The 72,089-nt window shown below is 47.0% G+C and overlaps 1 protein-coding gene and 1 pseudogene across 1 annotated transcript; both read left to right on the top strand.

Annotated features, from left to right (window-relative positions):
• The first annotated feature begins 38,569 nt into the window (after positions 1-38,569).
• On the top strand, positions 38,570-43,499 carry LOC136460449 (2-oxoglutarate-dependent dioxygenase 33-like; annotated as a pseudogene).
• A 3,811-nt stretch (positions 43,500-47,310) lies between these two features.
• LOC136489771 (red chlorophyll catabolite reductase-like) lies at positions 47,311-51,169 on the top strand. Its single transcript, XM_066486322.1, has 2 exons — positions 47,311-47,765; positions 50,519-51,169. The coding sequence occupies exons 1-2, from the start codon at positions 47,400-47,402 to the stop codon at positions 51,131-51,133; spliced, it is 981 nt and encodes a 326-aa protein (XP_066342419.1). The 5' UTR covers positions 47,311-47,399; the 3' UTR covers positions 51,134-51,169.
• Positions 51,170-72,089: the final 20,920 nt, after the last annotated feature.

Below are 72,089 nucleotides of genomic sequence, written 5' to 3'. Positions count from 1 at the left end.
GCCCATACCTAGTCACGAAGGCTGTCTTTGGGATGTCACTCTCTCGAATCTTCATCTGATGATAGCCAGATCTAAGATCAATCTTGGAGAAATACTTGGCACCTCATAGCTGATCAAGCAAATCATCAATCCTTGGCAGAGGGTACTTGTTCTTGATGGTGACTGTGTTCAAGTTTCGATAATCAATGCACATTCTCATTGAGCCATCCTTCTTCTTAACAAATAGAATAGGGGATCCCCAAGGTGAAGCACTAGATCTGATATACCCCTTTGATATGAGCTCATCAAGCTATTTCTTGAGCTCGGCTAGTTCGTCCACTGACATGCGACAGGGTCTCTTGGCAATGGGTCATGTTCCCAGCAAAAGATCAATGATGAACTCCACATCACGGTCTGGTGGCATACTCGGTAATTCTTCAGGGAATACATCGGGATAGTCTCTGACCACAGGCACATCCTGAACTGTCTTCTCCTCTTTTTGTGATTCTGAACTGGCTTTAAGGGCACATAGGATAGAAGTGGACTTTCCGGACTAGGGTTCACATCTAATAACTTGGCCTGATGGGTGGGTCACTTGGACGTATCTAGGTGAACATGATATGATACCTCAGTGAATGGTTAGCCAATCCATACCTAAGATGACATCTAGGCTTGTGGAAGGTAACAGGGTTAGGTCAGCTTCAAAGACAAGACCATCAATGGTAAGACTCACTCCCTTATAGATGTGTGTGCACTTTAGGTCTCCTAAAGGTGAACTGGTGATGATAGGCTTTCCACGTGGGGTTACAGGCATGTCATGCTCTCGTGCAAATTTCGATGATATGTAAGAACAAGTTGCTCCAGAGTCAAATAGAACTGATGTAGTATTGCCATTAACTAAAAACATACCGTACACAACATTAGGGGCAGCCTATGCTTCCTCGGTGTCCAGATGGTTGAGATGTCCATGGGTAGCAGATCCCTTGAACTGAGACTTCTGAGCGGCTGAGTTCTGAGGGCACTCAGCGGCTTTGTGACCCAATTGGCCATAAGCGAAGCAGATGAAAGGCGCACCACCTGTAGGGGTTGGCGCGGGTGCCTTCCAGTTTCTAGTGCTTGGCGCAGGGTGGTTCGGTGCTGGACGTTCATTCGCTGAGCGGGGATGGTTGAAACGGTCCTGAGTGTTGCGGTCCTGAGCATAACGATCCCGGGTGTAACGATCCTAAGCAGGGCAGGAGTATTTGGCGGTGTAGCCTCCACTACCCCTACTCGATCTAGGGTTGTCATCCCTGTTGTGGCAAGAGCGTTCCCTGGATGGTGCATCTCTATGGAACCTCTTGCGATCACGTCCACGGAAGGAATCCTCAGGCTTATGCTTCCTCTCCCTATACTCCTCTCCTGCTTCAACATGATCCTTCTCGATCTGGATGCAGCGATGCACCAAAGCACGCAATGTGCTACTCTCAATACCGCCAAACTTCAGCTTGATGTGCGGGTTTAGTCCCTTGCGGTAATAGTACAGCTTCTCCTTCTCAGAGTTCACACCATAGGAAGGTGCATAGCGCAGAAGGTTGGTGAAACGAGTAGTGTACTCAGTCACCCTGTCCTTTCCCATCTTGATATTGTAGAACTCCTCGGCTTTGGCCTCCATGATACCCTTGGGAATGTGATACTTAGTGAATGCTTCGGTGAACTCTTCCCACGAGATGTTGGTAGGGTCCTCATGGGAATCACTGAAACTGTCCCACCAGGCGTGTGCTGCACCTGTGAGCTGGTGCGTGGTAGCTCCAACACACTCATCGTCAGTGAAAGTAGTGAGGTCAAGCTTCTTCTCCATCTCCTTAAGCCAGTCATTGGCTAAAAGTGGGTTAGGGTCGGTGCCATCATAGGTAGGTGGCCTTAGCTTCAGAAGTCCTTCTAGCTTCCTTTAGAAGTCATTCTGCTGACCTCCCTAGCGACGGTTTGCTCCATTAATAAGAGCTGCAAGCAGTTGGGTCTGTTGTGCCATCACCTCTGCTAGGTTTGGTGGTGGTGGTAGAATGTTCTCCTCAGGTGGTGGGGTATTCTCCAGGTTGAAGGGTATCCCTCCACATCCATGGCCACGGCCATGGCCACGGTTGTTGCCACCACGCCCCCCATTTGGTTCGACTGGTTCGGGGGTGGGCGCACGTCCACGGTTCATTAGGCGATCAGATCAGCGGTTCGGCATCTGTAACACGGATCATAGGAATTTTAGTGTTTGTACCATAAGTGCTTATAATTTAGTATGATTTCATGATTTTGATGATTTAAAGAAAAACATTTATTCTATCCAACACTCATTACAAAGAAGCAATAAGGTCCATAAAATGCAATAAGATCCAAAACATTCATTACATGGGTTTTATTAATAGCATCATCTCCAGTAGCTACACTTGAAGACTCGCGAGAATCGTACTACGCATAGTGTCTCATATTACATCTCATAAGGGGTACAACTTATGGAAGCCACTGACATGACTCATGACCACGCAGGGTCATCTACTCTAACTCGTACACCGCAGCTGGGATATGACTGTTCTCGATCTCGATCTCCTCATCAGATTTGTGAAGTCAAGACATGTACTTCAAGGCCTCGGCGAGCCCTCCGTAGGCTTGGCTCTAGGTAGGGTAGGGCAGGCGTCTAGGTTGAGGTGAGTTGGGGCTAACTCAAACTCCTCTATCCTAGGCTTCGTCTTGCTATGAATCTCCTTGGGTAGCTGATCCCACATACCCTTCATCTCCCTAAGGCGCTTCTTGTCAGACTTCTGCCAAGCCTACCAAGTCCTCTCACACTTGTCCTATAGGTACTCGTTCTACCTGAGTGCCTCGATCAGGTGACCCTGGTTACGAACGACCTTCTTCTTGAACTCCTCTAGCTCCTGAGTCATGGTCTTGTTCTTAGATTGGATTTTCAGCATATCAATCCCCTTGGACCTCTCTCTGTCTCCTCTGCGGTTGAACTCGGCCTTCTTGTCATCCAACTCTCCCTGCAACTCCAAGACCTTGCTATCGAGGTAGCAGTTCCTGTTGCCTAGGTCGGCGGCTTTGTCTTGTAAGTCGGTGACCTCGGCTCTGTGGACTCCTTCATGATGGTTGAGCTTGTCCTGTAGCTTGGCAACTATCTCAAGTAGACTAGCTCGCTCCTATGCTGCCTGTGAGTCTCGCTCTTGGTACTCCCATAGAAGGGCCTAGTCCTGACGTCTCCTCTGCTCTAGTAGGTGGATAGCTGAGATGCGAAGGCATCTATCCTCCTCAGCAAGGATAACTCTACCAGCTACGAAACTCTGCTCACTATGGGTAAGGCTGAGGTTGAGGGCCTAGGGAAGTAGACGGAACTCTATCATCTTCAGGTGCTTGTAGTGGTCCCTCATCACTCTGCGAAGTGCCTTGTGTGAGATAGCTCATAGTCCCTCCTCAACTGTGTCCTCTATATTCAACTCGGTGAAAGCTAGGACAGAAGGTAAGGTAGTGCTAGCTGGGAACTCGACTGAGGTGACAATTGGTCCTTCGATTCCTCCTTCCTGAGCTGGCTTCCTGGTGTAGGTGACCTTGACAAGCTCGTCAGGGACTCCTAACGTGACGAGAACTCGGCAGAGGGTCTGTGCAAAACCCCCAAGCTCATGTAGGTCAAAGGTAAGCTTGGCGTGGTCTAGAGGTAGCGGTCCTAGAGGTGGCCAGTCGATGTTCGTTGCCATCTGCATGTTTTAAGGAACAGGTGTTAGCAGGTCAATAATAGATAAGCCTTGCATAAAAGTAGATGCAGGGTCGGTATATAACCGAAAGAGGGGCTGTTCACATCCTATTGTATCGTCCATTTCTGAGGGTTTCGTCCTAGGGTCAAGTATGGCTCTGATACCAACTGAAACAACCTGATTTCCGCGAAGGGAAATCCACAGAGTCGAAGTGTATTATGACCGTTGTAGATCATATTACCCAAATTCCAATCGAATACCACATCCATACAACGATAATATCAGAGTACATAAAGTGTGGAATTACATAAATTATTACATCGCCGCATTAGCGGAATCAAAAGTAGCATTCATTCAGAACAGCTTGAAGATAAGATCGCTAAACTCGAGCGTAGGAACGAACCCCTCAACCGTCAAACTCCTCGGAGCTGTACTCAGCAGAACCTGTGTGCCAAAATTTATCAGTAGGATTTGTACTGACCACTCCCACCTTATGAGCTATGCTTTGTGTAAGTTGGATGCAAGTTGGATATAATCAAAAGGAACCTATAAGGCTGGGGTTTCCTATGTATTAGCATATCAAGTATATATTAGTATAGTCAAGTTTTAACACCATCCCCACACACATTCCACCCATATCCATCCAGAGCCAGGTTTCGATCCTGGGATCAATATACCACCATCTCCATATCATCACCATACCATAGCTCAGTCGATAGGCCAACTCCCTCTCAGCACTGTCTCATGGCCCGTAGCCCCTGGCTATGACCGACACTCTCTCACGGGAAAAGAAGAGAAGGACTCATCTCATTATCTAGTTTAAGCGAAACCCAAGAAAGGTCCATAGCCAACAAGTCGGCACATGTATCGATCAATCAACCATACACTCTGCAGAGGTTTCACATAACCACAAGATCTGCCTTCTTCGCTGACCGTCGTCAACTAGGCTGATTCCGGCCGCTTGCTAGCCTAGGATAATGCCACTCTACCATTCAGCCCTGGTACACCCCAAGTTTAGTCTGGGGTGGCTGAAACTGTGAGTCATGAGCCAGGTCCACAAGGTCTCCATGAAGTCTCGGAAGGGTGTGGGGGAAATCCTCCGCGCCCCGTACCTCCTTACACTGTCCGCTATCAACCTAGCAGTAGTGGCAATATCCTACCAAGTAGTCCGGCCGTCCCGCACCATATAGGGCGAGTGGTACGTAAGGCTTACTGGTGAATCTGAGTACTAGTAAGTCCTTAGGGATGACCAAGCCAGAATGTCTCCATCAGGGTTTCCATTTACCGTGCCACCACAGCACCTCCATCCCAGGCTCCTCCCATCACAGGTTCACACCCAGGACCACCTCATATACCATTTACCCACCACAGGTATCCATTTCCAGGGGTGCCTAGGTAGCACCCCATGGCAAGACTTGCCCTAGGCTCGTTGTATACTTCAACTTGGTCGACACAACCCTCACCCTCCACACACCCAAGTCACACACGCAGCACTCTCCCCATAGTCTAGATAACACCAGTTTCCACCACGCATTAATGTAGTATAAGCGTAGTAGAAGTATAAGCAATGAAATATAGTAGCAAGCGTGTGTCTAGCCTAATAGCAGGGTATGTAGGGGTAAGGTTGCATCAAGGTAAAGGCCATCAAGTAAGCATACTACCATGCAAGTCCTATCATAGTATGATTATAATAGTAAAGTAAAGCAATAGCAGTTCTATATTAGCCATGCGTAATAGGTGCTATGAGATTGGGTGGGATGTGGCACCTTTAGTGAAGTTATCTCCATACTCCTCACGGTACTCTCGGTCCTTGTCTGTCTGGTTCTCCTCCGAGTCTACAAACGATCGCATTATCATCGCGTTAGCGACGTTTATAGAATAGCACAAAGAGCAATGAAAATTCAAAAGAACCAATTGCACTCAAACATGGGTTCATTGCATAGAGCTTGATTTTAGATGAATTTTGGTCCTGGTCTTGTATTTTTCTGAGTTCGTATGAATTAGTTATGAATTTCCAAAGTTTTAATCATTTCTAAAAATGAGAAAAGGCTGAATTAATCCTGGGCTAACACGTGTCACACTGTGACTGGTCCACGTGGCATGCTGACGCCAGGATGACATCAGCATGATGTCAGCATGACATCATCATCTCGTCATCAATGTCATAAGTTCCGACAGGTGGGACCGGGAGCTCTTGGGTTACTGACATGTGGGTCCGGTCAAAGTCAACGTCAAGTCAACGGGTGAGTCAACGGTCAACGGATCATAGTCACTGACAGGTGGGGCCAGAGCTGCTGTCGTCAGCAGCTAACGTCACCATGACATCATCATGATGTCACCTCGGTTGTGTTGCTATTGACAGGAGGGACCCGCGTGACGTCATCATGACATCAGCATGACGTCACCTACTGCCAAGTGGGTCCAGAGTCTCTATGTCGCTGACATGTGGGTCTGGTCAATCGGTCAACGTTGATCGGTCAACAGTCAACACAGACCAGGTGCGGACAGTTGGGCCACCGAACGGCGGTGGTGGGCTGAGGAATCCCTAGGGCGCTCTAGGCATCGCTTTATAGCTTCGAGGTCCAAGCTTCACCCATGGTGGACGGGGCGGACGGTAGGCGATGCGCCGATTGCATCAGACAGTATCACGGGCGCGGGTAGTTGGCGCAGGGGTTGCGTGGGTGCGGCGCCAAGGGAACAGGGCCAGGTGATTTGTGTGACCCTGGGCCCTCACCTATCGCTTTGGTCAGGACTCGGTCGGGAGGAGATGCCGGCGTGGGGAGGAAGAAGGCACTGTGCCGGGAGTGGCTGACGCGTGGGGTCCGGGTGGCAGCGGCAGCAGGTGGGGCAGATGGGCGCGCGGGCATGAGCGGCGTGCTGGGCCGGCTTGCTGGGCCGGTCGTTCGGTCGCATGAGTTGGGCCGGCCTGCGCGCGATGCAGGGCTGGTTTGCGGGCCGAGCAGGCCGAGGCGGCTACGAGGCTTTCTTCTTTTCTTTTCTTTTTTTGTTTTATTTTTCTTCTTCTTTGTTTGAATTCAAATTTGATTTGGAGTTTGAATTCAAATCTGGTGTACCTTATTCATTGGATTTTTAGATATGAGGCCCACAACACTCTTTTTTATATATTAGGAACTTTATTTAGCTATTTTGTTTAACAAAATAGTGGTAGTTTTGTTATACAAAAATAGAAATGGTTTTCATTTTAAGCATTTATTCTTTGGTTTGATTAATAATTACTTTGTGGTTTATTACTTTAAAGAAGTTGTAAAGCAATTGGAAATCCAAATCACAATTTGAGTTGACAATGTATGCATTACTTTATTTGTTAGAATTTAAATAAACATAATTAACAAATGACATGCTATGCTCATGAAATTGTCTAGTTCGGTTACAACTAATGAAAAACCTAGGGTTGGCTCCTACAGTTGTCACTCAACATTGCATGGGGTTAGAAACAAAAAAATTTGTAGTTGTGATTTTTGGTGTGTGGATTTTTGGGTTGTTACATGCCCTATAAGATAGTGTCTCCATATTTTCAAAGCATGAACCACTGCTGCTAACTCCAAATCATGAGTAGGATAGTTTAACTCATGCTTTCTCAACTGTCGGGATGCATAGGCCACTACTCTTCCTTCTTGCATAAGAACACATCCGAGACCTTGATGAGACACATCATAATAGATCAAAAAGTTCTTGCTCAAATCTAGCAAAACCAATACTAGGGTTGTAGTAAATCTTTTCTTCAACTCCTCAAAGTTAGCCTGGCACTTCTCGGACCACACAAACTTAGCAGTTTTCTCCAATAGAGCTGTCATAGGCTTGGCAAGTTTAGAAAATCCTTCTATGAACCTTCTGTAGTATCCAGCCAATCCCAAGAAACTACGAATCTCTCCCACATCAGTTGGTGGTTTCCAATTCAACACATCTCTCACATTGCATTGATCTACTGCTATTCCACCATTAGAGACAACATGGCCTAGGAAAGAAACTTCCTTCAACCAAAACTCACACTTGCTTCACTTAGCATACAACTTGTGTTCTCTAAGCTTCTATAAGACCAACCTTAGATGTCCAGCGTGCTCTTCTTCTATTTTTGGTTGAGTATATTTAGATTGGCATTGAGATAAGGGCAGACTGCTCCAAAAAACAGATTCCGAGAGAACAAGAGATACCAAACCTAACTATTTATTTATTAACTCAAACTTTAATATTCTTAACTATGGAACTTGTGGACATGCCCACAAAGTTCCAGCACTCATTAGAAAAATCAAACTCATACATAAACATAATAATAAATCAACTAGGCACACCAAAGTTCACACCACACTACTAGACTCGACTTGACTCAATTTGACCCATGCTACTAACGTCTCATTACATAGAGAGGACTCCAACACCTATGGGCAAAATTCATGGGGAAGCTCCTCATAGATTCTTGGCAGGTTGAGATATACCCTTTGCTCATCTATCACTTGTCGGTATCTCTTAAGGGTCGCCTCCTGTGCCTTCAACTGATCTTTCAGCCATCGATTCTTGTCTACTAATTCATAGGTGTAGTGCACCATCACTTGAGTAGTGGGATCCGTGCCTTTAGGGTCCATTATTTCCCATCCCAAGTTAGGGTGTTGGTGAGGGAGGAAATGATATTGATCTTCCTTCATATCCTCAAAGCAACGACCAAGGAGTCCCATGTAGGCTACAACGGCTGCATCTTCTATGCTATCTTCCATGGTGGCACATTGAGCGTGATGCACATAGTTTGAGTCCAGTTGGTATGCTTCCTTCTCTTCATCCCTGATGGAGATGCATACCCTGGTATTCCAATAAGTGTCCTCTAGAGGGTGCGTATGCCCGTTGCAGACATACTCCATAGCTACATCCCAATCAGCGTAGTAGGTCTAAAGAATCACCATAAGTCGGTGGTGCGAAATGGAGGATTCACACCCTGGCTTGTACCAGACCTTCGTAGTCCATCCTAGGGGAGGGATCGGCTCATCCTCTTGAACGGCATTCACCTCCTTAGCATCGTCGGACAATACAACGACCTCCACTTCTTTGGGTTCTTCTTCTTCGGGCTCTTCCTGGAATGGCTCAAGTGTAGGTATAGATGCTAGCGAATCAACTTCTAGCTCCTGGGGTTCCTCCTCCTCATGTGGCTCCATGGACTCATACAAGCCACGAGGCGGGTAGTAGCCTCTGGTGCTGATGCGAGCGGTCTTATTGGCACGAGGCATCTACAGAATTAGATTTAGTCATATTAGAAGCAATAATTTTCATAATAGAGTGAGGCAAAAGAAGCATAAAATTTAGCAAATAACAAGGGTAAGATGGAAAGCATGAAATGAGTGAAGCAAAAGAGGCTAAAATGACCCTTGCTAACTAGGCTTGCGTCCTACAGTCAACACGGCCCTGATACCAATTTGTCACACCCGATTTTAAGGATAAAATGGGATGCAAAATCTAATGTGCGCCAAGAGATCAGTCACACACATAAGCCGACAAATTATAACTAGTATCATCACAAGTGTTTATTATATCACAAATAATAAGACATAGTCTTCACATAATATAGCAGAAGTATAAAGAATATTCTCTCGCGAAAGCTCCATATCACAGGGACGTCAACTGGTTGACCACAAGTCTAGTAGTCCTCAGGAAAATCGTCATTACCATAGCCATCTATGACCCATTAGGGATTTTTATCCAAATAATGAAAATAAACAAGTGTAAGTACATGTCGTACTCAACAAGTGTAACATGAGGTTCATGAGGCTCAAAAGGCTTGACACATGTTTCACAACATTCAGCTTTTAGTTATCACAATTTTAGCATAAGAGTAGCAACAAGTTGTCTTAATTCCCAAAATAAAACACATGATCAAAGTAAACATGAATAATGAATATCATAAACAGATAATTCTTAGTGGTCATCTATTCCATAAGGGTCCAAGGCCGCTCGTGACTGTGAGCACGACTGATATACCAGTTTTACACTCTACAGAGGTTGTACACTTTCACTGTGAGTCATGATACCCATATGTCCGGGTTAATTACTCCCAAAACACTTCCAAGGTGAGTAGGCAGGGGTCACTATGAAGCCTTTCAAAGGTTCGTCTAACAAGTTAGGGCCACTAGGTTTTTGTGGCCTGCGAATGTAGGGCTCCCCTTCAGACAGGCACAATGACACACAACCTATACACTGACGAAAGAGGCCGCACTATATCCAACCCAAAACACCCCCCCTTGCGCCATAAAGGTAACCTCTAATAAGCTTGAAAAGGTCCTCATACTGAGCTAAAGCCAGATCCATGTAGCCCTCATAGCTATACTGTAAGTCCCAGATGTTCGCTTACAGATAAGTCCTTAGGGAGAGGAATCTGAAGCATTTAGAAAGTAGCTAAACACTCCAGTCCTCTATTTCCAAGTTGCTAAAAAGTCATGTTTTAATGTTTATTGCATATACAGTTAGTCAAGTTACAAGATCATGGTTCAATTGAGCACTAGCAAAGCTACCCAATGCATATCCCATAGGAAACAAGGTATAAGCTCAATTCTAGGGAATCCTTATGAAGGTGACACATGAAAATATGTATTAAATGTATTAAAGTGGATAGGAAACAAGGATGATCCCATGCTATACTTGACTTGAACAAAGTGTTCATGCTGATCCTGCTCATCAAAATAGTACTCCTAGTCACCCACGAATTGCTCACCGTCTATACTCGATAATCACAGCAACATACAAGCATCCAGAAGCAATCATACATAGCAAACAAAAGCTATAGATTAGAACAGTACACCAATCAGCATAAAATCAAGATGAAAAGCTTGTAAAACAAATCTATGTCTTGCTACGATCACACAGACGCAAAGATCACAAAAAACAGAGCTAAAATGAAGAAGTTATGAATTAAACAAGATTTCCTTTAGTAAAATAATAGATTAAATCTAACCTTGAATTTTAAAAGTTTAAAATATGCTTAATAGTAGTATGAACATGTAGATTACTCAATTACGAACCTAATGCAACTTGAACGAATCAAATCGGAGTTAAAACGAAGATTTTATGGCTTAAACATGATTAGTTGCAAAATTGTAAATAGATGAAAACATATTTTGAATCTAATCCGAAGGAAACTATGCTTTCTAAAGAAGAAAACATATTCTGGATTTGCACATTGGACTGCAGGTTCTAATATAGAAAAATGTAGGGGCTCTTTTGCAAACTTGCCAGGCGAATCGGTATGTTCTAATCCTAGCCCTTGATCTTAGATTGGACGGATAGGAGGGAGCTAGCGTGGCCAGAACAGGGCCATGCGTGGCGGTCCACCATTGTCGGCAGCGAAAACCTTGATGGCACACACGAATCAAGGCCTACGGGCCACAGGAGAGCAACCTGGAAGCACAAGGAGCAAGAGCAGAAGATGGCAAATTCATCTTGGGGGTCGGACGGGGCTTCGATGGCATGAAGGCGAGCTCGGCTCGGTAGGGGTGGCTCAGGCTTGCCGGCGAGGTTATGGCAGTGGCATGAGCATGGCAAAAAAATGAATGAAGGGGCACGATTAAGCAGGTAGCTTCATTACCTGGTCCTAGAGTGCGGTACATGCTCCTCGTCATCGGCAAAGCGAACAGCGGTGGGGAAGCTCGGTAGTAGCAATTTTAGGGCTATGGCTTCGCTACTAGGCTCAAGGCGGCTGCGGATTGTTTCTAGAGCAGAATAGGGAGGCAGCGGGTGTAGGGGGCACTATTTAAGAGTGGGGGCTAAGGGTGTGATGAGGTTTTATAGTAGACGCGGAGTCTTGTTGCGGATGGAGTCCGAGACGACGCCAACTCGAGGTGGAAGAAGCCCTGTCAAGGCGGGCCCTCCTATCAGCGAGATAGGGAGCGGGGTTAGGCTATCAGCGAAATGGAGGGAGGAAAGGGCGGCACTAGCTTTGCTAGGCTTTGGCCTGAGCCTGATTGCTAGGCCACGCGAGAGAAAGCTGGGCCCTGCCTAAGTGAGAAAAGAGGAAGGGAAAGTGCACTAGGCCGGGAGAGGGAAAGGCCAAGCGGGAAAGGAGCTGATCGACTAGGCCAACAGGCCGAGAATAAGAGAGGGTGAGAGTTTCCTTTTTTTCTTTTCTAATTTTCCAAACCAATTTTGAAATGCAAATTCAAATCAATTTGAAGTTTGATTTCAAACCACACAATACAAAAATAATATGCAGTAGCATGAACACACATACATGTTTGTAGACCTATATTTGATTTTATTTTTAACAAAGTTATTATTTTCCTAAATTTAAATGCTCACAAAATGTATAATTAAGTCATTTCCTCCTATTTTTAAAATCATGGAATTTTTAGGGTGTTATAGTTTCGGTTCCCCTTCCATTTTAATGCGGCTGCGTAGTTTGAAATGATGGTTGCACGCCTTTTCATGATTTCAGACGCGTCACGTTGTGCTTAGATTTATTCTTTGAGTTTACACCTACCGGGTACCTACCATGTTACGACCAATGACTAAATGGCTACATCATGATGTACTCGGATGGTTCAAGCAGTACTCGGATAACTGCTCAATAGAATGAGTCAAAGTGACACAATACTCGGATGAAGAATTTCTTTTTCAACAGTTCTTTGGATACAGGGTTGGACACTTTACAAGCTTCTGACTACTCGGTTTTAGTGACCATTTTCACAAATCAAAGCTCCTACTCACTACTCGGTAGGACACATCCAACTCGTGGCCACAATTTTCATTGTAAAAACATAGTGCATCCAAGACTAGTGCTAGTGGTACAAAACTTCCTAGTCTACTAGGTTTGGACAGCAACAGCGCTTCTTCCGGCGTCTGTCTACCCAAGCCGACTTCGCTACCACCACTCGGACCAGCAGCTAATCGTCAATGAACATGGGACGTCGATAGGCATGCTCGAAGAACTGACATGGGACTGCTGGACGAGGGAACATGTCTCTCATCACAAGGCTTCTTCTACCTGCCTTGCTGGACCATTCTGTTTTGCACCACTATGAGACTAGCCTGCTTCTAGTCTCTATCACAAGACTTCTTCTAACTGCAATATAATCTACTACTACCAACAACGCCCGGGGCCTGCTCTCTTCACACACCAACATATTCACTGGCTACAGACTCAGAGCTACTTTGCTATTCCTCAACTGCTACGCAAGAGCCGAGAGGATTTTCATAGGCCAAACATGGTGTTCATGGACCGAGTTCATGAACAGTGGAGCCAACAGTTCATGCTGCTTAGTACAAGTCTACTTACTGTGCTACAAGGGTATAGAGGACTCCCACTACACCTTTACAGTGCATTAGGACAACGTGTGTGAAGCCACAGTATCCTCGGGTGGCATATTTGGAGCATATACTACTCTTATGTCAGCCTGCATTTACTCTTCACGGGCACTGAACATTGCCTCACCTACTTTCTGACAAGTGGTCAGGCAATAATTTCTTCGACATCCCTGATTATATTCTTTTTAGATCCTAGCGCCGACTACTACTACTTGGACACAGGCTCGGGGGCTGCTAGATACACATCCTCAGAGGATGATTTTTATTTTTTTTCAAGAATTTGTAGAAAAGACCCTCCAACTCTTTTTTCTAAATAGCAAGAGCCTCGGGGGCTACACTCAGTGAGGGCACTTTTTAGGAAAGTGCACATCACCTGGACTTTTCAAGAGCACTCTATGGTTTCTCTACAGAAAGCACTCGGACAATACTTGTTTCTACTTGGCAAGACCTAAAGGAACAAGAAGGCTTCCAAGTTTAACCATGAAACGTTTGGGGGCTTGTCGATGCAGGACCCTAGGGGTTCCCTATTAGGTTGACTTCTACGCTGGGCCCATGGCTGGCCCACTATCTATTTGAAGGACACGGTGCAATGAGGCGTGGACTTTAAGCCATCAAGGACTGACCCAGTCGGCTTACTATTAAAGCAAGATTCTATAATAGAATTAGGACTCTTGTGTTGTAACTGGCTAAGACTATAAACACACATTTGCCCTCAATCCCTATATAAAGAGAGGCACAGTGCACCCCCTTGTACCCTAACAATCATACAATCAATCCAACGCAAAAGGCTCACGCCGACTGGAAGTAAAGGCTATTACTCGATTACGAGGGCCCAAACTAGTATAAATCGCCATATCTTTGTGTTCACCGTTGAGTTCCTGAGTTTGGCAAAGCCCATCAAACACCGTCCTAGGTACCCCCATGATGGATTGCCGGTCATCAAACACTGACAGCTGGCGCACTAGGGAGGCGCTTTTGGTGAATTTGCTCTTGAGAGCTCGGCGGACCTCGACAACATGATTTTCCCAGCGGGATCGACCTTCGTCTTCGGCTCTTGGATCTACATTGCTAACAACCACAACTAGCTCCAAAGTCATCTCATCCAGATCCAGGCACCTCAGGATACTCCAGCCACTTCTAGAACCACCCTGGATCAACTCGCCGAGAAGTTGTCGTAGCTTTCGATTTCTGATCCGACTCAGATCTCAGGAGTCACTCCGCTTCACGACTCCAACTCAGACACACCAGCCTTGTCTTACTTGGAGTCCCTTTTGGGTTACATAATTGAAGACCTGGGTTGTTTTCCACTCGGACTATGCAATCTAGCTTCTGCCTACTAGGAGTCGATCCAAGATCTATTCCGGTTGGCACAGGAGATCCCTCTGATGGGAGCTCAGAAAGGACTTCTACTATCTGTCACTCCTCAAGGCTACATTGTGCACTAGCCGGGTGCCCTTCCCGGTACATCTTCTACATATCCATCTTGCCTGGTCAGCATGGTGGAGCTCCTGCACTACCAAGATGGTAGTACTCTTCTAGCTGACAGCAACCATAGTTCTATAGAGATTTTGCACAGTGCGTTGACTATAGAATCTAGAACTCACTCGACCCCAAGATATTCTAGAGAAGTCTTCATGGTCGGCCAACCTCCACATATCCCTATGCCTCAAGCACCAGACATTCAAGATGGAGAGGAGACTCTATCTGACATCTCCCCGGACACTGCTGCGCCCAATAGAGAGATGGGAAAGGAAGAACAAGGCTCCATAGGCCTGACACAGTCACACCCAACACCGCAAGGAAGAGTGGGAGCGGTACCAGTTGGCTTGCCGAGACATTGAATGATGACGCTTGGCTGTGAAGGCAGCTTACAAACAATGCCTACAGGATGAAGAAGCAGAATGGCAACACTGTGACCGTGATGAGCACAGAGCCTCTGCTTCATGCAATCTTGAACTCAGGTAAATGGAAGTAGCTGGACACATGGTCTTCACTACACCCTATGCCAACATCTATGCCTTAATGAAGAGCATCAATGACTTAAAGTCATCCTAGAATCCACGCCCCTCTAGATGCAGGTGGCAAAGGGGGCCTAGCAAGCTAATCCCTCCCAAGAATTGGAACAGTGGGCCCAGCCCACTCTTGTCTAGGCTCGCCGGTCAACCAAGGAGAAGGACAGCGAGTACTCACCCTCTCTTGCCTAGGGCCATGGGGTAACTAGAACAGGAGTCAGGGCAATGCTCAATTATCCTACCACCATTAAGGGCAGCAGTGCAGCAATAGGGAGGGTAGAGGCGAGTCCGAGTATAGGGAAGCCAGCATCTCTCCAGATAGATTCCTGTGTTTCTCCAATAGAATGCTTTTTGTGCGACTCCCTTATAAGTTCAAGCCATCCAATCATACCAAGTACAATGGAAAGAGGGAGCCAAATCAATGGCTTTGCATCTACTCCCAGTCGATCAAGCTGGCGGGTAGAGATGATGACATCAAGGCCCTTTATTTCCCCATGGCCCTTGAGATAGTACCCCTCGCATGGTTTGACAAGTTGTGTCCCGACTTGATTATGTGTTGGGAGGATATAACAAGAAAATTCTATAATAACTTTGTGAGTGTCCTCACCCATCCAAGTACTCAGATAGATCTTAGAAGTTGCCAACAACTCCCTAATGAGACCTTCCAGGATTACTGTCGCCGCTTCGCAGAACTATGATCCCAAGTCTTTGATGTTACCAAGAGAGAGGTGATCGAACACTTTTCAAATGGGATCAAGGCCAAATGGCAGTTTTAGGCTTTCTGCAATGACAACCCAAAAACAGCAGATGATTTTAAGTGCACTGTCCAGAAGATGATTGCTTCCAAGGAGAGAACTTGGGAGAGATTGTCCGATCGGCAGGACAACCGCAACAACATAGCGATAACAGAGGCAACCAGGGTGTCCAGCAAAGTAGGAAGCGAGGCCCGATAACACCCTGGCCTCCATTGATAAACCCAAGAAGGAAAATAAGCCCAAGAAGTTTGAAGGTCTAGGCGGACTACCTTGCCCTTTTCACAAAGGTGCCAGGCACATGACGGAATAGTGCTGACAACTAAAGGACATGGGATTCAACCACAAGGATGACAAGGGTAAAAGCCAAGAAGACAAAAATAAAGATGGGGACGACCAAGGAGGCAAAGGCTTCTAGCATCCCAAAGGCACCGTTAATGTCATCTTCGCCGGAGTTCCAATCACCAAGAACAAGCGGCTGGACAAGCTGGCCTTACGGGATATTATGGCATCAGAACCTACCACTCCAACATATCTCAACTAGTCTGAGTACCCAATCCACTTCTCAAGGGAGGATCAATGGACCAACATCTCTAATGCTAGATATTATCCACTAGTCCTAGATTCATCCATTGCGGGCACGACAGTTACCATGGTCTTGATAGACGGTGGCATAGGATTAAATATCATCTTTGATGATCCCCTGAGGAAGATAGGCCTCGACTCTGCCGGCCTACTCACACCTATAAACACCCCCTTCTATGGGATAGTATCTGGCAAAGGTGCCATGCCACTCGGATAGATCATGCTCCTGGTTATGTTTGGATCCCTAGACAATTACCGAATGGAGTTCATCAAATTCGAAGTGGTGGATTTTGAATCATCATATCATGCCATCTTTGGGCGTCCAGCTCTGGCTACCTTCATGGTGGTTCCACATTACCCGTACCTTCTATTGAAGATGCCGGGTCCTAACGGGGTACTCTCCCTTCGAGGCGACTTGAAACACTCATATTACTATGACATAGAAGCAGTCCATATCACCGCTAAAGCTCAGGCTACACTCGAAGCATAGGAGATTGCCATGTTCGCTAGTCAGACTAACCTGAAAGACATGGAAATTTTGACGAACAAGGCGAGCATCGTCGCACCGCCAAAAGATGCAAATGTTCTGAAGGTTGATCTGGGTACTGGTGATCCCTCCTAAACGACGACTATCAGTACCCACCTCTCTAAAGAATAGGAACTCACGCTCACCAACTTCCTCTAGGAAAACAAAGATATCTTCGCTTAGAAGCCAGTCGACATGCCAGGAGTCCTGAGAGAGTTGGCTGAGCACAGACTAGATCTAAACTCCGGCTCTAAGCCGATCAAGCAGCGATTACGCTTTTTGCATCCGACAAGAAAGCAGCCATCAAGAAGGAGATCATGAAGTTGTTGGCAGTTGGGTTCATCTGGGAGATACTGCATCCCTACTGGCTTGCTAATCCCGTCTTAGTATAGAAGAAGAATTCAACTGAGTGGTGCATGTGCGTCGACTATATGGATCTCAACAAACATTGCCCCAAGGACCCTTTTGGTCCACCGTGCATTGATCATATTGTGAATTCCACGGTTGGATCAGCTCTTCTATCCTTTATTGATTGCTACTCGGGTTACCATCAGATTTCTCTCCATGAAGAAGACCAAAGCAAGACTTCCTTTATCACTCCATTTGGAGCCTACTGCTATATGACTATGTCATTTGGGCTTAAGAACACTAGATCTACATGCCAACGCTCTATCCAAACTTGCCTGGGCAAGCAGATCAGTCATAATGTAGAAGCCTATGTTGATGATGTGGTGGTCAAGACTAAGGATCCACGCATGGCAGTGGAAGCTCAATCCGACTAAGTGCGTCTTCAATGTCCCTTCTAGATAGCTCTTAGGCTTTCTCATTAGCCATCGTGGGATTGAAGCCAGCATGAAGCAGATCAATTCAATCACTAAGATGGGCCCTCCTCGCTGTGTCAAGGATGTCCAAAAGCTTATGGGGTGCATGGCTACACTTAATCATTTTATCTCTCAGCTCAGAGAGAAGGGGCTCCCATTTTTCAAGCTATTGAAGAAGATGGGAAAGTTCTAGTGGATAGAGCAGGCTGACCAAGCATTCAAGAAGCTCAAAGCCTATCTCACCTCTTCACCCATTCTCACCCCTCCAGAGAGACAAGAAAAATCTAATGCTATATATTGCAGCGACAGCCATGGTGGTCTGCGCAACTATTATTGTGGAAAGAGAAGAATAGGGTCATGCATACAAAGTACAATGACCTGTTCACTACATCAGTGAGGTGTTGTTAGACTACAAGGTCCGCTACCCACATGTACAGAAGCTACTCTAAGCTCTCTTGATCACTTCGCACAAACTTCGCCACTACTTTGATGAGCACAAGATTACAGTGGTGACTAACTTCCGACTCGGCGACATCCTTCGCAACCATGATGCTATAGGTTGCATATCGAAGTGGGTAGTCAAGATCAGAGCACTCAACATTGAATTCACCCCCCACAAGGGTATCAAGTCTCAGGCTTCGGCTAATTTCATAGCTGAGTGGACATAACTCCAGTAGTCTACTCCCTAAAGCTATTCTTGATCATTGGAAGATGTACTTTGATGGTTCGCTCAAGCTAGAAGGAGCAGGCGCTAGTGTCCTCTTCATATTGCCAGATGGGAAGCAGCTTAAGTATGTTCTCAAAATCCTCTGGCCAATAATAAACAACGAAGCTGAGTACGAGGCCCTCATTCATGGCCTCTGAGTTGTGGCTCCACTCGACATCAAGCGACTACTCGTCTATGGTGACTCCTCTATGGTCATTAATCAGGTTAATAAAGATTGGGATTGCACCAAGGAAACCATGGACGCCTATTGCGCAGAAGTGCACAAGCTAGAAAAACACTTACAAGGCCTAGAAATCCATCATGTGGTACGAGACCTCAATGTGGTAGCAGATGTCTTGGCCAAACTCGGATCAGATAGGGCGCAGGTTCTAGCCAGAGTATTCATCGAAGAGCTATCAACACCATCCATCAAGTGAGGTGATGCCAGCATGACTGATAGCACCATACCTAGCATATAGGTCCTGACTATCATACCAGCCTAGACCCATGTATTCCTCGATTATATCCGAGAGCAAAAATTGCCGGCCAAAAAGGGAGAAGCCACTCAAGTCATCCGTAGGAGCAAAAACTATAGCTGGAGACAAGCTCTACCGACATGGTGCATCCTTGGGTGTCCTCCTCAAGTGAGTAGATGAAGTCAAGGCAATCCTCGATGAGATCCATTCAAGCTGCTACGATAATCATGCCACCTCCCGGACTTTAGTCGCCAAAGCCTTTCAATCCAGGTACTACTGGCCAACTGTGCTAAAAGATGCCGAGAATCTAGTCAGGCATAGCAAAGATTGTCAATTCTTCACAAGATAGACTCATGTCCTGGCCCATAATCTCATAAGTATTCCTCCATCATGGCATTTTCATGCTAGGGGCTTGACATGGATGGACCTCTCAAATGAGCTAAAGGTAGTTTTGAGTACATTCATGTGGCCATCGACAAGTTCACTAAGTGGATTGAATACAAGCCGCTTGTCAAGCTTAGTTCAGCCAAGGCAGTCAAGTTCATATAGGATATCATACATTGCTTTGGCATGCCCAATCAGATTATCACAGATCTAGGTTCTCCCTTCATAGCCATCGAGCTCAAGAGCTAGGCACAGGATTGTAGCATCAGTATTGACTATGCCTCCATCGCCCACCCACAAGCTAATGGATAGGTTGAGCGAGCTAACGGCCTCATACTAGCCAGGCTCAAGCCACGGTTGTACGATGATCTCAAGGACTATGGTTCCTAGTGGATAGATGAGCTACCTAAAGTGGTTTGGGTGCTATGCACATAGGTCAGCAGGGCAACAGGGTACTCACCCTTCTTTTTGGTGTATGGTTCTGAAGTCATACTACCAGTAGATCAGATTTAGAACTCACCAAGGATAGAGCAGTACGATGAAGGAGAAGCAGAGCATACTCATTGGTTTGAACTAGATAGCGCAGAAGAACTCAAAGTTAATGCTACCCTCCAGTCAGCCTGATACCTTCAGAGTGTACGTTGTCACTATGACAAAAGTGTTTAGCCTCATACTTTTCATGTCAGAGATCTCATCCTTCGTCGCATACAAAAGACTGACAGTCGACCTAAACTGCTCAGCCCCAAGGAGGATCCGTTCATTGTCTCCAAAGTTACTGGACCAGGCTCATTCGAGTTGATGACGGAAAGTGGTGATCTAGTCAAAAACTCATGGAACATCGATCAGCTTCAGAGATTTTATGCCTAGTAGTAATTTTGGCATTATCTAGTAGATTCTATTTCATGTTTGTGTAATTCAGGTTCCTGGTTAATATAATAATAAGAGTCATATATTTTTCGCCAAATCAAAACTCTCTTAGTTAACCAACAAGGTACACAGCTTAACGGTTGTTCATACCTTACCCGAGTAATCATTCTACCCCTCTATGAGATACACTGGCTACCCATGCTGGTATACATCTCTAAATTAAATGTCACCTCTTTCACGAGACACACTGGCTAGCCACACTGGTATACATCTCTAACTTTTAAAGTCACCTAAATAGAGATACGCCGACTACCCAGTTGGCTCACATCTCTATGAGTAAGTATTTTGTCGCACCCACGACATCTAGCCCTACGCTAAAACATGTCATCTCAGAATGGATTTCTCTAGAAGAAGGCGACTGACTCATCCTTCTGGCGCATGAGCCTCAAAGAAGACAGTCATCAAGGTCCCTTGATTACAAGTGCTTGAGAACTTCACATCGACATTAAAGTTGCACACGGTTTTTATAACTCTCCCGACCATGCCGACTATTTGATAAACCATCTTAGGTGCCTAAGTAGCCCAACAAGATGTATCATATCTAAAACTAACAGGCTAAGTTTTCATTAAACTTACAGCCTATGCACGCAAAATAACATTATTTCTTACAAACGTGCCTATCCGGCACACAGACTTAACAAGTTTTTACAAACTTACACAAGCCTATTTATCAGGCTTCTCCATCTGCATGTCTAAGTCTTTGGCAATTGTGGTGGCCAACCCATCGAGTTCTTCTTTAGATCTCTCCATGGCGGCTTAGTGATCTTCACTATCATATTTCACCATCACTTGATGGAGATCCACAGCTGGATAGAGTACTCGGAGCATATCGAGTACACTCTGAACACAAACTTTGGCGGCTCCTTGTATGTAGCCTTCAAACAGGCTAAGGATCAGCTTCACTATATCCATCCACCTTTTGTCGCCATCTTCCGGAGTTTAGAAAAGGAGGGCGAGTGGCTTCATAGCTTCCCAAAGTGTGTTGCGTTCTGCCTGCACCCTCTCCAGCTGGGTCTTCATGTTTGTCACTAATTTTAGAGCCTGCATCAGATCACGATCAGCTCCACGTTTCATCAGCTTAGCTCGAGCAAGTTCTTCACACCTCGCCTTCTAGCCGCCAGGATTTAACCTGCTCATATGCAAAGAGGGATACATGCGATCATTATTATGGTCACCGACTACTACATCCAAGAACCATAGGGAAGCCATACAGTTCTCTCACCTTTTAACTTGGTTTCAAAGAGCTTGGCCTTCTCCATCATTTTCAACAAAGAGTTGAAGGCATCATTCTTCCTCGTCTCGGTGTCTGCCTTTTGGCACTTAGATTCACCAATCTAAGAACGGAGGATGCAAAGAGCCTCCTCATGGTGATCCTACGTGGACTTCCATTCCGCTTCCTTCATGGCCTGCTCCTCCTTCAGCCTAATGAGCTCCGCCTCAACTTCTCGGACCTTGGCGGAGACCTTTAGTTGTGCGTCTTGGGCATACGACTATTTTAAGGATAAGAACTCAAAAAATACTAACAACAAGAAATAACATGGTATAATACATACCCTCAGCTGGCCATCAAAGACAAAGGCCTGGTTCAACAACCCGAACCAAGACTTCATCAACCCAGCAAACTCCGGACTATACACCTGGAGCTCGGTACCTGGTCCGATGACCGGGATGGCTTCTTCCTCTTTGGCTAGCTGGGTACTCATTGTCGCCACATCTAGAGCAAGTGCACTCAGAGTAGCAGTACTCACGCTTGCTCCAGCGCTTTGTCCATCTTCACCAGCGGTGGCCTCGGTTGGCTCCGGTCTTGGCAGCTAGTCTACTTCATTATCTACAGTTGCTGCTATCTCGTGGTGCCTCCATAGAGTCAATAGCACTTGGTTGAGTAGGTGGCTCTACTCCATCCTCAGCGCATGTCAGACTTAGTGGCTATGGCACCTTAGAGGCTTTGGGTGGGGACACAAGCCTGATTGCTAGGCCTCTATCCACCCGTTTGCCTTCAACATCTGGGTTCGTTTCAACCCAGGCTTCTTCATTCTGTGCCTAGGTACTCGATGTTTTTTGTACCCTGACAAGTGCAGAGTCAATCACTATTCTTGGGGTGATGCAAGAATTCAAGAGAAAGCTTCAACACTTACTTGGCAGAGGATCTCTTCTTTAGGGTGGGTCTACCAGTTTTAGACTTGACACTGGCGTTGATAGTATTGAGTCATCATAGCAACTCACAGTGTCTGCATCCTGTTTGAGTTCATCCCTATCACCTTGAATTGGCACTCGGGGGCTTATAAGGTCCGGCGATGGCATCCTATCAAGACCGGTTCAATAGTGTCAAGTATATCGGTGATAAAGTTCAATACATAATTCTACTCAAAAGCATACTTACTGCCTAACAGAAAATGATGTGTCCTCTTCTTCTGCCTCCAGCTCCTCATCAATAGTTTCACAAGCTACAGTTGATTTAAGATTGGATTCAAAATAAGTTAACTTTTAGGCTACATGGAGATACCAGATTACTATCACCTGTTCTTAATGTGCAAGCTCGGCGAGGCCTCTTGGGCACTGTCCCACTCACACTAGCAGCTACATCAGCCTCCAATGACCTTTTCCCACATGCGACTCTTTGCCTTGCACTTGGGTTAGCCTAAACTATGAAGTTGTCCGGGTTCCCTTCTGAATCACTCTTGGCTTCTCGATCTATAGGACTGGTGGAGGCAGCGCTTCCTTCATCTGCCCCGGCAGATGCTACTCCGCTTCCACCAACTCCTCCAAAGGTGACACACAGAGGCAGGGAGGGCAAGTCATTGAAGTTGCGTCCCAAATGTTGCACCAAAAAATAGCGTCTCAAGGAATCAGTTTCCATAATATCAATTTACTTCAAAATCGCATGTGTCAACATACTTATAGCAGCCAGTGAATGCTCCTGGTCTCGCTCCTAGTACTGGTACATCATTACTGATAACCCCTAGAGTATTTTCTGAACTCTTGCTAGGCCTTCATCCTCTGACAATTCTTCAGTCATCACTCGGGCAGGGTCTTTTGGCCCGATGTACTCAAAGCCGTAATGCACCCTCTCCTAGAACGGCGGCACCCGACGCCTAATAAAGCTGGCAACTACTTGAACTCCATTCAGGCCCTAGTCCTTCATTGCCGAGAGCTGTTTGAGGAGTGGATGGATTCCTTCAAGCTCTGTCACATTCATAGTTTCCTTTTCCCAGCGGGTATTGGGCACTGGTGCGATGTTGCTGTGTACCTCCAGCGGTGGCCACATATTCACCGTGTAAAACCACTCGGTCCTCTAGTTCTTCATAGAATCGACCAAGGTGTAGTGGAGATATTCATTTTTCTTCCCTAACTAGAATTGAATACCGGTGCCCCCCAAAACGCTAGGATTTGTCGCGTCTGGATGCAGTTTTAGCTTAAAGAAATAGCGAAACAAAGTGATGGAGGGGGGATACCAAGGAAAGTTTCACAAAGATGGACAAATATCGACAAATACAAGATGGGTTCAGATGATTTAGGGTTATGCCATAGTAGTGCAAACACCCGTGTAGAAATGGACAAGCTGGCAACCCTAGCCCATGCTAGATGAATGACATAAAGAGAACAATCTCACCCGGTTCAAGGTTTGGAATACGGTGCTCTCTAAGCACTTTCCATTTGTCAACCTTCTAGTTCGGCAAGTAACCCTGGTCATGGAGCTTATGGAGGTGCTTCAACTTTGTGCTCGGCGCTGACCAGATCTGGGCAGCGGTGGCCATATCCGACACTTCTTGCGCCCTCTTCTCGGCAACCTTCATTGCGGCGATGCTCGAGTTCTTGCACTTACCCATCAAGCAAAGCTTTTTATAGATATAGGGTTTGTGAGAGCAAGATTGCAAAGCGCTCACAGTTGCTTGGGGGCTGAGGCCGAAAGCGAATGGAGCAGTGGGAGATAATGCTCAGGAATGATTCCCTTTTTTAACAAGGTTTACACCGTGATGTGGCCCAATAATCATGCCAACGGGTATGGTGTTTCGGTTCCCCTTCCATTTTAATGCGGTCGCGCAGTTTGAAATGACGGTTGCATGCCTTTTTATGATTTTAGACGCGTCACGCTGTGCTTAGATTTATTCTTTGAGTTTACACCTATCGGGTACCTACCATGATACAACCAATGTGTAAATGGCTACATCATGATGTACTCAGATGGTTCATGCAGTACCCGCATAACTGCTCAATAGAATGAGTCAAAGCAACACAATACTTGGCTGAAGAATTTCTTTTCAACAGTTCTCTAGATACAGGGTTGGACACTTTACAAGCTTCTGACTACTCGGTTTCAGTGACCATTTTCACAAATCAAAGCTCCTACTTACTACTCAGAAGGATACATCTGACTTGCTGCCATAGTTTTCATTATGACAACATAGTGCATCCAAGACTAGTGTCAGTGGTACAAAACTTCCTAGAATACTGGGTTTGGGTAGCAAAATTGCTTCTTCCGACGTCTGTCTACCCAAGCCGACTTTGCTACCACCACTCCGACCAGTAGCTAATCGCAATGAACAGATGTCGACAGGCATGCTCAAAGAACTGACATGCGACTGCTGGATGAGGGAACATGTCTCTCATCACAAGGCTTTTTCTACCTGCCTTGCCAGACCATTCTATTTTGCACCACTATGACACTAGCCTGCTTCTAGTCTCTATCACAAGACTTCTTCTAACTGCAATATAATATACTACTACCAATAACACTTGGGGGCCGCTCTACTTCACACACCACCATATTCACTGGCTACAGACTCAGAGCTACTTTGCTATTCCTCTACTGCTATGCAAGAGCTTGACAGGAGGATTTTTATAGGCCAGACATGGTGTTCATGGACCGAGTTCATGAACAGTGGAGTCGATAGTTCTTGCTGCTCAGTACAAGTCTGTTTACTGTGCTACAAGGGTATAGAGGTCTCCCACTACACCTTTATAGTGAATCAGGATAGCACGCATGAAGCCACAGTATACTCAGATGGCATATTTGGAGCATATACTACTCTTATGTCAGCTTACATTTACTCTTCATGGGCACTGAACATTGCCTCACCTAGTTTCTGACAAGTGGTCAGGCAAACATTTCTTGGCATCCCTGAGTATATTCTTTTCAGATCCTAGCACCGACTACTACTACTCAGACATAGTCTCGGGGGCTGCTGGATACACATCCTCAGAGGATGATTTTTATTCTTTTTCAAGAATTTGTAGAAAAGACCCTCCAACTCTTTGTTCTAAACAGCAAGAGCCTCGGGGGCTACACTTAGTGAGTGCACTTTTTAGGAAAGTGCACATCACTTGGAGTTTTCAAGAGCACTCTATGGTTTCTCTACAGAAAGCACTCGGACAATACTTGTTTCTACTTGGCAAGACCTGAAGGAACAAGAAGGCTTCCAAGTTTAACCATGAAACGTTTAGGGCCCTGTCGATGCAGGACCCTAGGGGTTCATTGCCGGGTCAACTTCTACGCTGGGCCCATGGTTGGCTCACTGTCTGCTTGAAGGACACGGTGCAAGGAGGCGTGGACTTCAAGCCATCAAGGACCGACCTAGTCGGCTTACTAGGAAAGCAAGATTCTTTAATAGAATTATGACTCTTCTATTGTAACCAGCTAGGACTAGAAACACACCTTTGCTCTCTCTCTCCCTATATAAAGAGAGGCACGGTGCACCCCCTTGTACCCTAACAATCATATAATGAATCCAACGCAAAAGGCTCACGCCGACTAGACGTAAATGCTATTACTCGATTACGAGGGTCCGAACCAATATAAATCGCCGTCTCTTTGTGTTGACCGTCGTGTTCCTGAGTTCATCGAAGCCCATCGAACACCGTCCTAGGTACCCTCGTGATGGATTGTCGGTCATCAAACACCGACAGCTGGCGCGTCAGGGATGGGCTTTCGGTGAATTTGCGCTTGAGAGCTTGGCAGACCTCGACAACATGATTTTCCCAGCAGGATTGACCTTTGTCTTTGGCTCTTGGATCTATGTTGTTGATGACCACAGCCAGCTCCAAAGTTGTCTCATTGAGATCTAGGCGCCTTAGGATACTCCAGCCGCTTCTGCAAACACCCTGGATCAACTTGCCAAGAAGTTCTCGTAGCTTTTGATTTCTGATCCGACTCAGATCTCGGGAGTCGCTCCGCTTCACGACTCCAACTTAGACATGCCAGCCTTGTCCAACTCGAAGTCCCTTTCGGGTTCCATAATTGAAGACATAGGTTGTTTTCCACTTGGACTACGCAATCTAGCTTCTGCCTACTAGGAGTCAATCCAAGATCTATTCCGATTGGCACAGGAGATCCCTCTGATGGGAGCACAGAAAAGACTTGTGCTATCTATCACTCCTTAAGGCTACATCATGCACTAGCCGAGTACCCTACCTGGTACATCTTCTATAGATCCATCTTGCTTGGTTAGCATGGTGGAGCTCCTGCCCTACCAAGACAGTAGTACTCTTCCAGCTGACATTGACCACGGTTCTACAGAGATTTTGCATAGTGCGACGACTACGGAATCTGGAACTCACTCGACCCCAAGACATTCCAGAGAAGTCTTCATGGCTGGTCAGCCTCCACATATCCCTATGCCTCAAGCACTAGACATTCAAGATGGAGAGGAGACTCTATTCGACATGTCCCCAAACACTACAGCGCCCAATAGGGAGATGGACAAGCAGAGGACAGCTAGGGAAAGGAAGAACAAGGTTTGATAGGCCTGATGCAGTCTCGCCCAAGACCACAAGGAAGACTGGGAGCGGTACCAGTCGTCCTGCCGAGACATCGAACGACGACGCTTGGCTATGGAGGCGGCTTACAAACAGCGCCTACAAGATGAAGAAGCAGAATGGCAACACCGTGATCATGATGCGCACAGAGCCTCTACTTCACGCAATCTTGAACATGAGTTTAGGGAAGTAGCTAGCCACAGGGTCTTCACTACACCCTATGCCAACATCTATGCCCTTGTAAATGAGATGGTGGCCATACAGAACCCTAATGAAGAGTAGCAACGACTTAAAGTCATCCTGGAATCCACGGCCCTCTAGATGCAGGCGGGAAAGGGGGCCTCCCAAGCTAATCCCTCCCGAGAACCAGAATAGTGGCCCCTAGCCCACTCTCTTCTGGGCTCACCAGTCAACCAAGGAGGAGGACAACAAGTACCCACCCTCTCCCACCTAGGGCAATAGGGTAACCAGAACAGGAGTCAGGGCGATGCTCAATCAGCCTACCGCCATAAAGGGTAGCAGTGTAGCAACAGGGAGGGTAGAGGTGAGTCCGAGTATAGGGAAGCTGGCATCTCTCTGAATAGATTCCCGTGTTTCTCTAGTAGACTACTTTCTATCCGCCTCCCTTATAAGTTCAAGCCATCCAATCATACCAAGTACGATGAAAAGACAGCCAAATCAATGGCTTTGCATCTACTCCTAGTCGATCGAGCTGGCGGGTGGAGATGATGACATCAAGGCGCTTTATTTCCCCATGGCCCTTGAGATAGTACCCCTCGCATGGTTCGACAAGTAGCGTCCTGGCTTGATTACGTGTTGGGAGGATCTAACATGAAAATTCTATAATAACTTTGTGAGTGTCCTCACCCATCAAAGTACTCGGATAGATCTCAGAAGTTGCCGACAACTCCCTAATGAGACCTTTTGGGATTACTATCGCCGCTTCATAGAACTATGATCCCAAGTCTTCGATGTTACTGAGAGGGAGGTGATCGAACGCTTTTCAAACGGGATCAAGGCCAAATGGTAGTTTCAGGCTTTCTGCAATGACAACCCGGAAACAACAGATGATTTTAAGCGCATCATCCAGAAGATGATCACTTCCCAGGAGAGAACTTGGGAGAGATTTTCCAATTGGTAGGACAACCACGACAATAGGGGTAGCAACAATAGAGCCAACTAGGGTGGCCAGCAAAGTAGGAAGCGAGGCCCCGATAACACCCTGGCCTTCGTTGATAAACCCAAGAAGGACAATAAGCCTAAGAAGTTTGAAGATCTAGGCAAACTACCTTGCCATTTTCACAAAGGTGCTAGGCACATGATGAAACAGTGCCAACAACTAAAGGACTTGGGATTTTACCACAAGGATGACAAGGGTAAAGGCCAAGAAGAGAAAAAGAAAGATGGGGAAGACCAGGGAGGCAAAGGCTTATAGCATCCCAAAGTCACCGTTAATGTCATCTTCGCCGAAGTTCCAAACGCCAAGAACAAGCAGCTAGACAAGCTGGCCTTATGGGATATTATGGCATCAGAACCCGCCACTCCAACATATCTCAACTAGTCTGAGTACCCAATTCAATTCTCAAGGGAGGATCAATGGACCAATGTCTCCAATGCTGGATATTATCCACTAGTCCTAGATCCAACCATTGCGGGCATGACAGTCACCAAGGTCTTGATAGACGGTGGCGCGGGATTAAATATCATATTTGCTGATACCTAGAGGAAGATAGGCCTCAACTTTGCCAGCCTACTCACACCAATAGACTCCCCCTTCTATGGGATAGTACCCGGCAAAGGTGCCATGCCACTCGAAAAGATCATGCTCCTGGTTACATTTGAATCCCTTCTATGGGATAGTACCCGGCAAAGGTGCCATGCCACTAGGATAGATCACGCTCCCGGTTATGTTTGGATCCCTAAACAATTTTCGAACGGAGTTCATCAAATTCGAGGTGGTGGATTTTGAATCATCATATCATGCCATATTTGGGCGTCTAGCTCTAGCTACCATCATGGCGGTTCCACATTACCTGTACCTTCTGTTGAAGACGCCGAGTCCTAATGGGGTACTCTCCCTTCGAGGTGACTTGAAATGCTCATATTACTATGACGTACAAGCAGTCCATATCGCCACTAAAGCTCAGGCTACACTTGAAGCATAGGAGATTGCCGTGTTCGCTAGTCAGACTAACCCAAAAGACTTGGAGATTCCGATGAAGAAGGCAAGCATCATCGCACCGCCACTAGATGCAAATGTTATGAAGGTTGATCTAGGTACTGGTGATCCCTCCAAAACGGCAACTATTAGTGCCCACCTCTCTAAAGAATAGGAACTCATGCTCACCATCATCCTCTAGGAAAACAATGATATCTTCGCTTGGAAGACAGTCGACATGCTAGGAGTCCCAAGAGAGTACCCGGCTGAGCATAGACTAGATCTAATCCCCGGCTCTAAGCCAGTCAAGCAGCGATTACACCATTTTGCACCCGACAAGAAAGTAGCCATCAAGAAGGAGATCATGAAGTTGTTGGTAGCCAGGTTCATCTGGGAGATACTGCATCCCTACTGGCTTGCCAATCCCATCTTGGTACAGAAGAAGAATTCAACCGACTGGCGCATGTATGTTGACTATATGGATCTCAACAAACATTGCCTCAAGGACCCTTTCGGTCTACCGCGCATTGATCAGATTATGGATTCCATGGCTAGATCAGCTCTTGTATCCTTTCTTGATTGCTACTCGGGTTACCATCAGATTGCTCTCCTTGAAGAAGACCAAAGCAAGACTTTCTTCATCACTCCATTTGGCACCTACTGCTATACGACTATGTCATTTGGGCTCAAGAATGCTGGAGCTACATACTAGTGCTCTATCCAAACTTGCCTGAGCAAGCATATCGTCATAATGTAGAAGCCTATGTTGATGATGTGGTGGTCAAGACTAAGGATCCATGCATGGAAGTCGAAGCTCAATCTGACTAAGTGCGTCTTTGATCTCCCTTCTAGATAGCTCTTAGGCTTTCTCATTAGCCATCATGGGATTAAAGCCAAGACAAAGCAGATCCATGCAATCACCGAGATGGGCCCTCCCCGCTGTGTTAAGGACGTCCAAAAGCTTACAGGGTGCATGGCTACACTTAATCGTTTTATCTCTCAGCTCGGAGAGAAGGAGCTCCCATTTTTCAAGCTATTGAAGAAGATAGGAAAGTTTGAGTGGATAGAGGAGGCTAACCAAGCATTTGAGAAGCTCAAAGCCTATCTCACCTCTTCACCCGTTCTCACCCCTCTAGAGAGACGAGAAAATCTGATGCTATATATTGCAGCGACAGCCATGGTGGTCTACGCAGCTATTATTGTGGAAAGAGAACAAGGTCACGCATACAAGGTACAATGACCTATCCACTACATCAGTGACGTGTTGTCAGACTACAAGGTCCGCTACCCACACGTACAGAAGCTACTCTAAGCTCTCTTGATCACTTTGCGCAAACTTCACCACTACTTTCATGAGCACAAGATTACAGTGGTGACTGTCTTCCCACTCGGTGACATCCTACGCAACCGTGATGCTACGGGATGCATATCTAAGTGGGCAGCCAAGCTCGGAGCACTCAACATTGAATTCACCCGCCACAAGGCTATCAAGTCTCAGGCTTTGGCTGATTTCATATCCGAGTGGACAGAACTCCAGCAGCCAACTCCTAAAGCTATTCTTGATCATCGGAAGATGTACTTTGATAGTTCGCTCAAGCTAGGAGGAGCAGGAGCTGGTGTCCTCTTCATATCGCCAGATGGGAAGCAACTTAAGTATGTTCTCAAAATCCTCTGGCCAGCAACAAATAATGAAGCTAAGTACGAGGCCCTCATTCACGACCTCTGAGTTGTGGCTCCACTCGACATCAAGCGACTACTCATCTATGGCGACTCCTCTGCGATCATCAATTAGGTTAATAAAGATTGGGATTACACCAAGGAAACCATGGACGTCTATTGCACAGAAGTGCACAAGCTAGAAAAACACTTCCAAGGCCTAGAAATCCATCATGTGGTATGAGACCTCAACGTGGCAGCAGATGTCTTGGCCAAACTCAGATCAGACAGGGCATAGGTTCTAGCTGGAGTATTCATCGAAGAGCTATCAGCACCATCCATCAAGTGAGGCGATGCCAGCATGACTGATAGAACCATATCCAACACAAAGGTCCTGACTATCATACCAACCTGGACCCGCGTATTCATCGATTATATCTGAGAGCAGAAATTGTCGTCTGAAATGGGAGAAGCCGCTCAAGTCATTCATAGGAGCAAAAACTATAGTTGGAGACAAGCTCCACCGACGTGGTGCATCCTTGGGTGTCCTCCTCAAGTGCATTTCAGCAGATGAAGGCAAGGCAATCCTCGACGAGATCCATTCAGGCTGTTGTGGCAATCATGCTACCTCCAGGACTTTAGTCAGCAAAGCCTTTCGATCCGGGTACTACTGGCCAACTGCGCTAAAAGATGCCAAGAATCTAGTCAGGCATAGCAAAGGTTGTCAATTCTTCGCAAGATAGACTCATGTCCTAGCCCATAATCTCATCAGTATCACTCCATCATGGCCATTTTCATGCTAGGGACTTGACATGGATGGACCTCTCAAATGAGCTAATGGTGGTTTCAAGTACATTTATGTTGCCATCGACAAGTTCACTATGTGGATTGAATACAAGCCGCTTGTCAAGTTCGGTTCAGCCTAGGAAGTTGAGTTCATATAGGATATCATCTATTGCTTTGGCATGCCCAATCGAATTATCACAGATCTAGGTTCTCCCTTCACAGCCATCGAGTTCAAGAGCTGGGCATAGGATTGCAGCATCAGTATTGACTATGCCTCCGTCGCCCACCCACAAGCTAATGGATAGGTTGAGCGAGCTAACGGCCTCATACTAGTCGGACTCAAGCCACGGTTGTACGATGATCTCAAGGACTATGGTTACCAGTGGATAGATGGGCTACCTAAAGTGGTTTGGGTGCTACACACATAGGTCAGTAGGGCAACAGGGTACTCACCCTTCTTTCTAGTGTATGGTTCTGAAGTCGTACTACCCGCAGATCAGATTTAGAACTCACTAAGGATAGAGCAATATGATGAAGGAGAAGCAGAGCATACTTGGTGGCTTAAGCTAGATAGCGCAGAAGAAGTCAGAGTTAATGCTACCCTCTAGTCAGCTCGATACCTTCAGAGTGTACGCCATCACTATGAAAAAACTGTTTAGCCTCATACTTTTCATGTTGGAGATCTCATCCTTCATCGCATCCAAAAGACTGATGGTTGACCTAAACTGCTCAGCCCCTGGGAGGGTCCCTTCATTGTCTCCAAAGTTACTCGACCAGGCTCTTTCGAGTTGATGACAGAAAGTGGTGATCCAGTCAAAAACTCATGGAACATCGATCAACTTTGGAGATTTTATGCCTAGTAGTAATTTTAGCATTATCTAGTAGATTCTGTTTCATGCTTGTGTAATTTAGGTTCCTGGTTAATATAATAATAAGAGTCATATATTTTTTGCCAAATCAAAACTATCCCTTAGTTAACCAACAAGGTACACAGCCTAACGGTTGTTCACACCTTACCAGTGTAATCATGCTACCCCTCTATGAGATACACCGGCTACCCGCGCTGGTATACATCTCTAACTTAAATGTCACCTCTTTCATGAGACACACTGGCTAGCCATGCTGGTATATGTATCTGACTTTTAAAGTCACCTAAACAGAGATACGCCGACTACTCAGTTGGCCCACATCTCTACGAGTAAGTATTTTGTCGCACCCATGACATCTAGCCCTGCGCTCACACATGTCATTTCAGAATGGATTTCTCTGGAAGAAGGCGACTGACTCGTCCTTCTAGCACGTGAGCCTCAAAGAAGACACTCATCAAGGTCCCTTGATTACAAGTGCTTGAGCACTTCACATTGACATTAAAGTTGCACACGGTTTTTACAACTATCCCAACCACGCCGACTATTCGATAAACCGTATTAGGTTCCTAAGTAGCCCAACAAGACATATCATATCTGTAACTAATAGGCTAAGTTTTCATTAAACTTACAGCCTACACACGCAAAATAACATTGTTTCTTACAAACATGCCTATCCGGCACACTGACTTAACAAGTTTTTACAAACTTACACAAGCCTATTCACTAGGCTTCTCCATCTACAAGTCTGAGTCTTTGGCAATTATGATGGACAACCCAGAGTTCTTCTTCATCTCTCTCCACGGCGGCTAAGTGATCTTCACTATCGTATTTCACCATCACTTGATGGAGATCCACAGCTAGATAGAGTACTCGGAGCGTACTGAGTACACTCTAAACGTAGACTTTAATGGCTCCTTGTACGTAGCCTTCAAACTGGTTGGGGATCTGCTTCGCTATATCCATCCACCTTCTATCGCCGTCTTCTGGAGTTCAAAAAAGGAGGGCGAGTGTCTTCACAGCTTCCCAGAGTGTGTTGCGTTCTACCTGCACCCTCTCCAGCTGGGTCTTCATGTCCATCACTGATTTTTAGAGCTTGCATCAAATCACGGTCAGCTCCACGTTTCATCAGTTTAGCTCGAGCGAGTTCTTCACTCGTTCATTCTGTTACCTCTTTAGTCTGGTTGTGCTTAGTTCTTAGGGCTTCATTCAGCTCTTTCACCTCGCTTTCCAGCCGCTGGGTTTTAACCTCCTCATCTGCAAAGAGGGATACATGTGATCATTATTACGGTCACCGACTACTACATCCAAGAACCATAGGGAAGCCATACAGTTCTTTTACCTTTTAACTTGGTTTCAAAGAGCTTGGCCTTCTCCATCATCTTCAACAAAGTGTCGAAGGCATCATTCTTCCTCGTCTCGGTGGCTGCCTTTTGGCGCTAAGATTCACCAATCTGAGAACGGAGGATGCAAAGAGCCTCCTCATGGTGATCCTGCATGGACTTCCATTCCGCTTCCTTCATGGCCTACTCCTCCTTCATCCTGATGAGCTCCGCCTCGACTTCTCAGACCTTGGCAGAGACCTTCTATTTCATGTTCTGGGCACATGACTGTTTCAAGGATAAGATCTCAAAAAATACTGACATCAAGAAATAACATGGTATAATACATACCCTCAGCTGGCCATCAAAGACAAAGGCCTGGTTCAACAACTTGGACCAAGACTTCATCAACCTAGCTAACTTCAAACTATACACCTAGAGCTAGGTACCTAGTCCGGTGACCAAGATGACTTCTTCCTCTTTGTCCAGCTGGGTACTCATCATCGCCATGTCTAGAGCAGGTGCACTCAGAATAGCAGTATTCACGCTTGCTCCAGCGCTTTGCCCATCTTCACCAGCGGTGGCCTCAGTTGGCTCCGGTCTTGGCAGCTGGTCCGCTTCATTGTCTGTGGTTGCTACTATCTCTGGTTGTGGCACCTCCATAGAGTCTACAGCACTTGGTTGAGTAGGCGGCTCTACTCCATCCTCAACGCCCGCTTGCTAGGCCTCTTTCCACCCATTTGCCTTCAACATCTGGGTTCATTTCAACCCAGGCTTCTTCACTCTACGCTTGAGTACTCAGTGTTTTTTGAACCCTGACAAGTGCAGAGTCAATCACTATTCTTGGGGTGATGCAAGAATTCAAGAGAAAGCTTCAACACTTACTTAGTAGAGGATCTCTTCTTCAGGGTGGGACTACCTAGCGTTATACCGCTAGACGACCGATCTAGTTTTAGACTTGACACTAGCGCTGGTAGTATTGAGTCATCCTAGCGACTCATGATGTCTGCATCCTGTCCAGGTTCATCCATGTCACCTTGAATTAGCACTCGGGTGCTTATCAGGTCCGGTGATGACATCCTATCAAGACTGGTTCAACAGTGTCAAGTATATCGGCGATAAAGTTCAATGCCTAATTCTCCTCGGAAGCATACTTACTGCCTGACAGAAAAATGACGTGTCCTCTTCTTCCACCTCCAGCTCCTCATCAATAGTTTCACGAGCTGCAGCCGATTTAAGATTGGATTCAGAATAAGTTAACTTTTAGGCTACATGGAGATACCGGATTACTGTCACATGTTCTTAATGTGCAAGCTCAGCGAGGCCTCTTGGGCACTGTCCCACTCACACTAGCATCGACATCGGCCTCTAATGACCTTTTCCTCCAAGAGGCACCCTGCCTTGCACTTGGGTTAGCCTAGACTATGAAGTTGTCCGGGTTCCCTTCTGAATCACTCTTGGCTTCTCGATCTACAGGAATGGCGGAGGCAACGCTTCCTCTGTTTGCCCTGGCCTGCTTCGCTTCCACCAACTCCTCCAAAGGTGACACGCAGAGGTAGAGAGGGCAAGTCATTGAAGTTGCGTCCCAAATGCTGCACCAAAAAATAGCGTCTCATGGAATCAGTTTCCATAATATCAATTTACTTCAAAATCACATGTGTCAACATACTTACAGTAGCCGGTGGATGCTCGTGGTCTTGCTCTTGGTACTGGTACGTCATTACTGATACCTCCTAGAGTATGTCCTGAACTCTTGCCAGGACTTCATCCTCCGACAATTCTTCAGTCATCACTCAGGCAGGGTCTTCTGGCCCGATGTACTCGAAGCCATAATGCACCCTCTCCTGGAGCGGCTGCACCCAGCGCCTAATAAAGCTGGCAACTACTCAAACTCCATTCAGGCCATGGTCCTTCATAGCCGAGAGCTGTTTGAGGAGTGGATGGATTCCTTCAAGCTCTGTCGCATTCATAGATTCCTTTTCCCAGTGGGCATTGGGCACTGGTGCGATGTTGCTGTGTACCTCCAGCGGTGGCCACATATTCACCGTGTAAAACCACTCGGTCCTCCAGTTCTTCATAGAATCGACCAAGGTGTAGTGGAGATATTCATTTTTCTTCCCTAACTAGAATTGAATACCGGTGCCCCCCCAAAACGCTAGGATTTGTTGCGTCTGGATGCAGTTTCAGCTTAAAGAAATAGCGAAACAAAGTGATGGAGGGGGGATACCAAGGAAAGTTTCACAAAGATGGACACAGATCGACAAATACAAGATGGGTTCAGATGGTTCAGGGTTATGCCATAGTAGTACAAAAACCCATGCAGAAATGGACAAGCTGGCAACCCTAGCCCGTGCTAGATGAACGACATAAAGAGAACAATCTCACCCGACTCAAGGTTTGGAATACGGTGCTCTCTAGGCGCTTTCCATTCGTTAGGCTTCTGGTCCGGCAAGTAGCCCTGGTCATGGAGCTTCTAGAGGTGCTTCGGCTTCATGCTCGGCGCTGACCAGATCTAGGCAGTGGTGGCCATATCCGGCACTTCTAGTGCCCTCTTCTCGACAGTCTTCTTGGTGGTGATGCTCAAGTTCTTGCCCTTACCCATCAAGCAGAGTTTTTTATAGATCTAGGGTTTGTGAGAGCAAGATTGCAAAGCGCCCATAGTCGCTCGGGGGCTAAGGCCAAAAGAGAATGGAGCAGGGGGAGATAATGCTCAGGAATGATTCCCTTTTTATAGAAGGTTTACACCGTGATGTGGCCTGATAATCACGCCAACGGGTACGGCGTTTTGGTCCCCCTTCCATTTTAATGCTGCCACACAGTTTGAAACAACGGTTGCATGCCTTTTCATGATTTCAGAAGCGTCACGCTATTCTTAGATTTATTCTTTGAGTTTACACCTATCGGGTACGTACCACGATATGACCAATGACTAAATGGCTACATCATGATGTACTCGGATGGTTCATGTAGTACTCGGATAACTGCTCAATAGAATGAGTCAAAGCAACACAATACTCGGATGAAGAATTTCTTTTTCAACAGTTCTCCCGATACAAGGTTGGACACTTTACAACCTTCTGACTACTTGGTTTCTGTGACCATTTTCACAAATCAAAGCTCCTACTTACTACTCGTCAGGACACATCCAACTCACTGCCATAGTTTTCATAGTGACAACACAGTGCATCCAAGACTAGTGTCAGTGGTACAAAACTTTTGGGTCTATTGGGTTTGGGCAGCAACAGCGCTTCTTTCGGCGTCTGTCTACCCAAGCCGAATTCGCTACCACCACTCGGACCAGCAGCTAATCGTCAATGAACAGACATCGACAAGCATGCTCAAAGAACTGACATGGGACTGTTGGATGAGGGAACATGTCTCTCATCACAAGGCTTCTTCTACCTGCCTTGCCAGACCATTATGTTTTGCACCACAGTGAGACTAGCCTGCTTCTAGTCTCTATCACAAGACTTCTTCTAACTACAATATAATCTACTACTACCAACAACGCCCGAGGGCTTCTCTACTTCACACACCACCATATTCACTGGCTACAGACTCAGAGCTACTTTGTTATTCCTCAATTGCTATGCAAGAGCTCGCCGGGAGGGTTTTTATAGGCCAAACATGGTGTTCATGGACCGAGTTCATGAACAGTGGAGCCGATAGTTCATGCTGCTCAGTACAAGTCTGTTTACTACGCTACAAGGGTACAGAGGTCTCCCACTACACCTTTACAGTGCATCAGGACACAGCGCGTGAAGCCACAGTATACTCAGGTGGCATATTTGGAGCATATACTACTCTTATGTCAGCCTGCATTTACTCTTCACGGGCAATGAACATTGCCTCACCTACTTTTTGACAATTGGTCAGGCAATAATTTCTTCGGCATCCCTGAGTATATTCTTTTTGGATCCTAGCGCCGACTACTACTTAGACATAGGCTCGGGGGGCTGCTGGATACACATCCTCAGAGGATGATTTTTATTCTTTTCAAGAATTTGTAGAAAACACCCTCCAACTCTTTGTTCTAAACAGCAAGTGCCTCGGGGCTACACTCAGTGAGTGCACTTTTTTAGGAAAGTGCACATCACCCGGAGTTTTCAAGAGCACTCTATGGTTTCTCTACAGAAAGCACTCGAACAATACTTGTTTCTACTTGGCAAGACCTGAAGGAACAAGAAGGTTTCCAAGTTTAACCATGAAACGCTCGGGGGCTTATCGATGCAAGACCCCAAGGGTTCCCTATCGGGTCGACTTCTACGCTGGGCCCATGGCTGGCCCACTATCTATTTGAAGGACACGGTGCAAGGAGGCGTGGACTTCAAGCCATCAAGGACCGACCTAGTCGGCTTACTAGGAAAGCAAGATTCTGTAATAGAATTAGGACTCTTCTGTTGTAACTGGCTAGGACTAGAAACACGCCTTTGCCCTCTCTCCCTATATAAAGAGATGCACGGTGCACCTCCTTGTACCCTAACAATCATACAATCAATCCAGTGCAAAAGGCTCACTCCGACTGGACGTAAAGGCTATTACTCGATTACGAGGGTCCGAACCAGTATAAATCGCCGTCTCTTTGCGTTCACCATCCAGTTCCTGAGTTCGTCGAAGCCCATCGAACACCGTGACGGGTTGTCGGTCGTCAAACACCGATAATATTTTAAGCCAATTGCCACAACTGCACATTTTTAATTTAACTTTACAACACACTTCGATATTTTGATGGAAAGAACCAAATCGTTACAAAAACCCTATGATGGCAAGCAACATGTTCTAGAAATAAAAAATGAGAATGTAATAGCCACAGCAATGCAAATGAACATGAAAAAAATGAATGTGACACAATGTGGTGCACTGATGTTTTTAGCGTGTTCAATTGTTATGGTTAATTCTATGAATGCAATTGGTTATCTTTATTCATTATATAAATGGACCAAAAATAATGGAATTTGTCAAAATCTAAGCAAGGTAACTGAATTCTGTCAACTTGTTAACACAAAGGCCATGGGATCTGCGAGTTGCTAATGAAGGAAGTCAGGGATGTGGCACAAAAATTCTTTCAGCTTCCTTATGAGGAAAAAATGAAGATTAAGATGACACGTCAGAATGGATATAGGTGTGTGACTGCATAAACATGCCTATTGTCCTTAAGTCCATATATGGTTATTGGGAAATTTATAATTGTTCCTTTTTTCTAGAGGATATCAAAGACTAGGCGAGTTTATTACCATGGAGAAACCTGACATGCATGAAGCAATTAACGTAAGTTGTCTGATATCTATTTCTCTCTGCGTTTTTTTTTCATGCTATATATATTAGTATGATGGAAGTTAACCATGAACAATTTTGGTAAAACATTTAAAGGATCTAACTAGGTATGATATCTATGGCAGTACTTGACTCCTATTGTACCTGGCAAATACGGAAATCTTGGTAAAGCAATTGAAGGATCTAACTTGTGGTATGATTCTGAATTCTATCTTTCCTCTTTGATTTTTGTCACTAATACATCTAGAGTCACCTTATATAGAGAACATGGTCAATTTGAATAACTGCACACCTAAAACTGGAAACAAATTCGATATGAAAAACTAAGTTTCTTTCATTTTTGAACAATAGGTTTCATTTTATAAAACCCACTTCTACATTCTTTTTCTGAAGAAGTATGCATTTCTCAGTAATTATCAGCCAGCAGATTGAGTATGAAAGAACATTTTATAAGATACCGTGAAACCACTCTAATCAAAGTGCTGAACTACTGATAGAGTGATTGTGTGCACAAAGTAAATTGTGTGCGCGCGCGCGCGTGTTGTGAAAATTACATAATAAAGTATATATGTAGTCCATACACCCCGACACATTTGTTATACATTGTAATTAAGAAAAACTGCATATATCAATAGATATGCTGCTACCACCAACAATGTAATGCCAGTGCTATAACAAAAGCTGTTGACTATAGAAAACAATAGAACCTTTGGATCATGTAGCTTTTGCATGTTGCTACCCATGGTCACTTGCAATGAAAACAAGAGTTTGCCTATTTCCACCAGCGAAACAAATCAATAGCTTTCTTGCAGGCCTGAATATCCATCAAATTCTAAGTCACTGCTGGAAAACTATATCAACCTTCTCAAAGGTTAGCTTCTCTACTGTACTCCAATCATTCTCTTTTTCTCACCTTGACACTACGGGTACTCATCATGCTATTCCTCACTACAGATCTTTGAAGGAAGATCATGCGAGGTATAGCCTTGGCATTGGGAGGGACAGTTGATGCATTTGAAGGTACAATAGCAGGAGATCCTTATTGGGGAATCCGGCTGGTTAGCTATATATCCCGGTTGGTTAATTGATATTCCAGAAGAGAAATGCACTAAGACTGGGATGTAAGGGAAAACATGGTGGCCATTAATTTCTTTTAAAATTTTGTTGTCCTGAAATTTATGCTTTCTAGGTTGATACATCTAACAGTGTTTTTTTGGTACTTTCATGCATCCGGTTAAAAATTCAGGGGGTCTCACACAGATTACGGTTAGTACATCTTTTCGAGAGTTGTTTTATTATTGGTCCTATTTTGTACTTTTCAAATTGTTGGATCACTTCTCTCACTTTATTAGATCGAAAACCACAGGTCTTCTCACTCTGGTTAACCAGGATGATGATGATATATGTGCCCTTGAGGTACTTGTTTCCTTCTTCCCTTTTGTGTAACCTTGTATGTATAATATTATTAATTGTATTATCACTTGTCACCCACTACCGCAGCCCACTCCACTGCCCTAGTCAGAAAAGCTGAATCGTTCCTGACGTGCTCAGACCAACCGACCGGGAATCCAGCTGACTGACGGAGAAGCTTGTTTCGGGGCAAGCGCGCGCGCTGGCGAGAGGCTTTGGCGCGTGGGTAGATATTTTCACGAGCGTCTGTCTGACCCACACGACAGAGAGGGCTGGAAGGAAAAGGGGCGCGGACAGAGGGCGCCATGCGGGCCAGAAGCCTCAAAATTTCGCTCCCTCATCCGGCATCCGTGACTTAGGCTCCGTTTATATCAAAAAATTTTGGATTTTGGTAGTATTTCGTTTGTATTTGGTAATTAGTGTTTAATTATGGACTAATTAGGTTCAAAAGTTTCGTCTCGCGATTTCTCGACCAATTATGTAATTAATTTTTTTTTCGTCTATATTTAGTACTCCATGCATATGCCGCAAGATTCGATGTGACAGATACTATGCAAAAATTTTTGGCAACTGAACGGGGCCTTATCCCCTCCCTTGCCTTCCCCCAAATCTTGCTCTTTCTATTCCTTCTCTTGCAAACTCCAATCGCGGTGGCGTAGGCGAGCGCCCCACCCCGACGCGGCGGTGCGGCGGCGCGGGCGAGCGACACACACCAGCTCAGCGGCGCGGGGCGGGCGCGCACCTCGGCTCAGTGGTGCGGCGGCGTGGCGGCAGGGGCGCCCCCTGGCTCGGCGCGGCGTTGCGGGGCGAGGGCGCCCCTAGGCCGGCGGTGCGGGGCGAGCGCGTCCCCCGGAGCGGCGGTGCGGCGGCGCAGGTGGGCGCGGGCTTGGACATCAGTCGGCGCGATGGGGTGCTCCGACGTGTGCTTCACCGACTCCGCGTCCGGGCTTCTTCTACCTCATGCTTCCCTCTCCTCTCCAGCTCTCTCTCTCTCACCGACTTCCCTTTTCTCTGTGCTCCACCGTGTGCTCCGGTAACTCCACGACCAGATCGGGTGCCTCCATGACTGGATTTGTCCTCCCCACCATTGGAGCGTCCGGATCCAGTGCCCCCGTGGCTGGATCCGTCCATCCCCTCACCGGATATCTTTGTACTGGGTAAGCTCTCACTGATGGACATGTATTTTTTCCACGTATGTGCAATACTGTGTTGGCCTTGTTTTTTTTCGTTGGAGCACCACTATGTTTGTCCCATGTATAAAGCTGAAACTTCTACACGTAAGGTTCTCAATTTATTATGTAAAAGTAGTGCACAATAAATCATAGGTCTGGTACCGTGTATAATTTCTATTTCTACATATCTACTTACTAATGTCAGATTACTACAAGTAATGTCTGTTCAGGGTTTATTGATGCCTTGGACATGCTCTTTTTGTTACTGCATTGCTTCCGGTGTGTACACTACCAGATTTATAAGACACATTTTCATTTATTCAAATATTAGTAGATAATGGATTTTCATTTGTGTGTACACTACCAGATTTAGTAGTTATTTCAGAACACTCTTCCAGTGTGATCTTGTAGCAATAATATTAGCTAAGATGAGAACTTTATGAGGACTGTCTTATGTGATTTACTATAATTTGAATTGTTAAATTAGTTTTCCTTGATATGAGTCAACTCAGGGCCAGTTTGAGTATTCCCTGACGGTTCATGGCTGTCAGAGAAGAAAGTGGCATTCCCTGACGGTTGATAGCCGACGGGGAAAGTTCGAATGTTCCCTGACAGTTTAGCACCGACGGTTGATAGTATGTGACATGTGGAGATGTCTGGGTTTTAGGCATCCGACGTCGCAACTTGCTCGAAACCTTCTCAATTTTTTACCATAGACTCTACATGCGATAACACGACGCCCGACAAATTTCGTCATTTTTGGACTTCGTTCGGATTTTATATAATTTAAATACACTTTTCCCGCAGGTACCTCATCATGTTACGTCAACAAGATGCTCGAAATTTCATGTGAGTTCTTGGATACGGCCTCAATATACACCAAATATCATGAATATCATTTTTTGAACGACCAAATTCAATTATTCCATGGACCTGCAGTTCAAATTTGAAATATTCCATAAAATTCAACGAAACAAAAAAAACTAACAAAATATAGCAAAAAAAGTCAAAATTGTCCCAAATTTGAACATGGAGTTTTAAATAATGTGGGAAGGCCTCACAAAAAAATGGGTCAAAAAAAACCAAAAACAAAATATTTTGCCGAGTGCCGGCCCTGGCACTCGGCAAAAAGGTCCTTTGCCGAGTGCCAGGAAGTGGCACTCGGCAAAGAAGGGATCTTTACCGAGTGCAGGGCCTTGGCACTCGGCAAAGGCCCTCTTTGCCGAGTGCCAGGGCCGGCACTCGGCAAAGAACTTTTTTAAAAAAAATTGACGGCGTGGGCGGGCTCGGCCGTCAAGTGCCATTTTTTTTGTCGAGTGTTGCACTCGGCAAAGAGGGCTTTTGCCGAGTGCCGCCCTTTGTCGAGTGCCGGACACTCTGTGGCACTCGGCAAAGCCACTCTTTGCCGAGTGCCGGACCGGCCGGTCCGGCACTCGGCAAAGAGTGGCTTCGCCGAGTGCCCGATTTTTGGCACTCGGCAAAGCTGGCGGCACTCGGCAAATCTGCGTTCTCCGATAGTGATAGCTAGCTAGGTAGCTTAATTACTAGTCATCATGTTTCACTTAGGTCTACTCAAATGGAATTTATCATCCCACGGTTCATAGAGTCATCAACAATTCCCCTTGTTGCCGTGTATCTGCTGTGTTTTTCTACGAGGTATATCATAAGTGACTACTACAAATGGAATTTACTTTTTAATATTTTTTCATAAGTGACTACTACAAACGGTCTTTACAAATGGAATTTAATTACTTTTTAATATTTTTTCTGAAAGTTGAACCCATTGATGCAGACGAACTTCGATACTGCCATAGAGCCCGTGGGGTTTTGCAAGGAGAAAACTGGTGGGGTCGCCAAATATGAGAAGGTCGTGTATGGGGAGCATCTGTTTCGCATGGCCTGTGATTGTTATGATGATGTATAGGTCGGGTCACATTATTTGCACATTTACATATATATATTGTTAATCTAAAAGAAAGGGATTAATAGAATCTATATATGATGAAAGATGTCGTCACTTTTTCTGTAACTGATGTTACATTTTGTTATTTTGTGGAGTAAAGGGTTAGTCAACTTACTCGCTGGCTCCATATCAAAGGGATGACGATTTGCGCATGACCCTGTCGGCTGCCTACCATGCGATTTGCTCCAATAATAGCCAATGATTTTTTAGGATGTGTCTTAATCACTACTACAACAGGCTTATCATCATCGCTAGCTCCGGAGACCTCATCATCGCCAGTATCGTCTCTCTTTGATGAAAGTGGACAGTGATGAGGTGGATCATCGCCGATTATCACCGTTCTCAACTTTTATAAACTGACGGTGATAATCAGGGAAGAAAAGAATAAAAGGCGCTGGCCAGCCCATCTTCTATCCTTGGAGCTCATTGCCAAGGCCTGGATCCCAAACCAGGGCGAGGAGGGATCTGATCTGCTCTACTATGGATCTGACGAGCGAATGGATAGGTGTGTGTTTCTTATTAATTATTATTTGAACTATTATATTTAAGGAGGGATTAGAACATTGGTATTGTAGCACTTGTGATTTTTTTGACTGGTACAACCGTTCAATTGTCTGGACCTGTGCCAGCCATGGGTGTCGACGAAGAATCAGGTATCGGCTTTTTGCTTGCCTTACCATGTACCACCAGTGGCAATGCTAGCACTTCCAGCCCCCTTTCTGGTACCGGTCTCTCGCTCCATAGTAAAGATTTCTCTAGGGTCTTTGTTATATACATTTTCTTTATCATTTTCTCCATATTCTTTTGGGTCAATATCCATATCAATAGGCATAGGTTTAGCCATCTGTTCCTCATGTTCAACCTGAAATTGCACCATAGACAGTCTCGATCATTATTTTAACATATTCTGGGGTCATTGAATTTGTTACTACTTTTCCCTTCACAAATGGAGTTGCAGTGTGTTGGGTTTCATTGGAGTCAAGTGAAAACCAAATGTGCGCCAAAGCTTTTTTTTTAGAGAGGGTAAAAAAAATGTGCGGAAAAATGAAATTGTGAAGACGTGGTTTACAATTCTAGGGTTTTCTAGAAGAATTGTTGGAGTTCTCAATAATTTGGGACATTAGGTCCATATTAGGGATTACTAAAATCGTTGATATATTTATCAAATTTACCAATGAGCACGATAAGACCTCCGCACAAGGCATGCACGAGATTTATTCAATGGTACGCATGTGCGATTGCAGTTCAATACCATAGAAATCTTACCTATTCCTGTATATACGTAACCCAAATAGGGCTATAGAAAAAGTTCTTATAGATCCTGTTTCTAAAATTTCTATGTTCAAATAAGACGTAATTAATTATATACAGCTTGGTTTGTGTTGGTAAAGGCAACATTAATGTAATTAGTAAACGGTGGTACCTGTTACACCCTAAAGGGAAACGGCTTTTGTTTGGTTGCTCCCTTGAGGTCTTGATCGTTTCTGTTCCCGCGAACTCACGAAGAAGAGAGGCTGTGAGACTGCAGAGGCAATAGGAGCGAAGCGAGATCGCATAACACCTGGAGGGGAGCGGTATTGACATTTCGTATAGGCCCATAACAATCCCGTTGTGATGGATTACAACCCGATCCAATCAAACAAAAGTGATGATATGTGAACTGTTTACACGTCTAAACTGACGAACCAACACTACTACTAGAAGTATTTGTAGCGGTGGCCAGCCTAGCCACCTCTACTCTTCCATTTCTTTAAATCAACGATTTGTATAGGCAGTTATCCAACTGTCTCTACAAATCGTATTTTTTTTTGAATGGCTGGTAACATGAGCCGCTTCTAGAAATCGATTTATAGAGACGGCTGTATTCGGAGCCGCCTCTAAAAATCGTTGTCTAGAAATCACAAGTCTAAGCCTAAAAATAGAAAAAAAAAATCAAGAGACCCCACCAAGCAACCACACGCGCACATTGTCACAAGACATGTGATTTTTGGCCGTGGGGGCTCAAACCCTGAACCTGTAGGCTCATGCTTTCTTCTCTAACCACTCCACCCATACGTTACTTGTGTCCATATGAGATATATATTCTCCTCGTATTATTTTCATCCAATTTTGAAATAAGAAATTAGGACCCCAAATGAATTTAACTGAAAAAATGTTTCAACTACGAAGTTGTAGATATCGTTGAGATCTCTAACTTTAGTTTTGGTCGTTTCGCCAGCCGAAGTTGTTTGAAAATTTTGAATTTCAATCGTGAGAAATTCAAACGTAATTTTTAATAGATGATTTCAAATGAAAATATTGTCGACTATAAAGTTGTATTGCTCTTTTGAGATCTACAATTATGTTTTGGTCGTTTTTCGTTCGAGATCGTTTAAAAAATTTAAATTTTATTGTGTTGCACCTATTAGAGACGACTCTAGATACAACTGCCTCTAGAAATCTATTTGTAGAGACGGTCTGATCTAGAACCGTCTCTAAAAATAGAGCCATATGTAGACATGGCTGAAAATAACAACATTTTTTATAAATATATTCGTAAAGACGTCTCGGTTCAGAGCGATTCGCAGATCGAGGTGGCTGTGTCTATTCAAAAAGTGGTGTTGCTAAAAAAAATCAAATCGGCACCGTGGTGTGTGACTGGATCCACTCGTTAGCTAGGTCGATGGTTGTCAAAGCCAGTGCCATCTTTTGGAGAGCAGCCTGACCTGGCATAGACTGTCGTTCGTCAGATCCCGATTTTGGAGCCTTCCTGCGGAGTGTGTTGTGTTGTAGGAGTAGCTATCGTGCGTCGTACTTGTACACAATTGTGTGGAAGGAACAGTTCTTTTGAACGAATATGTTGTGGAAGAGTTTGGAAAAAGTTTGTAAAACCTCGCAATCGATCCTTTCGCCGTCGTTGCTGAAGAAAATAATATACTTAGACCTCTTACAGTCGTGCTCAGCTTGCGTACATCAGCACATCTATGGTTTACACTTGTGCAAATAAAGTCGTCACCACCTGTATGGCTGTATCTCCAGTATCTGCGGGCTTTTGTCCTCATTGAGAAAATGAATTAAACCACGCAGTCAGCGTAGAAAAAGCCTGCACGAAATAAAAGCACTAACTTTTGACGTCTTTCAAGTGCCAACTATTCGTCCATCTGTCCACTTCGAAGTTACGTAACGTACGTACATACGGGAACAGGAAACAGTGAACTTACGGCGATACGATAGACTATGGAAACAGCAGCTCGCGGGGCGAGTTCTCGAGGTGTCCAGAAGTTGATGCATGACTCTATATATATATATATATATATATATATATATATATATATATATATATATAACTACTATCCTGTAGCTGGCTACAAAATAACTTATTCTGTAGCCACTTTGAGTTACGATAATTACTATGTTAATTTACGAGATTATAGTAACTTCTTACTATGGTAAATATCTCCATGTGTTATAGTAACCCAACTATCGTAAATATGTATTGACATTATCGTAAATTAATATATAAAATTATGGTAAATAGAGGTGGCTACAGAATAACTTATTTTTTTGTAGCCGGCTACTGAATAGTCTCTCCCTATATATATATATATATATATATATATGACATTTCGTCTTGTGCAGCACGGGCACGGCTGACTGGCTGAGTGGCCCACAGCGACTCGGTGACAGCTGCGCGCCACTGCTTTGCTCGCAACGCGTGGTACATGTGCCGCCGCCGCTATATATGTCCACCTTGCGATTCTAGTGTAGCGTAAGCACCACTTCTGTTGCAGCAGCGCACGGCGGCGCGGCGGGTGTCGACTGTCGTCGCGCGCGTACCCGATCGATCCACCCGTGCCGCCGGGACGGTATATACATATATGCATGGCTACGCTTCCCGCGCCGTGCATCAGCCACCAATACCGCCGCCGCCGGTTCTCGTCGCCGCCGGCACCAGTACTCCTCCCCCATAGCCATTCCACTCATCTCCGCCCGCTCCGCCGCAAGGCGCTGTCGCCGACACTGTGCACGGCGACGGCGGCGTCCAGGAGGGAGGCTGCGGTGTCCCGCATGCCGCGGCTGGCGCACAGGGAGGTGATGCTGGCGCTGGCGCACCAGATGGAGGCACGTCTCGGCCCGCGGCTGCTACCCTCGGAGGTGCCCGCGGACGTGGCCTGGTTCGGGGATGCCGCCGTGCCGGGGGCCGCGCTCGGATCCGTCGACGTTCACGGGGGCGCGCCTGGCTCCTCGGTACGCTTCATCCCGGTGCAGTCGTATTTGTTTTTCGACAAAAAAAAGCTCGTGGTTTAGCTGACTTTCGAAATTGCTACGATTACATTGTTCTTTTTTTTCTGTTGAAGTAGATTTCAAAATTAGCTACTCTCATTAGGTTTAGTTTTAAATTAGGTTCGAAACAGCGTCGGAGACTATAACAATTTCAAACAAGTAATCATGCATGCACCAACATCGGTGCACCAGTGCTCACATATTTTTTATTTTGTGGCGGGATTACATGCATGCAGATTAGGGATGAAAACGGATAGGATACGAACGGATATCACCGATATTACATTTGTTTTCGTATTTTTGTCCGGATTCGGATTCAAATATGAATAGTGTCAACTATGTCGGATATGATACGATTGGATATCGACATCATAAATATACGATTTGAGTATTTGGATACGGATACGGTATCGGATGTTAAATATCCGGACTCGGATATGGACAGATCTCAATCCTTCTAAACGGATTCGATTTCGAATACGATCGGAAAATATCCGTACCGTTTTCATCCTAATGCAGATGCAATAACAAGATGACAAGCCGAGACTAGCTTGTAGTAGGATTCAGCCTAGTCATCCAGGCCCCAGAGATGGAGCTACCCATTGATTGGTTGCCTAGAATATAGCAACCGGACCTGGCCCATTACGAACTGATTAATATGGTGGGGTGTCCCTGAAATCGTAAATAAAAGAGAGAAAAACATGGCACCACAGACTACTATAAAATTATTTATTTATTGCAACTGCCTCTATCAAGAGTCTCTAGAAATCGATTCTAGATGGACGTCTATGTAAATAACTCATTAACAGAGGCCATTTGAATTAGATGGTCGACCTGCCTGCCTCACTTAATAAAAAATATCCACTTCTAAAAATGCTTTTCATAATGGTATATATCAGATAAGAAATTCTTTGAAGTGAGTATATAAGGAATTCTTTGAAGTGAGTATAAGGACCAAATGCATAGTAATTAACCTATTAGTTTTGATATTTCAATTATTTACTTTTTTGTTCACATTTTTTATTTTATCTTTTATTTGTTAGCATTTCTAGTGAGGTTAGATGCATTAATTTCATTATTGACATTTATTTGATTTTTTAAAAAATGTTTAAGTGTTGTTTGAATTTTAGTTTTTTTTTATGTTTCTGCACTTCTTTTTGTTTATTATATTATAATTTCAGTGAAAGTAAAATTTTAATATAATTTATATTTGAAACTTATAATGAAAAGTTTAGAAAAGATAAGAGCATCGTCACGAGTTTTGTAAAATAACTCCCTATTTTGATTTTTTTAGTAAAAAGGGCAAGAAGTGCCCTTCAACAATTTGGTAAAATAGCTTCTTAGAAAAAAAAAAGTTGCTAAATATCCTCTTTAACTCTGTAAGTTTTCATAGTTGGGAGAAACTCTATATCCGCTCCCCATGTGGTGTTTTTCTCGGGAGGTCGGATTAAACTGGACGCATGAGCAAATTAAGAAAATAAAGGGTTCCAGCTGAGAAGGCTATAAGAGGCAAAGAAGATACCATGAATTTAAGCTGTTAAATTAAGAAAATAAAGGTAACCATTAAAAAAAAGGTTTGATTGATTAGAAATAGTTCGGGTTCCGAATGTAAAATTGTTTAGAAAGTTATTATAGGAGACTGTTGGAGAACGATAAAATTTAAGTTTCCTATTTCTGTTGTTAACTTGCTAGATCTATTAGTTTAGCAAGTAAACTAAACCAAACTCCAAGAGATACTCTAGCAGCTTAAATTCACGGTATCTTCTTTTTTGGGATGAAAAGATAACAACTCAAATTCACCCAACCACCTTTGGCTAACGCCTCACTGGACTACATGTTTTTCTGACAGTGGCACTATCACACTTATAAATTGCCAAACGGGCCGCATGTCGAGCCGAAGAGGGCCTCGTGTTTGGACATCGGCCCAAGTTCAACCGACCAGGCTAATTTTTGGGCCGGACTGTATGCCGAAGAGGGCTTCGTGCTTGGACATCCGTCCAAGCACGGTATGCAGAGCAGGGCGGGCCAGTCTGAGGCCCACGCACGTCTCTGCTTCTGTGGCCCCATGAGGGAGCACCGTCATGGCTCCGCCACAATGTCACGAAGGAGCGCCGTTGCTGCGTCGCGAAGGAGTGCTGCCGTGCGGCGGCTTCCATGGGATAGTGATGTATATTTCCAAAAACAAAAACAAAAAAGAAAAATTGTACCAGTCGTAGCTGCCACCGCCCTTCCACCACTGTGCGCCACCAGATTTGGCATTCTCCTTGCCGGATCCGGCCTCCCTCCTCCTAACTTAGGCCTCGTTCGTTTCGCACGGATTGAGGGCCGGAAATAATCCAGCCGATCATTACTACTGTAAATAAACTTGCCATTCCATCCGGAACCGTTCCAGGCCTCCGTTCCCCGCTAAACGAACGGGTCCTTATTGTGTTTGTAGCTCGTCGTCGCCACCCCTCGCTAGGCCCGCACGCCACAGCCACCGCCTTCTCTCGCTGCGCACACCGCCATCCCCACTCTATCGCCAATCATGCATGCTGCCATCGTCGCTAAGGCACCACTGCCCCGAGGTCCGAACACCGTCGTTTGCTTATGGAAGTTTACTTGGTCAGCAATCTAGGCCATTAATTTTTAGTTTCTGGTGGTAAAGGTTTGTTGTCTGACGATAGCAACCAAACAGGCTCTTGCTCCCTTGTTAAAGTCATGCTCTCTCTGTGCAGATCGACTTCATGCTGGAAGCCTGGTTCCACCGCGCACTCCCGACCGGTGGCGCCATCGACATCACCTCTCTCGTCGTGTTCCTCAACGGCACCACCGACGCGCCACATTTCCTCATGGAGCTCATCCAAGGCGGCCCGTCCTCCCTCGTCGTCCTCCTCGACCTCTTCCCGCGCAGGGACCTCCCGGTCCACCCGGACTACATCGACAAGTACTACGGCGCGACCGGCGTCGACGCTCATCGTATCAACATCGAGAAGATCCCTCAGGTCCGGCCGTATGTCTCGCCGTCGCTGCTGGTCCGGAGCCTGTGGTCACCAACGGCGGTCGTCGTGGACGTCCAGTGCGGGGAGGGTAAGGAGGCCGTGCTTGAGGAGATTGTGCGGGGCCAGCTTGCACAGTCCGCCGTGGAGCTTCTTGATGTCTGGCTCCAAAAGTGTGCGGGGAGTGTCGTGGAGATGGAAGAGACGGAGAAGGAGAGCTTGGTGTCGAGGGACAAGATGATCTCAACCACATCGGTGAAGCTTAACCTGTCTGCCAACCTACCCAAGATATTTGACAAGCATGTGTCTGATAGGGTAGTGGCTGAAATCGACAAGGCCTTTCGTGGGCCATAATGTAATACTGCAATACACTATAATCATTAATTCTGTTCTTTTGGCTCCAACTCAGATTTTAAACCTCACTTTCGCCTGCTTCCTGTACGTAACTAGTGAGATCCACGTAATTTCTGTGTGCTAGGATACTCCATTCGTCCAAAAAAATAGAACTTTTATTCAAACTTTATCCCACAGAACTTGTCAATGTAGCATTTGGACAACTAGTGAGGTCAAACCGTCAAAGTATAGAACACAGTTATCCCGCGACAGGCCGCGCTCTAATGCGAGCGTGCGACCCCGCTCGCTGTCGCCTCCACCACCATGGCCTGAGGCGCTGTGCCGCCTCACCTCCGGGTCAGTCTACTGCCAAGGATCTATAGTCCATGACGATCGCGTAGTAGAGTTTGCGCAAAGTATATCAACTCAACCGGTCATCTTTCTTCTGTTTGCTCAATTCTCATTCACGTGGTTGCATGCAAACACCTTAATTAGCTCTATACACAATTAACTAAGTCAATTATCTAGCTGACCACCAATCTTTCTTTAGGCGATGTCTAATAAACAGGGTTATCATGGTGAGTTGACATCTAGACCAATTTGTTTATTTATTTATTTATTTTTTGTAAAATGACCAGTTTTGGAACAGTGGGGGTACTGTTTATATGAGCCAATTCTCGCGCCACTAGAAGCCTTATGTTGGTGCAGAAAGTGACCAACACGTAAATATTTATAGTTTTGTCGTACGTTGTGATCGGAGGTGCTCGAAGTTTACAGTGGGGTTACAAACGGGAAGGAGAAAGATGGGGGTACAAGAGGTCCGGTCAGACTCCGGTCGGAAGGGCCGAGAGTGACGGGAGCCCCGCTATGCGCTAAATGTTTGAGCGTGTGCTCGTGGTTGGAACCTGGAGGTTCTGCTGTTGTGTACTAGTGAACTTGATCAATCTAATGAATCTACCTATTGGGAGAGAGCGCATCCCCTTTTATAGATGAAGGGGATGGCCTTACAAGTGAGAGGGAAATAGTACGTATGCTACTAAGCCTTGTTGCCCATGCCGACGGGTACAGGATGATGATAGGCGCCCATAATACTGTTGATACCTAGAGGCATGCAAGGGGCTTTACCATGTTCGCCTGGTACGGTAAATTTCGGCGTCCACAACATGTTGATGTCCATAGGCATGTGGGGGAGCCTTATCGTATGTGAGCTAATGGCGTCCACAATATTGTAGGGGAAAATATCGGCGCCTACAACACTGCTTGGAGTTCTATCATGCCAGGGAGGTCGCAGAGTACTGTTTCTGCAGGTGTACAGGGTATGGTCCCCAGTATTTCGGTTTGACTTATGCGCCCTGCCTTACTTTCTCCGTCCATTTCCTGGTCCTTACCGAGCGGGCGTCCCTGGTCGGTTGGTCCCAGTCGGCTCTGATCGCGTCAATCGAAGAAGAACAGTGAGCAGGGGTTTGGCGCATCCCCGGTCGGTGATGCGGGTCAAAGTCAGAAGCAGTGTCTGGCCAGGCCTTCCGGTCAGAGAGGCGGGCTGGAGACCAAAGCGAGCGCTCCGGTCAGAGAGGCGGGCCGGAGTCAGAAATGGGTGCGATTCCTCCTTGGCCAGGCCTTTCGTTCGGAGATTGGATCGCCCCTCTGGCCAGTTGTTTAGGTACTTGGGCCGGCCCATGAGTTGCATGTTGTCTGCTTGGGCCGAGCCTTTGTTGTGAAGCCAGTGTGCGAGGGACCCTAGGTTTATGAACTCGACAGGAGCCGCCGAGCCCCCGGGCGATTTGGGTAGAATCGTCTAGGGGATTTTTGTCTTGACGGTAGTTGCGCGCGAGCGCACCCGCGGGTGTAGCCCCTGAGCCCCCAGACAATTCGGACAGAATCGTCTGGGGTTTTTATTGTGTTGCCAGCGGGGGAAGCTTTTTGTTTCATCAGCGGGTGCGCGCAAGCACACCCGTGGATGTAGCCCCCGAGCCCCCGGGTGATTCGGGCAGAATCATCTGGGGGGTTTTGTCAGCGGGCGTGTGTGCGTGGTTTTTAGTCGAGACAAAGTCGTCAACTAAGGCGTCGGTGCACGCCGTGGGATCGGGCGAGTTGGAATCGTGGATCCTGGCATCGATGCGCGCTGTGGGATCGGGCGAGTTGGAGTCGTGGATCCTAGCGTCGATGCACGTCGTGGGATCGAGCGAGTTGGAGTCGTGGATCCTGACGTCAGTGCACGCTGTGGGATCGGGCGAGTTGGAGTCATGGATCCTGGCATCAGTGCGCACCGTGGGATCGGGCGAGATGGAGTCGTGGATCCTGGCGTCAGTGCACACCGTTGGATCAAGGCAGCTAGTTTAGGGATCGGGCGAGTTCAGGGTTGCAGACCTAGGCATTTTGGTGTGCAGTCAAGGCTTAGCTGAGGGATGGGGAGAGGTCGAGGTCGCAAACCCAGGCGTTTGGTGTGCAGTCGAAGCGTAGCCGAGGGATGGGACGAGTTTGGGGTCATAGACCCAGGCGTTTGGTGTGCAGTCAAAGCATAGCCGAGGGATGGGGCGAGTTTAGGGTCATAGACCTAGGTGTTTGGTGTGTAGTCGAAGCATAGCCGAGGGATGGGGCAAGTTTGGGGTCGTAGACCTAGGTGTTTGGTGTGCAGTCGAAGCGTAGCAGAGGGATGGGACGAGTTCGGGGTCACAGACCCAGGTGTTTTGGTGTCTTGAGCCCCCGAGCCCCGTTGGGCTTTGGTAGGGGTCGGTTTGAGTTGTGTGTGTTACCCCATCCTCGGTTTCTCACAACCGGAGGGGTTGAGCTTTGTCGCTTGCCTCGATCGCTTGGGCTCGAGTGACGCGCTCGGTGAGCTCGCTACTGGGTATGATCGAGTGGAATCTGGGTCCGTCATTCATGACGGGGTCGGTATAGCCCTCTTGTGACATTCCACTGCTCCTTTACCTACAACCCGGCAGATGCCTGGGTCATTCTGGAGACCAATCCGGGTGGCCCACTGGCCTCCCTTTCGATGGAGATTCTGTGGGTTTGGCAGAGGTTTAGGATCCAATGAGAAGGTTGAGATGACCCTGTCCGCTTTGGGGCAGACTAGGCTAGGGCCGCACGGGGCTCATCTACGTTTTCTTCCCTAGCTCTGTTTGATGCGAGACGGCCTCGAGCCCTTTGTGGGCCGGCCTTCGAACCTCGGTCGGTCGTTGCTCATGTTTGAATGAGGCAACTGCCGCTTCGTAACGCAACATGGAGCGTTGTGATGCATTTCGCCGCATGTGCGATGCCTTAGTTCCTGAGCCCTTGGGGGATTCAGGGCCCGAATCATGTAGGGGGCACAGGCGTATGGAATGAATGCGTGTATGGATGTATGAATGATTATAAAGAAATAGTGGGGGTTGGTAAGGTTACCTTGATGACTCGAGTGACGGGGTTTGAAGAGCTCCAATCAGAGATGTCCGATCAGGACCCATGCTCGTTGTTTGTGGCAGAGCTAGCATGACCTTCATGGGGCGTCCCTTTGCTCCTTACCTATCTCTCGGTGTTTTCCTGAGCCATTCGATCAACTTAGGAAGTCTGATGGTCTCTCCTGGTGGAGATCCCGTTGTTTGGGTTTTTCCAAGTACAGCCTAGGAAGGCAGAGGGCCGCCTGTGAGTGGTGGCGCTTTGGTGCCTGCTCCCGGTGTACGGTGGTGGTGGGCCATACCCAGGCCACATTTCGTCTGACCAAGCGTCGTTCTGTTGATCAGTATGTGTCCCATCAGTCAGGGCGCATCCCATTGTTTCCCATCTGCATTGAATGGGGGAAGGGAGAGTTTTTCGCTCTGATCCTTAGCCCTTCTTTAGCTGTCATGTTTTCCTTTTTAAATAGGGGGAGGGAGAGGGCTTTTCATCATAGTCCTTTGCCTGTTCTCCAACTATTGCCTCTCCTTCTTCCTCCTCACCGAGAGTGCATGTAAGCCGTGGTGGTTCTTAAGTGAGAGAGAGGGTAAGCGAGGGGGGGGGGGACTTATAGATCCTTTCATGAATCCGGAGCATGATGTTGAGCTAGAGGCTGCCCAAGGCGGTGCTGGCCATCTTTGCCTGAGAAGGGGCAGCTTCCACCGAAGGAGGTGGCGCACTGGATTCATCTGCAAGGCCTTTTTCGGGATGGATCCGTGTGTTGATTTTTTCCTATGGATCTTCATCAGGCGAGCCTTGTCAGAGGGGAAGTTACCTAGGATCGTGCTGGTGGAGGGTTCCGTGCCTACAGCTACTCAGGTTGGCCAGTGCATAAAGTTTGATGAGATCTCTTCCAGCCATGGTGGCATACCTTGGTGTCTATGTCCTTGCCCAAGAGCTGCCTCGACTGCATGAGAAGGTCAGGAGCTCCATGTTCTTCTACTGAGCATCTGTGGGTGCGATGCCCTTGAGGTACCCGTTGCGCTCGCCAAAGTCGAGGGAGCGGAACTGGGCGGGTCCCTTGAGGTACCCATTACACTCACCAAAGTCGAGGGAGCGGAACCAGGCAGGGCCCTTGTGGTGGTGGTTATGTCTGGTGGCGTGTGTCGTGGCCTCTCCTTTGGCATCAGGCGATGTAGTCGAGCGGCCACAGTAGTATTTGGAGTAGAAGTAGTTTAGAAAATATAATAGTTGAGTTCGTGGGTGAGTCCCCATGTGAATAGTTTTTTGTTTCAATGAATACATCAGTTCTGTTTTTGTGATAGAATCACTATCCGTTCCTTGTTTTTATCTTAGCATAGCTTTTGTTTTTGTTCTTTCTTTTTCACACCTGCCCATTAGTTCTGTAGGATGCAGCTTTTAAGAACCTAGGCATGGCCCGCGGGGCTCGGCTGCTCATAACTGTAGGTCATGGCAGGGTGCGTTTGGTTAGGAGTAAGAACAAAGTTATGTAGGGTAATCAAAGGAATGGAATGCGCTTCCATTCGGGGACAAGGTTGTTACCATGTGATAGTAAAAAAGAGAGGTAGTATTTAGTATTGTTATAGTAAAAAAGAGAGGTAGTATTTAGTATTGTACCCTCATGGAGCCCCCAAGCGACCCGGGCTGTAAGTTTTTGGGCTGGGGTGCTTTCCAAGAGCAAGTGTTTGACTAAAAAGCGGTAAGACCAAATTTAGGGGAAAATGACGTAGCTGTTCAATGTTCCAAGTGTTGGTGAGAATGTTGCTGTTGTTGTCCTCCAGTCGGTAGGTGCCTGGTCGGATCACTTCGGTTACCACATAGGGTCCTTCCCATGGTGGAGAGAGTTTGTGTTTTTCTTTCATTGACTAGGTCTCCTGAGTATGAGATCACCAACTTCAAGGATCCTCCCCCTGATCTTCCTTTCGTGGTACCTAAGGAGAGTTTGCTGGTAGTGAGCGGAGCGGATGACGGTCGTCTCGTGGGCCTCCTCGAGCAGGTCGACTGTGTCTTGCTGAGCCTCCGTGGCTCAGTCATGGTCGAAAGCCTTCACTCTTGGGGTGCCATGGTCGAGGTCGGAGGGTAGTACTGCTTTAGCTCCGTAGGCCAGGAAGAAGGGTGTGAACCCTATGGATCAGTTTGGGTCGTTCTCAGGCTCTAGAGGATTGCTAGGACCTCTGCAACCCATCGCCCAACGTACTTGTTGAGTCGATCGAAGATGTGTGGCTTAAGTCCTTGGAGGACCATGCCATTGGCATGCTCGACCTGACCATTAGTACGTGGGTGTCCGACCGAGGCCTAGCCAATCCTGATGCCATATCCATTACTGAAGTCTAGGAACTTCTTTCCAGTAAAGTTAGTCCTGTGGTCAGTGATGACACAGTTAGGAACGCTGAACCGGTAGATGATGTCGTGGAAGAATTTGACCGCCTCTTCCGAGCGGATGTTGGTGATGGGCTTGGCCTCTATCCACTTGGTGAACTTGTCGACTACTACGAGTAGGTGAGTGAAGCCACTCAGGCCCTTTTTGAGGGGTGCTACCATATCGAGGCCCCAGACCATGAATGGCTAGGTGATGGGGATGGTTTGAAATTCCTATGCCGGCAAATGAGTTTGCCGAGCATAGAATTGGCATCCCTCACACCTGCGGATGACCTCCTCTATGTCTTGTAGTGCAGTGGGCTAGTAAAACCCTTGGCAAAAGGCCTTTCTGACCAACGACCTCGGGGCCGCGTGATGTCCGTAGATCCCGGCATAGACCTTGAGGAGGAGCTGCTTCCCCTGATTGGTGGGGATGCACTTCATGAGCATAACGAAGGTCTTGGCGCGTCGAGTGATCTGTCGGGCTTCAATCCTTCGGGTGGAAGAACCCCCTCAAGGAGGTAGGCGAGTATCGATGCTCGCTAGTCGGTTTGATCGAGTGCTAATATGATGATGTTAGTGGGTGACGTTGTCATAGAGGCACTGGGGTCGGAGCCCCCGAGCGCTGGCTTGGCGTCGGGGTCGGAGCCCCCAGGTGCTGGCTTGGCATCGGGGTGTGTCTAGATTAGACCTTCCAGGATGTGGGCGGATGGCTCGTGGAGATCATTGATGAAGACCTCGCTTAGGGACAGATCCCGCCTGGTGGTCAATTTTGAGAGAAAATCAATGGCATCGTTGTCCTTTCAGGGGATGTGATGCAGCTCGATTCTCTAGAATTTGTCCTTGAGCTTGTGCACCTCTTGGCAGTATGCCGCTATGAGGGGGCTTTTGCAGGAGGACTCCTTCATGACTTGATTGAGGACCAGCTTTGAGTCACCATGAACATAGAGTCGTGTAGCACCAAGTTCGATGGCGATGCGTAGTCCATTGAGGAGGGCCTCATACTCCATGGCGTTGTTTGAGGCTTAAAAGTGGAGGCAGATGGTGTAGCAGAGCCTACTCCTATCTAGGGAGATTAGAACCACTCCTGCCCCAAATCTAGGTGCCATGACGGACCCATCGAAGTACATTGTCTAGTACTCGTGGATGACGTCTAGGGTCGGTAGCTGGACCTCCATCCATTCTACAACAAAATCCACGAGAGCTTGAGACTTAATGGCGGTATAGGGGATATACCTGATGTCATTGCCCATGAGTTCGAGTGGCCACTTGGAGATCCATCCCGCGGCGTCGCGGTTGCGGACGATGTCTCCGAGCGGGTATGAAGTGACGACCGTGACTTCATGGTCGGTGAAGTAGTATAGGAGCTTCTAGGTTGCCATCAGCATGGCATACAGGAGCCTCTACACCTAGGGGTATAGGACCTTGGTGTCAATGAGTACCTCCCCGACAAAGTATATGGGCCGTTGGACCTTAAGGTGGTGTCCCGGTTCCTCCCTTTCAACGACCAGGGCGGCGCTTACCACATGGTTGCTGGCCGCGACTAGAGGAGGAGGGGTTTTCCTCGTTTGGGAGCGATGAGGATCGAGGCCGATGTTAGGGATGCTTTGTGGCTCTCTAGAGCCTGCTGAGCTTCCTCAGTCCAGACGAAGGCATCCGTCTTTTTGAGGAGCTTGTAGAGTGGCATCCCTCATTCGCTGAGCTGAGAGATGAACCAGCTCAGAGTGACCAGACAGCCGGTGAGCCTTTGCACGCCCTTGATGTTGCATATGGGGCCCATGTTGGAAATGGCCGTGATTTTTTCGGGGTTGGCCTCGATGCCACACTTGGACACATTGTATCCTAGCAGCTTCCCCTTTGGAACCCTAAAAACACATTTCTCGGGATTCAATCTGATGTTGAACCTTTGGAGGTTTACGAACATTGCGGCCAAGTTTGCGATCAGGTCGCAAGCTTGAGTTGTTTTGACCAGTATGTCATCAACATAGATGGCGATCATTGGTCTTGGCCACTCGGCTTGATCAGGCTGATCGAGCGGGTTGATTTGGTCGGTGAAGCATTGCTGCATGCACCTTTGGTAGGTGGCGCTAGCATTTTTTAGGCCGAAAGGCATGGTTACGTAGCAGTACGAACCATACAAGGTGATGAACAAGGTTGCGAGCTAATTAGACTCTTTCATCATGATCTGGTGATAGCCTGAGTAGGCATCTAGAAAGGAGAGGATCTCGCAACCCGAGCTGGAGTCAACTATCTGGTCTATGCGCGGTAAAGGAAAGTGATCCTTTGGACATGCTTTGTTGAGGCCAATATAATCAATGCACATTCTCCATTTCCTGATCTTCTTTTTAACAAGAACGGGGTTGGCAAGCTAGTCGGAGTAGAATACCTCTCTAATAAACCCGGCTACCAAAAGTTTGGCGATTTCTTTGCCTATGGCCCTGCGCCTTTCATCGTCGAAATGGCACAGGCATTGCTTAGCGGGCTTTGAGCCCAGGATGAGGCACAATGCATGCTCAGCGACATCCCGTGGTATGCCCAACATGTCAGATGGCTTCCATGTGAAGACATCGCGATTGGCGTGCAGGAAATCGACGAGCTCGCATTCCTATTTGGCCTAGAGCTAGGTCCTGATCTGCACCGTTTTGGTTGGGTCGGTGGGGTCAATTCCCACTACCTTCATTTCCTCGAGCGGGCGGAAGGCCATCAAGGAGTTTGGTTTGTTGCAGTCTGGGACTACTGGGGTTGATGACTCCCTGAGCCACGGAAGCTTAGACGAGTTGATGACCGTGGTGGCGAGCTCAAAATGCGTGAAGGCATGCAAAAAGGCGCTGCTCACGGTGATAAGGCTGTTCGATCCTGGCATCTTCAGCTTGAGGTAGGTGTAGGTGGGGATTGCCATGAATTTGGCATAGCATGGCTACCCCAAGATGGCGTGGAAGGACCCTGGAAAGTCCACCACTTCGAAGGTGAGGACCTCCAAGTGGAAGTTGGATTGGTTGCCAAATATGACTGGTAGGTCAATCTGCCCGAGCGAGTATGCCTACGCTCCTAGGATCACCCTGTGGAAGGGAGAGCCCGCTAGGTGAAGTTCCAACCGGGGGATGTGCATGGCGTCGAGGGTGGTATGGGGCTTCAGGCTCCGGTCGGAAGGGCCGAGAGTGACAGGAACTTCGCTATGAGCTAAGTGTTCAAGCGGATGCTTGAGGTCTGAACCTAGTGGTTTTGTGGTTGTGAGCTATCGATCTAAGGAACTCTGGCCTACTAGAATTAGTCTCTCCCTTTGTTGGAGGAAGCACACCCGCTTTTATAGATGACGGGGATGGCTTTACAAGTGAGAGGGAAAGGGTGCGTATGCTACCAAGCCTTGTTGTCCACGCCTACCGAGCCTTGTTGCCCACACTGGCGGGTACAAGATAATGGTAGGCGCCTACGACACTGTTGATGTCACTGCAGAATGTCAGATGCATACGGGAGATCGTGCTGCCTTTTTCAGGGATGGTGGACGTCGGTACCTACAAATACTGTTTGATGCCTAAAGGCATATGAGGAGTCTCGCTATGTTCACCCGGTACAGTAAATCCTGATGCCCATACCGCTATTAATGCCTAGAGGCACGTGGAGGGCCTTACCGTATGGGAGTTTTAGCGGCCCCTATAATACTATAGAGGGAGATGTCGGTGCCTATAATACTATTTGTGTTAGGTGGCTGTAGAGTACTATTCCACATAGGGTATGGTCCCTGGTACATTGGTTTTGACTTATGAGCCTCGCCTTACCTTTCTCCGCACATCTTCTGGTTCCTACCGAACGGGCGTCCCCGGTCGGATGGCTGCAGTCGGCTCTGATTGCGCCGTCGGAGAAGAGCGGTGAGCAGGGTTCCCACGAGCCCCGGTCAGAGGGACGCGGGGTCGAAGTAGGAAGTAGCACTTTGGGCCAAGCCTTCCAATCAGAGAGGGCATCCGGAGGCGGCTAGAGGCCGAAGCGAGTGCTCTGATCGGAGTGGTGGGCCCAAGGGGTCAACGAGCGGGCGCCGCTCCTTTCGGTCCAGACCTTCTGGTCGACGACTGGGCCATCCTTCTGGCCTGTTGTATTTAGACTGGGCCGAGCCTTGGCGTGGAAGCCGGTCCCTAAGGGACCCCGGGTTTATGAACCCAATAGAAGCCCCCGAGCCCCTGGGCGATTCGAGTCGAATCGGCCGGGGGATTTTTGTCTTGTCGACAGGTGCGTGCGAGCGCACCCGCGGGTGTAGCCCTCCGAGCCCTAGGTGGTTTGTGTAGAACCATCTGGGTGGGTGTTGTTCTGGTGGGCGTGTGTGCGTGTTTTTAGTCTGAGACGGAATTTTGTCGCCCAAGGCGTCATTGTGCAGCCGAGGTGGTTTTTTAGTTTGTTTTGAGAGATTGGGTGAGAGGGAGCTTGTGGATCCTGACGTCGGTGCACGCCGTGGGATCAAGCGAGGGAGTCAGTCAAGGATTCTAGATGAGACAGAGCTCACTGATCCTAGCATCGATGCACGCCGTGGGATCAGGTGAGGCAGTTAGATTTAGACGAGACAGAGCTCACTGATCTTGGCGTCGATGTGCACCATGGGATTGGGTGAGGCAGTTAGTTTCGGATGAGACAAAGCTCACTGATCCTAGCATTGATGCGTGCCGTGGGATCGAGTGAGGCAGTTAGTTTCGGACATGAGAGAGCTCACTAATCCTGGCGTTGATGCGCGTCGTGGGATCGGGTGAGGGAGTTAGTTTGGACAAACCTAGGCGTTGATGCGTGCCGTGGTTTCTAAATAGTTAGTTTTAGGGGTCGAACGAGACCGAGACCATGGGTCCTAGCGTCGGTGCACGCCGTGGGACCGAGCGGGTCGGAGTCGTGGATCCTAGCCTCGGCGCAGCCTGGGCCACCGAGGTAGTTAGTTTTCATGCGAGTTCGGAGTCGCGGTCCCTAGATTTTTGGAGCGCAGTCGGAAGTGAAGCCATTACGTGAGTTCGGAGTCACGGTCCTTGGATTTTTTTGGAGCGCAGTCAGAAGTGAAGCCATTACACAAGTTCAGAGTCGTGGTCCCTGGATTTTTTTGGAGCACAGTCGGAAGTGAAGCCGTTACGCAAGTTTGGAGTCACGGTCCCTGGATTTTTTTTGGAGCACAGTCAGAAGTGAAGCCGTTATGCGAGTTCGGAGTCGCAGTCCCTGAATTTTTGGAGCGCAGTCGGAAGTGAAGCCGTTACACGAGTTCGGAGTCACGTCCCTAGATTTTTGGCGTTTGTCTTGAGCCCCCGAGCCCTGTCGGGCCTTCATGGGGGTCGATGTGAGTTGTGTGCATTACCCCATCCTCGGTTCCTCACAACTGGAGGGGCTAAGTTTCGTCGCTTGTCTCGATCGCTCGGGCTCGAAGACTAGCTCGATGAGTTCGCTAACAGGTGTGATCGAGCGGAATCTGGGTCCGTCATTCATGATGGGGTCGGCATAGCCCTCTTGTGGCATTCCACTACTCCTTTACCTGCAACCCAGTAGATGCCTAGGTCATTCCGGAGACCGACCCGGGTGGCCTAATGGCCTCCCCTCGATGGAGATTCTATGGGCCTGGCGAGAGGTTCAGGATCGAACAAGAAGGTTGAGATGACTTGGTCTACCAGACCAGGCGAGGGCCACACGAGGTTCATCTATAGTTTTCTCCCCTAGCTCTGTTGGTTGCTCATGTCGAATGAGGCAACCGCTGCTTCGTGACGCAACACGGAGCATTGTGGTGCATTTTGCTGCACGTGCGATACTTAGGTGCCGAGCCCCCGGGCGGTTCAGGGCCCAAATTGTCTAGGAGGCATGGGTGTATGGAATGAGATGCACTGGATGTATGAAATGATTTATGAGGAAATAGAGGGGTTTGATAGTGCTCACCTTGATGGCTTAAGTGATGGGGTTTGGAGAGCTTTAGTCAGAAATGTTTGACCTAGACCTGCGCTCATCAATCGTGGGTGAGCCCTTGTATGAATAGTTTTTGTATTAATGAACACATGCTCACCTTGATGACCTGAGTGACGGGGTTCAGAGAGCTTCAGTCGGAAATGTCCGAGCGGGACCCGTGCTCGTCGTTTGTGATAGAGTTGGTATGGCCTTGGTGGCTGCGCCCCTACCCAGGAGCTGCCTTGATTGCATGAGAAGGTCAAGAGCTCCATGTTCTTCTACTAAGCATCTATGGGTGCGATGCCCTTGAGGTACCCGTTGCGCTTGCCGAAGCTGAGGGAGTAGAACCGAGCGGATCCCTTGCGGTCGCAGTAGTATTTGCAGTAGTAGAAAATGTAGAAGTTAAGTTTATGGGTGAGTCCCTATGTGAACAGTTTTTTGTGTCAATGAATACATTAGTAGTGCCCTTGTGATAGAACCACAATATTGGTTCTCTATTTATATCCTAGCATAATCTTCATTTTTATCCCCTCTCTCATACCTACCCGTTTGTCCCATAGGGTGTGAGCTTGGGAGTCCAGGGCGTGGCCCGCAGGGCTTGGCTGCTCGTATTCATAGGGAAAGGCGGGGTGCGTTCGGTTGGGAGTAAGAACAGAGTTATGTAGGGTAATCAAAGATGTGTTGTGTTTCCGTTTGGGGACAAAGTTGTTTATTATGTGATAGTAAAAAGAAAAGGTGGTTAGACCCAATTTAGGGGAAAAACGACATAGTTGTTCAATGTTCCAAGTGTTGGTGAGAGCATTGCCGTTGTTGTCCTCCAGTCGGTAGGTGCCTAGTCAGATTACTTCAATCACCGTATAGGGCCCTTCCCATGGTGGAGAGAGCTTGTGTTTTTCCTTCGTTGATTGGGTCCTTCAGAGTACGAGATCACCGACTTTGAGTATCCTTCCCCTGATCTTTCTTTCGTGGTACCTACGGTGGGTTTGTTGGTAGCGAGCGGAGTGGATGATAGTCATTTCATGGGCCTCTTCGAGTAGGTCGACCACATCTTGTTGAGCCTCCATGGCTCGGTCATGGTCGAAAGCCTTCACTCTTGGTGCACCGTGGTCGATGTCGAAGGGCAACACTGCCTCAGTTCCGTACGCCAGGATGAAGGGTGTGAATCCCGTGGATCGGTTTGGGGTCGTTCTTAGACCCTAGAGGATCGCTGGGACCTATGCAACCCATCGCCCAGTGTACTTGTTGAGTCGGTTGAAGATGCGTGACTTAAGTCCCTAGAGAACCATGCCATTGGCACATTCAACCTGACCGTTAGTTCGTGGATGTCCGACCGAAGTCCAGTCGATCCTAATACTGTATCCATCGCTGAAGTCTAGGAACATTCTTTCGATGAAGTTAGTCCCGTGGTCAGTGATGATACAGTTAGGAACACCGAACTGGTAGATGATGTCGAGGAAGAATTTGACTGCCTCCTCCGACCAGATGTTGGTGATGGGTTTGGCCTCTATCCACTTGGTGAATTTGTCGACTGCTATGAGTAGGTGAGTGAAACCACCTAGGGCCTTTTTGAGGGGTCCTACCATGTCGAGACCCCAGATCGTGAGTGGCCAGGTAATGGGGATGGTTTGGAGCTCTTGTGCCGGCAAATGGGTTTGTCGAGCGTAGAACTAGCATCCATCACACCTGCGGATGACCTCCTCCGCATCTCATAGTGCAGTGGGCTAGTAAAAACCTTGGCGGAAGGCTTTTCCGACCAGCGACCTTGGGCCACGTGATGCCCACAAATGCTGGCATGGACCTCATGGAGGAGCTGCCTCCCTTGGTTGGAGGGGATACACTTCATGAGTACCCCTAATGTGCTCCATTTGTAGAGCTCATCACCGAGCACGATGAAGGTCTTGGCACATCGAGTGATCCGTCGAGCTTTAGTCCTTTTGGGCAGGAGAACCTCCTTGAGGAGGTAGGCGAGTAACGATACTCTCCAGTTGTTTTGATCGAGTGCCAGCATGGCGACGTTCACGGGTGATGTCGTCCTAGAGGTGCTAGGATCGGAGCCCCCAAGCATTGGCTTGACGCTGGGGTTGGAGCCCTCAAGCGCCGACCAGGCATCGGGGTCGGAGGCTCCAGGCGCTGGCTGGGCGTCGGGGTGTGCCTAGATTGGACTTTCCAGGATGCAGGCAGACGGCTCGTGGACGTCGTTGGTTTGTTGCAGTCTGGGACTACTGGAGCCGATGACTCCCCGAGCTACGGGAGCTCGAATGAGTTGATGACCACGGTGGCGAGCTCGTAGTGCTCGCAGTTGCACGCAAGGGCATGCAAAAAGGTGCTACTCATGGTGATGATGCCGTTTGGTCCTGGCATCTTTAGCTTGAGGTAGGTGTAGTTGGGGATCGCCATGAATCTTGCATAGCATGGCTGCCCTAAGATGGCGTGGTAGGACCCTGGAAAGTCCACCACCTCGAAGGTGAGGATCTCTGAGTGGAAGTTGGCCTAGCTGCCAAACATGACTGGTAGATCGATCTGTCCGAGTAGGTATGCCTACGCTCTTAGGATTACCCTATGAAAGGGGGAGCCCGCCAGGCGGAGCTCTGATCAGGGGATGCGCATGGCATCGAGGGTATCAACGTATAGGATGTTGAGGCCACTGCCTCCGTCCATCAGCACCTTGGTAAGGTGCTTCTTGCAGACGATGGGGTCGACGATGAGCGGGTAGCATCCTGGTCTCGCGACGTGGGAGGGATGATCCCTCTGATTGAAGGTGATCGAAGATTCTGACCAGCTGAGGAAGGAGGGGATGGCCGTCTCGGCGGCGCATGCCTCTCTATAGTGAACCTTGTGGTGGCGCTTGGACCAGACGGTGTCGGATCCACCAAAGATCATGATGCACTCCTCAGGCTCAGGGAAGCCATCTCCGTCCTTGCCTACCGCGCCCCCTTCTTGGCTGCCGCCTCTTTGCCGTCTCCCTCCTTTGGCCCACCGGCCTATCGGAGGAAGCATTTGAGGAGCTCGCATTCCTTGTAGAGGTGCTTGACGGGGTAGGCGTGGTTGGTGCATGGACCATCCATGAGTTTGTTGAAGTGGCCAGGCAGTCCCTATTGGGGCTGCTTGGTCGTGCGATCGGCCACGGTGACCAGCGTGGAGCTGTCTGACCGGTGTCGATCTTTTTTGTTTTTCTTGCCCCTTCTGCGTGGAGGGCCTTCGTCTAGGTCTGTGCGCTTGGCTTTGACCTTGTCCCAACCTCCGCTGAAAACTGCTCTGACTACCTCCTCGCCAGAGGCGTGGTTGGTGGCGATGTTGAGCAGGTCATGGGTGGTATAGGGTTTCAAGCAGCCAAGCTTGTGGATCAGGGACTCGTAGTTCATCCCAGAGAGGAACGCGCTGATGATGTCTACGTCGATGACATCAGGGAGGGAGTTGCATCGTTGGGATAACCTATGGATGTAATCCTACAGGGACTCGTTGGGCTCCTATTGACAGCTCTTGAGGTCTTAGGAGTTCCCCGGGCATACGTACGTCCCCTGGAAATTCTCGATGAAGACCCTCTTAAGGTCTGTCCAGTCTTAGATGCTGTCGTGCGAAAGGAATTCAAGCCATGCCCGAACATGTTCCCCCACACAAATGGGATGGTATTGAATGATGAAATGGTCATCATCCACTCCTCCGGCCCGACAGGCGAGTCGGAAGTCTTTGAGCCAAATGCCTGGATTTGTCTCCCCGGTGTATTTGGTGATGTTGGTGGGTGGTTGGAAACGCTACGGGAATGGTGCTCTTCGGATGCGCCGGCTGAAGGCCCATGGCCCTAGGCCCTTAGGGCTAGGGCTCCGGTCGTCAAGCCAGTGACCGCGCCTGGGGTGCATTTCACCGCTCTCCTCGATGGTTCGGCTGAGATCCATGTCGGTTGTCGCCATTCGGTGGAGATCACCATCGTGTTGGGCCCGATGCTGGTTGCTGATGATGCTATGAGCATCCTGGTGCAGATCAGGCCGCTCGTGTACCAGCGGTTGGTGTGGAGCGGGCGCCGAGTTGGATCGTGGCGCGACTACAGCTTCCTAAGCCACGCCTGACGGTTGTAGCGGCGAGCAGATGGAGTGGCCCATCCGGCGTGTCCCCGCTCCCCCAGTGGGGAGAGAGGGTGTGGGTCGGAGTCGCGATACAGAGCTTTCTGCCTATTGGAGACTGCGTGTTCCTGGGGGGTCGACGGGCTCGGGAACGCCGCACAGAAGCATTGCCGCAGCAGCGATGTTCTGGCCGGCCTAGGCGAATTGTGGGAGATCACTCCCCTCATTCATGATGTCATGTTGGACCTAACAGGCGTGACCCCGGGCGCCACCCGCCAGGCCAGGCGCATGGGGTGCAACGTGTCACACCGACTACGCCGGCGCAGGCGGTGGCTGGTGCTACCGTCGTTGTCGTAATTCCTCAGCGTGTGCTTGCACAGACGCGAGGGCCTCCACATGTAGGTCTGGAGGGGTGTGAGTTTGCACAGACTCCACAACCACCGGCGGCTGTCCTAGAGCGTCCGCCATAGTGCACTCCCGGGACGGACGGTGGCGGGGTGCCACATCACCGATGCTAGAACCGTCACTCTCGCCCTCGCCATCTGGAAGTTCATGGGAAAAAGTAGGAATGTAGCCTACCATTCCCACAAATTCGGACATGAGGGGGGATGGTACCAGCATCCTTTAGAGCCCTCGTGCGTATGCATCCATGGAGGATGCAAGGTCGTAGGGGAACTGATCGTATGGTGTTTGTGGCGTGGGTGGTGCATTCCCTCTGGGTGATCGGTGGGAGATAGTAAATAAAGAGCGAACAACAGTATGCATATTACTTACAATGGGGTTTGAGCAGAGAGTTTGCTCGGAATGAAGCGTAGATGCCGTGTCATCGAAGTCGCGCGTCCCAGAGTCGATGGAGGATGTCCCTTCGACGGGTGCCGAGTTGCAAGCCTTCTCGTGGAGGTGTAGTACGCCGAGTTGGTCGGTGATGAAGTCCAGGCTTCCAAAGAGGAAGGCCTGGGATGGCTCAAAGATGGGTGGAACCCGCATCCTGGCAGGCGAGGGTGCGGGAAACTCCAACGAGCCGAAGCGAATCATATCGCCTGAGCCCACCACAGCGGGGGTGGTGGAAAAATGGGCCATTCGATGACCAAAAAGTGTTGAACGTACAACGTCTTCTCCACGGACGGCACCAACTGTCGGTGCAGAATGTGACCAACTAGTAAATATTTGTAGTTTTATTGTATGTTGTGATTGGAGGTGGCCTAGCACTCAATGACACAAGATTTATACTGGTTCAGGCAATGTGCTCTATGTCCAGTCGGGGTGGGTCGGTGACTTTATTCCTAAGACCAGGTGCTCGAAGTTTGTAGTGGGATTACAAACGGGAAGGAGAAAGATGGGGTGTACAAGAGGTCCGATTGGCTCCGGTCGGAAGGGCCAAGAGTGGCAGGAACTTCGCTATGAGCTAAGTGTTCAAGTAGATGCTTGAGGTCTGAACCTGGTGGTTCTGTGGTTGTGAGCTATCGATCTAAGAAACTCTAGCCTACTGGAATCGGTCTCTCCCTTTGTTGGGGGAAGCGCACCCCCTTTTATAGATGAAGGGGACGGCTTTACAAGTGAGAGGGAAAGGGTGTGTATGCTACTGAGCCTTGTTGTCCATGCCTACTGAGCCTTGTTGCCCACACCAGTGGGTACCAGATAATGGTAGGCGCCTACGACACTGTTGATGTCACTGTAGAATGTCAGATGCATACGGGAGGTCGTGCTGCCTTTTTCAGGGATGGTGGACGTCGGTACCTGCAAATACTATTTGATGTCTAGAGGCTTGTGAGGAGTCTTGCTATGTTCACCCGGTACGGTAAATCCTAGCACCCATACCGCTATTGATGCCCAAAGGCACGTGGAGGGCCTTACCGTATGGGAGTTTTAGTGGCCCCTACAATACTGTAGAGGGAGATGTTGGCGCCTACAATACTATTTGTGTTAGGTGGCTATAGAGTACTGTTCTGTGCAGGGTATGGTCCCTGGTACAGTGGTTTTGACTTGTGAGCCTTGCCTTGCCTTTCTCCGCATATCTTCTGGTTCCTACCAAGCGGGCGTCCCTGGTCGGATGGTTCCAGTCGGTTCTGAGCGCGCCGGTCGGAGAAGAGCGGTGAGCAGGGTTCCCACGATCCCCAGTTGGAGGGATGCGGGGTCAGAGTCAGAAGTAGCGCTTTGGGCTAGGCCTTTCGATTGGAGAGGGCATCCGGAGGCGGCTGGAGGCCAAAGCGAGTGCTCTGATCGGAGTGGTGGGCCCAAGGGGTCGATAAGGGGGTGCCGCTCCTTTCGGTCCAGACCTTCTGGTCGGTGACTGGGCCATCCTTCCGGCCTGTTGTATTTAGACTCTTGGGCCGAGCCTTGGCGCGGAAGCCAGTCCCTGAGGGACCTTGGGTTTTTTAACCTGACATCTGCTGTAACACTTTTTTTAGTTCTAATAACACTTCTACATTCTGGTAGAGCATAGTATGGAACAAAGGAACACATGGTTTGTAACACTTGTTTATATCTATTGTAACATATTCAGATTAGGAAACAAATATTTGTTTCGCCTATATATGTGGCACATGGATTATTATAGAATCACACAAACATGACACATTGCAAAATCACATAAACCACAAATTTCAATAATCATAACAAGACCCACATATAGTAGGATGGTTTCAAACATAGTGCTTGTTTAGATTAAATCATAGTATTTGTACATAACGATATGGCTCTAGAGAGCAAACACACAGAGTCCATAATACTAGAAAGAAAAAATCAAGAACTAGCTAGGATTCATAAAGTCCATTGCTTCTTCTTCCATTATTCTTTGTACACATCGATGTAGGAATTCTACCATTAATCATTTGAACCTGTCAAGAAAATGTAAGTTGTAAGATTACAAATTAGGCCACATATGTACAATGATGTAAGTTAAGAAAGCTAGTTTGAACATACAAACATCGAAGGCCAAGCGATTGAGACTCCTTTGGCTTGAGCATCACCAATATTGTTGCACCCAGGCCTAGGCCTCACTAATGGCTCATCTTTTGATATAGCATGATCGATACACACTTTGTAGAATTGACTTCCTGTCTTAACTCCACCAACAATGGCTTCTGGATCAGTGCTCAAGAGAGTTGCATAGGCCACATTAGCCTTATTAGGATATTTTGAAGTCATTAGTAGCACCATGGACCCAACCTACATTAATTTGGCATAATCTCTTAGTGACCAACAACCCTTAGTTGTACATCAAGATCATGCAATTTGAACAAGTGTATTATGTTCATCTACCTTCATTACAAGAAGTTGTTTAGGTGCTTGACGCTTGTTGCATGTAACCTTGTCATGAGCCACCTCCTGGTGTGCAATGGTCATAGTCTCTCCAGGTCCTCCATGATGACCCTTACACATATAAAATGAAGTATGAAATATTAAGACAAAAATTCCTCTATAAATATAGCAAAGTGTGGTTCATAGATACCTTTCGTTTCTTTGTTGTTTTACTTGTGGTGGATAAAAGTAGACTGTTATCATCACTATATTCAGACTCACATGTTTCTTTATTCTAGTAAAGAGATCAAAGGCAGTAGCATGAGTTAATATAAAAAATCCTTTGTGAATAAAATAGTATTAAATTCACAAGAAAGTGACTTTACCAATTCATCCTTGTGTTCAAGGAATCCATCATTCTGGTTGGGTGCAACATAGTAAACTCTCTAAAAAATTGAAACAATATTAAAGCAAAAAGACTAAATTAGGTGAAAACATGGAAAACAGAGCAAATACCTTTCTTTTAGAAAGCACCGCTTGATTCTGAGAATTGTTATGATCACTCCTAGCACAATTTCCCTAGAAAAGAAATAAAGTTTGAGTAACACATTTCAATATGAAGTTACAAATTAAAATGTACATTGTAACCATTGTTGCTTCTTGGTTCTCATGGTGCCATTGATTGTTTTTTAGTTCTTCAATAACTTTGTCTTGCATTCTAGAATGCTCTTTGAGTTGCCTTATTTCCTCCAACATGTGAGTCTCTACATCAGATGATGAGACATCTAGTGAAACTATATTAATGTCCTTAAAATGTTGTGTTCTTCGACCATAAACTTGTTTAGGAACTGAAAGCAATCCCATGCCGTGCACTTGTCCAACTTTCTCTTCTCCCAACACCCGATGTAATGCATCACCTTCCCATGCAACTCCTCCCTCACTATTTTGTGCTAACTCTAGTTGTGTGTCTAGGAGATTTTCCAGTTCAACCTACAAGCAAGAAATCCGCACATTAGAAAACAGAAATAATTTTATATTTGCAAAAATTCTCATGTGCATGTAGCATACCACTGGTTCATTTATCCCTTTTCCCCTTTTCCTGTGAGTTGCGAGGTAAAACTTTGCTCTATGTGGCTGTTTTTTTTCAGGATCAGTTTGCCTTTGAAAAATAGCAGTAAAGGAAAAGTAAGAAGAATCATATATAATTTTTTTAAACAGAAGATGACTCACCATGTCCTCAGTCCAACGAGCATAACTCTTTGTACCGGCTGTATGTGTTGTCTTCTTCATTTCACAACTTATTTTGTTCTTCTCACTTAGGGTCTACAAGAAAAGTAAATTAATAGATAATGAACCATTATACATATAAAAATCAATAATGGTATAGATAGTGATAGAAAAAAGCCAAATAGCGTCAATAATGGTGCCTTACTTGTCCTTCACTAGACTTTCAATATTTTACTAGGGCCTTCCATTGATCTTCATCGATATCATCTAGACAACGCTTGTTCAAAACATACTTCTTCTTCTTTGGATAAAATAGTGTCTTTTTTAATGTTGCCTTGTATTTTCTCCAATCTCTTCCAATTGATTTCAATATCCATTTCTCACATGAATGAGGATATAAGAACTTTGTCTAAAATAAGAAAGTCACTAATGAATGAATTTGACTTCATGACATGATAACAAGCATATATATACTTAATCTTATAAAAACATTATGTCTTGTAAAATTTAGCTAACCTGGATGAATTGAATTATGGTTTTCTGCATTGTTTTTCTTAACTTCTCTCCAATCTTTGGCACCAACAGGACAGTAACCACCATTTCTTGCTATGGTGCCCAAAAATTGTCCTAAAAGGCCACCTTCTTTTCCAATGGGTTGTCCAAACATATTACAACTTACTACTATCCGATCTCCTCCAAGTAGATCCCAAACATGTGTTAAAACGGTCCCCTTTCATTTACCAGGTACTTCATCGCCATCACCTATTAAAAACAGAATGATAGTGATAGTAATTGGTTAAGATGCAATCCATATGAATGAGATTGAT

The sequence above is a fragment of the Miscanthus floridulus genome, chromosome 1 (genome assembly GCF_019320115.1).
Source record: "Miscanthus floridulus cultivar M001 chromosome 1, ASM1932011v1, whole genome shotgun sequence".
Taxonomy (NCBI): Eukaryota; Viridiplantae; Streptophyta; class Magnoliopsida; order Poales; family Poaceae; genus Miscanthus; species Miscanthus floridulus.
The sequence above is the reverse complement of the archived record's forward strand: the minus strand, read 5'-3'. Positions and strand labels throughout refer to the sequence as shown.

Coding starts and splice junctions, on each gene's coding strand:
- LOC136489771 (XM_066486322.1), top strand. CDS start 47,400: ATGGCTACGCTTCCCGCGCCGTGCATCAGCCACCAATACCGCCGCCGC. Junction 47,766..50,518: donor GGGGCGCGCCTGGCTCCTCG/GTACGCTTCATC, acceptor CTCTCTGTGCAG/ATCGACTTCATGCTGGAAGC.